The sequence below is a fragment of the Ipomoea nil genome, unplaced genomic scaffold (assembly GCF_001879475.1).
Source record: "Ipomoea nil cultivar Tokyo-kokei standard unplaced genomic scaffold, Asagao_1.1 scaffold1619, whole genome shotgun sequence".
In the NCBI taxonomy this organism is placed as follows: Eukaryota; Viridiplantae; Streptophyta; class Magnoliopsida; order Solanales; family Convolvulaceae; genus Ipomoea; species Ipomoea nil.
The window spans coordinates 522982-588232 of record NW_017618047.1 but is presented as its reverse complement, the minus strand read 5'-3'; the positions used below and the strand labels follow the sequence as shown (position 1 = coordinate 588232).

Sequence of the window (65251 nt, the reverse complement as noted above, 5' to 3'; positions counted from 1 at the left end):
TATATATATATATATATATATATATATATATATATATAGAGTGCTGTTCAGGTGTGAACTGTGGGTTATATGTGAACTTGTGAACCGCTACCATCCGTTCATCTTGTTATGATCAACGTACGCTAATGAGGGTGCACGGCCCATTATGTGCCGCCTCGTACTGGATCGAAGCCCGTGGAATGGGTGTTTTAATTCATCTTCGACTCTTCCGCTCAGACCACTTCTCAACTCGCTGCGTCTTTCGAGCTCGTTTGAAACTTCGCCTCAATTCTAGTGTTCAGGCGATTGGAACAGGTTGCAAGGCCCGGTCTAGTGGTTGTAGTCGCCGGTCGAAGCGTGGTAGGTCCGGGCGTCAGTTGCCACTGTTGGCTTCTCCGTCAGCATCGCGGTCATTCAAACAGCGTACCCGTCGCCGGCTTACCAGCTCCCGTTCGAACGGCGGTCATCACGGTGGGTTCGACTGGGCGGCGTCGGGGGTAGCGTCCAGAGTGGCGGCACGGAGGAGGGTGGCGCGGCGATTGGGGCAGAAAGGTGAGTCCTTTTTAATTTTTCAAAATTGGGAGGGTTATACGGTTTTTTGGGGGGTGTGTGGTCTGGTGTAATAATCTGGTTGGGGTGTGCATTTGCATTACATGGTGTTCGGTGTTTAAATCTTGAAGTACTCTCACAGGCTGTTGTTGGTATATAATCTTAGTAGTCTGGACCAAATTTGTTTAGTCTAAAATTCTGTTTGTGCATCAAATTTGTCTTACAATGATATAGTTAATGTTTCCTTCTTAATTAGCTGGGGTGTCTTTAGATTTGCTATCTGTTTCCTTCGTAATTAGCTAACATAATCTGTGTAAATTGTGTATACTCTATTTTATATTTTCTGGATTAAAAATTAAAAAGTTTACTATTAAGTAAATTGTGGTGTATGATAGTTAGTGTGCTGCATTCAAAATCTGAGTAGAGCATATTAGAACCACTAACATAATCTATATAATTGACAGGACATAGACTAAATGGATGTGATTCTATATCAATCCGTGTGCAGTGCATAGAATCGTATAAAGCTCTGCATTTTATTCGCTAGTCTATTTCCTTCGTAATTAGCTAGAAGTGCATGAGGATTTGCTATCTGTTTCCTTAATTGGTTCTACTGTGTCGTTTCCTTAATTTAAGGTTTGCTATTTGTTTTCAATTTCAATCATAGTGTATAGTGAAACAGTGGTGTAATAATTATTAGGTTTGCACTTCTCTAATATATTTTCATTTACTGGAGTGTAATTGTTTTTTTTTTTTTAACTGTATTCAAAGTACTGATTCATGAGCTTAGTTGAATACATTAAGATTAATTGCATTTCTGTTGTAAATTTACATTTAATAGGGATTAATTGCATATATTTTTCTTATGTATTATATGGGCGATGAAGCTCCAAAAAGTGTATCTAGAGTACATTAAATTTTGTCTTATACTCTATTTTATATTTTCTGGATTAAAAATTAAAAAGTTTACTATTAAGTAAATTGTGGTGTATGATAATTAGTGTGCTACATTCAAAATCTGAGTAGGGCAGATTAGAACCACTAACATAATTTATTTAATTGACAGTACCTAGACTAAATGGATGTGATTCTATACCAATCCGTGTGCAGTGCATAGAATCGTATAAAGCTCTACATTTTATTCGTTAGTCTGTTTCCAGTCATTGTTTGAATGTTTGGATATAGTCTCTTGTGGTGCTCACGGGTTCTCATTTTTGTGTACATGCTATAATGACAAGCACCCAGTCCACCTAAGTGATGGTGAAAGTGGGGAGGATGACGTTTTCCATACTCCGCCGCTGGTGTTGGATGAGGATGTGGAGATGGAGGCACCGCGTGTGCAGCGTTCCATTGCAAGTCAAATCAACCCACGGGGGACGCCGAAGGACCTTGCCAACTTTATGGGAACCCTAACCACGTTGCAAATGGAGGATGTTATAGCAATTGGCCTTGGTGCGTTGCTGGGGTTTAAGATTACTGAGGTACCGTTGCGGTTGGGGCATTGGTTGGTCACCCATTTTGACCCGGCTAAGATGCGGATTGACCTGGGGAATGGTCGGTACATTCCAGTCACCAAGGAGGATGTCGCTGCCGTCTTTGGCCTGCTGTGTGGGCCAATACCGATCTCTGAACGGGATAGCCAGGTGGTTAGCCCGGAGTTCCGGGAATGGAGGGACGTGGTGGAGCAACGGAGGGGGAGGATTACAGTTAGGGCGTTATGTGGGCTCTTACCATAGGTGCACTACCAAACTTTGATATGCATTACAGTCTTACCATTTGCAATATGCATTACATCCATACCATTAGCAACCAAAGGCAGTGCACAGCTTGTAAATTCAAATATTAGCTTAAATTCAAATGATAGTTCGTTTTATTAGTGTTTAGAGGACATTCAATCAAAGAACACAATTATGCACTAGTATAATTGCATTGAGTAAACATGTCATCTGTAATCTTTATTGTTTCAGATCCTCTCTTCATCTCCATTGAAATAAATCTCTGCGTCTACTACATATATTGATTAAATGAATGACACTTTGCCATCACATAATTCTTGTCATCTTACCAAGGGGGTAAAATGCATCGGGGTAGTCAGCTGTACTCTCTAATATTTAATACATGCAAAATCTTAACAACAGTGTAGGGAATTTAACCATAACTAAGAGGGGTTTAAAGTACCAATGCTATTTAAATGGAGTAAACGAATTACATAAAGAAAACGGAATAAAAAAAATAGTGTAAATAGACTCCATATTTGCCATCAAGCTACTTGGTCGGTCACAACGCATAATGGCTTCTTGCCCATTGCACTTAAAAATTTCTCCAACAACCAGCTGTATGAGTCAGCATCTTCCTTAGTCAGCAAACCGGCCCCGAATGTGATGCATCGTTTATGGTTGTCCACACCAGTGAACGGCACGAACACCATACTATACCTGCACAATAAGTAGGGATGCGCGACATGTCCAACAAACAGAACATAAAAATATCATGTATGCAGTACTAATAGCTGTGAAATTTCCACATAAGAAATAATTCCCACACCAAAACCTTCCAGTAACCTTCCCATATATAGAAAGGATGCATCCTACGGGGAAACAAGCAATTTATTGTTCAAGCTGCAATGAAGTCTGAATAATCAAATCCTCCAAAAAAAAACAAAACAAAACAAAACAAAAAAACAACTAAACGTGCATGCGCATGTAGAAGTTTCATCACTGCCTTATCATTGCATCATATCAAAGTTAGCTTCTAAACAACACAGTTGACCAAGATCATGTAATTTACCAATTAATCACTGCGTCATGGGCAATTAAGCTCCATTTAATGCATTTAGATTAGACTAGTTAACATGTACTCTATATTATTCGTGTGCAGTGGATAGAATAGTATAAAGCTAGGCATCATGTAGTATACTCTTTTTTATATAATCCGTGTGTAGTGCATAGAGTAGTAATGTATTGGTCTCACACCAATTTAAACAAGGGGGATTGGGAACCAAATTGTAGCACCATACCTGTTTGTGTCGTAGGTTGCATCGAACGAAATATGACCGCCATAGCAATAAAATTTCCGCCTACTGAGGGGGTCAGCCCAGAATAGTCGCGATACCCGGTTTTCTTCATCCAGATCGTATTCATAGAAGAAGTCACTACAGACTTCGTGTCTCGTCCCGGCGTTGGCCGGATGGAAGCGTCCACGATCGGGGTCCATTGTGGTTGGTCGGTGGCTGTTAAACCCATAGCAATGCCGGGTTCGGACACTGTGTCCGGTATCATCTCTACGCCATCTGCACAAATACGTACGGGAGGGCTGTTACGGGAAAAAAAAACCAGCGTTGGTAGCCATGCACCTGGGTAAATTTACATACGGACCTGTTAAGTCGCCGGCATCGGAGTCGCTTGTCGTCATCCTTCGTCATTCGCACACGGGTGATACGTCTGGGCCGCAACTCTCGCGATACATTAGCGGAAGATGCGATGTCAAACTGGAATTCGAATGCCAGTGTAATGGGAGGGAGAAGTTTTGTTACGTAAGAACACTGTGGTTCTTCTCCCGTGTTACGTGGTGCAGGGGATGTGGTGCGCTGGTGATTTTGTGCCCTACGATCTAATACATCAACGCACCATATTGGTTCACTAGTTTACATGTTAATAATGGTTTGCACCAGAAAGATAGCCTATATATATATATATATATATATATATATATATATATATATATATATATATATATATTAATAATCAAATGAGACCACGCATCTTCCGATCCCATAAGTCTCGTGAGATCCTTCATAAATACACAAAAATTACTACACGAATGTACAAACACTAGATTGTATGCAATTCGTCCAGTTTGAATGCACACAATTTACCCTGTGTGCATTCATATAGTAGCTTGTATGCATTTACGAAGGGTCTCATGAGACTTACAAGAATATGTAAATAAACTTGAATAGTAGCCTATATATATTAAACTTATATGTCCGTATTTCTATACTTATTGAATTGTATATTGTGCTACAAACATTAGATTATTATTATATTATTTTTATTCAACAATATTATTCTTACACCGTTAAACTTTCATTAGTATATTTAATTCAAAATAATGTTTCCTTAATTGTATTCAATCATTCACCATATCTAAAAATTTTACTTTAACAATTATTAATGATACCATAACGGCTTTAAAAAAAAAATGATACCATAATTATTACCGAAATTATCAACTACATTTTTTAATATAATATTAACTCTACAGCTTTGTATTTTATATTTTGATGACCTTTAAGAAAATTATATACTCTTTATTTATTTATTTATTTATTTTTAAAAGTCAAAAGTTTATCCAATATAAATTGGTCAGATAAACGTGTTTTTGGATAAAGTTTTGGATTTATTTTCTAGAAAATCTAATATGGTTGAAGTTGATAAATAAGATCAGAATGTACGAAACGTAACATCAATGGAGACTGGAGATTATTACTAATGAAATCTTGCCAGCAGATCATGTAATTATATTATATACATATATATATACACACACGACATCAAGGCAGAAGCCAGCTGCGGGAATATTTAGTACGTGTTAAAGTGTCTTTCTTGGTCTTCTGCGTACAATTAAGCTAATTATAACGAGAAAAATGGCGGCCGGACAAGACATAGAGAACGGAAAGAATGAAGGATCCACGGCGGGGATGGCGGCGCCGCTTATCGGAAAAGAAGATGACAGCAAGACCGATAGATGGATGGTTTACCTCAGCACATTTGTTGCTGTCTGCGGGTCGTGTGCATTTGGATCTTGTGTAAGTTTAGTTTCCATAGTTTTACATTTTCTTTCCCTGATAATAAAGACTGCATTTATAATCTCTGGGTGTTCTTGATTTTCAGGCCGGTTATTCATCCCCGACTCAGTCTGCAATCAGCCAAGATCTCAACTTCTCCATTGCAGAGGTCAGTGAAAACTTAACAACACTCAAACAATAGGCGTCAGTGGCCGTGCACTCTTGGGTCGGGAGTTCGAACCCTTTCTCGTATAAAAAATCAATCTGGTTAGCACTTTGCCCCTTAATTAGGCCAGGCCGGTGTGAACCGAGATTAATCTGGCTTAAAGGTGCCTAACCCTACAGTTAGGGTCTGCTCAGAACAACTCGTGCTCTGACAAAAGAAAACAATATCTGCTACCTTAAAAAGACTTAACGTCGAGTTAGTGAGATTGTTAATTTGATAATCACAGGGTTATAAGTTCGATTCTTGGTAGGGTGAGCTATTGAGCTTTTTGGTTTGAGCTAATTAGTTATGGACAACCTAGGCTGGTTTATGTTGTCATGGTCCTTTGCCAGTTAGGGTCCTGTACACTGGGGATTTTCCTTGTCACTGAAAAAAAGACAAATGTTAACTTGACCATGTGAATGTTGAACACAGATACATATATTACCATTTCAGCATTATCATAGTATTAAGGTTTATGATGAACATTATTGAATTGTCTGGTTCTTAAGTAGTAAGCAGAGATTTCATTCCTTAGAAGCAAAAAAAAATGCCAATTACATGTTTCTATGCAGTACTCGCTGTTCGGCTCCATACTAACATTTGGTGCAATGGCGGGAGCAATCACAAGTGGTCCTATAGCTGATTTCGTGGGTCGAAAAGGGGTAAATTCATTTCTCCAGTTAGTAAACGCCCTCATCATAATTTCTTTTATCGAATTCTGATCTGGGTAGTTTCGATCACACGAAAATCTGACAGGCAATGAGAATGTCTAGTGTTTTCTGTCTAGCAGGATGGCTTGCCATTTTTTTTGCTAAGGTTTGGCATTCAAATTCAAACTCACTAGATCGAATTTTCTGTTCACAGCAAGAAAACGCAGAAAACTGAACTATATTTACTCTTTTGAAGGGGGCTTTGGTGATGGATATTGGAAGACTGGCAACAGGATATGGAATGGGAGTCTTTTCTTATGTGGTATGGTCTCCATTACAACCAAAACCATTCAAAAACCAGCAACTCAATCCTAAGATTGATGTTTTGTTTTTTGTTTTCTTATGAAAAACATGAATCAGGTACCTGTCTTTATAGCTGAAATCGCGCCCAAAGAATTGCGAGGAGCTCTGACAACCTTAAACCAGGTGAGTGAAACAGACCTGGAAAGGACAAAAGACAACATTTTTAGCAGATTTTGACATTTCTTGTGACATTTTAAGGAAAAAGTTTCCATTTTTTTGGTGTTCTGTATCATGCCATGATGTTATGCTCATACTTACTCTACAGCTTATGATAGTCACTGGAGTGTCAGTGGCCTTCGTGATCGGAACAATGGTGACATGGAGGACTTTGGCACTAACAGGTAACAGAAAAGGAAACCGAAGGGAAATAGGTAAAAGAAGTAACGTTTCGAGGCTCACCTTTCTACTGTCTTTCAGGAATAGTTCCATGTGTTGTTCTTGTTTTGGGCCTCTGCATCATTCCCGAGTCTCCTAGATGGCTGGTGAGAAAGGCAGACACGATTTTTTTTCTCGAACGATGAAACTCGAGACCACATAGGACTTCACTCATATAATGTTAAAACATGCAGGCAAAGATTGGGCACGGGAAAGAGTTTGAAGTTGCACTGCAAAAGCTTCGTGGGAAAAATGCAGATATATCAGAAGAGGCAGCTGAAATCCAGGATTATGTAGAAATGCTTGAAAAGCTCCCAAAGGCGAAACTATTCGATTTGTTTCAGAAAAGATACTCGCGTTCTATCTTTGTAAAGAACTCTCTCTCTCTCTCTCTCTCTCGTCGTTGTTTTAATGTCATCATGGTTAATTGATTCTTCTTATAGTTTACTCGATTCGTTGCCAGATTGGGGTTGGACTGATGATATGCCAGCAACTTGGCGGAATTAATGGAATCTGTTTCTACACCAGCAGTATATTCGAGTCTGCAGGTCTGCAACTTCTTGTTCATGACCTCAACAAAACACTTTAGACCAAAATCTAACATACTGTTGTGTTTGTCTCATATATGGATTAAGAATATGAGTTTGTCTCATACAAGGAACCACGTAAATCTTGTCTTCTTTACTTTTCTGTCATTATTATTATTTACTGTTCTCGTTAATCTCAACACATACTTTGTTGATTTCCAGGATTTCCTTCGGATATCGGGACTATAATCTATGCAATTCTTCAGGTTTCAAATTTCACAATGGAAATGATATCTGAAACTTCAATGTCGATCTTTTCCCCCATCATATGGATTATTTTTGTGGTTTTCGTTTTCGACAGGTTATAGTGACAGCAGTAGGGGCAACCTTAATAGACAAAGCTGGAAGAAAACCTCTTTTAGTGGTACAGCTAAAGGACACCATTAACTATAATCTTCACAAAATTTAAGGCTAAACCTTCTTGGCGTTTTTTTTTATCTCTGCAGGTTTCTGCATCAGGACTTGCTCTCGGCTGTATATTAACAGGCGTCTCGTACTATCTTAAGGTTAATGTTAACCCAAGAACGCGCTTTTCTTACACTCATTTCTTAGCTTCTACAAAGACGATGATGAAAAAAAAATCGTTTTTTGGATCAGGGACTTAACATTGCAGGCAATGCAGCACCTGTACTTGCTGTAACAGGCATAATGGTGTATATAGGGTCATTTTCAGTAGGAATGGGAGCAGTTCCATGGGTTATTATGTCCGAGGTATATATGCATGTAAAACTGAGATTTACCTTACATTTACATGCCCGATGCGCCTCTAATCTGTCACGATTTTTCCCAGATTTTCCCTATAAATGTCAAAGGGGTTGCAGGAAGCTTTGCAACACTAGTGAACTGGTTTGGGGCATGGTTATGTTCCTACACTTTCAATTTCCTCATGGCCTGGAACTCATTCGGTAAGAAATGTCGATTTTCGTGTCCTCTATGAACCCTGTTGGGCGCCAAGGCCAGGTTGGCCGAGTTCAGTCCCTACTCGATTCGAGACGTAGCGTTGTGGTTTACAATGGAGGATGTGGTTAAATGATTAATGTCCACTACTTATCACCAATTGGTTTTAAGTAGGATATGGCAACCAGATAGCCAAAGAACTCTGTGGTTAAACGTGCTTGACTTACAGCCGTCCAATCTTTTAATGGTTGTAGGCACTTTCATTCTCTACGCAACGATCAACGTGCTTGCGATCTTGTTTGTGATCAAGGTAGTGCCTGAAACCAAAGGGAGAACTTTGGAACAAATACAGGCTACCATCAATGCATAATCTCGTACCAGAAGACACAAAAATTCGAGGCAAGATGGATGCTGTAGCAGGAGAAGTTTTTCGATATCGTTCTAGGCAGATCACAGGAAGTGTAAAATCATTTTATTTGTTGTATGTAACCATTTCTATTGTTGCTGATGAACGACAGCACGAGAAATAACAGAGAATCTGTTAAGTTTCATTTGAACAATCTGAGACAGACACAACATACATACTAGGTTTTAAACTCGAAAGAATTTAAGAATCTGCTGTTATTGTCAGGATAGCAGACATTTCCAAGAACTCCACCAATTTACAGTCTCTCAATATCTTTGGAGGTTTATATTGAGTGGCTGGCACCCCCTTCTCCACAGCCATTTCCAGCAAGCTATCGAAGCTCCCGGGCTGGACAATCGATACCAGTAAACTACTAACTTCGCCTCTCGCCTTCATCACCTTATAAATCCCTCCCAAGTCATCCTCGAGGCGACTGCAACACTTTCTGAGCTTCGTTCGAATCATTTCCACCTCCGATTGAGCACAACCATCTTTCAACTCCAAGAAGATCTTCAACCGGTTTGGCTCTGCTTCCAAATCAAAAAAACTCGTAAAATCTGTGACTTCTGCTGACAACATAACATCTCTCGCCACTACCCGAAAGCCTCCCATGGCAGACATGAGATCTCGTTCTGTGACTATATCCCCGGAAGTTTTGGGAGCTCTCATCACAAACTCGACCTGGGGAGACGAATTATAGTGGCCTACTACCTTCACAATATCGCCCAAACGGTATCTATAAAACCCCCTATAAGTTGTCACTATCAGTTCATAAAATTCCCCCACTCGAACACTCGAAAGGTCCAGTGTGCGACTCCCACTGCAACAACACCTGTCCATATCGAATGGCAGAAACTCGAAATAGGCTGCACTCGGGATCATGGTGTATCGGGTCAGCTCGGGAGGCTGCAACACATCGAAGTTCAAAGCAATACTACACTCCGATGAAAAGTAATCCCCTCCGAGAATTGGCACATCTCGAGCATAAAATCTTAGTTTTTCATAGTACTGAAACATGGTTCCTGTGGTTATACACCTGACATAGCCAACATTAGGCCACAGCTTCCTCACTATCCCCTCCCACGACTTCTCTCGAAGAATCGCCCGAAACTTGTTAGAAAGATCCGGTCTCGGTCCAGAGAGAATCTCTGAAACAGATTCCCTCATTACAGCATCAGTGATGATCTCTGCAGCAGGGAAGCCATTTTCAAGATCCTCACAGATTCTCTCCCATTTCGCCTCCAGAAGGCGAAAGGCTCTAGCTAAGCCAGAAGCGTAAGGCGCTCTAATGGAGTGAATCAGATCAGAGTTCCTGAGCCCACACAGAAGATGACAGTACATTTGCTGCTCAACATCTGTGCCTAAAATCACTTCTCGGGGACTAACGCAGGCCGATAGTAATCGTGACGAACTCGAGCCTTTGGGATCATTGTGCAGAGGAGATGAAGTTGCAGCCATGGCCTTGTATCCACCTTTAGTCTCTGCAACATTGCCAGCATAGAGAAACCACAGCGCTTTATTCGCGGATGGCCTCGGGGGAAACAACCTGCGGTGTTCGTTGCGTTTAAGGTTAAGCATAAAACTCATTGGTTGGAAGACATTTGTTGAGATTGTCTCATATATGGATTAAGAATATGAGTTTGTCTCATACTAAGATAGGAGTGAAACAGATGCCTATAAATATATTGGTTGTATCACCATTATCACCATCGCTATGTATTAATGAATTGTTTCACTCAGATGGACGTAGGCATATTACAGAACCACGTAAATATTGTCTTCTTTATCCTTCTGTCATTATTATTGTTTCTTGTTCTTGTTAAAGGAAGTGATAATACCTGCCTACATTTGCAAAGCTGCCTTGATGAGCCATGGCCGATATCTCTTTTGCAGGCTTTGAATCAAAATAGGGAATTAACTTTGGTTTCATTGAACTTGTCCCCGAGCTACAAAAATGGAAAATATTATTAAACCTCAAAACTACAGCTAAGCAATATGAGCTTAATTTATTACTCCGTATTACCTATAGAAAAAGCAGGTGAGAGGGTCAACGGAGAGGAGGGGGCGGCCGCCGTCATTTTCGTCGGCGAGGACGCCGTCGGCCATTTTATTGATGTAATCAGCGTAGTCTTCGTAGCGCGACAACGGCACAGCTGACCGGAAAGTATCGGCGTCGACCGGCTCATTGTAGCTGCCTAGATATCGCCGGAGATAACTTACGCCACCGTTGTGTTGGAGAATGTACCGGAGAGTCTCCGACTGGTGTCTGGCAGCGTCCCTGGTGGTGTCTTCCAGCTTCTTGATGATCTCGCCGCCGCCCGCCGTCATCTTCCGACGTCGGAATCACTCTGACTAAGAGAGAACGATCTGCTCCGATCAGATCCTCTTTCTATATTCTCGACTTTCCCGCTGTAGTGTTTTACAAGAAATAGTTGACCGTTGACCTTCTTGCAAGGTGCCGGATCTTAAATCTTAATGTCGGTAAAATCTATCTATAAAAATATATATGGATAAGTTGACATGACTAGGTGATTTTTTTATGATTTATCTATTAATTTAGTTTCGCAATTTAATACTAAATTATATTTTTATGTACACAAAAATTCAATAATATTTAATTTTAGTGAGAAGAATTGAACCGTTCACTTATTCCAGATACTAAATTTTAATTTAGACTTTTTATCTACTGCACTGAACCAATTTTATGATTCAGTCAATATGTATTAAAGTAATAAAGTGTGCTTATTTGTTTGAAAGATTGATTCGATTTGAAAAGGTAATAAATAAATAATTAGTTATAAATATACAATAACATAATTGTAAAATACATCGTACTACAATCTCACCATTTTAATAAAATTCAAAACTAAAAAGGCACAGTTATGGACTTGCGGGTTTAATTAGCTAGCTAAAGTAAATGGTCTTTGCTTTAAATCTTGGCCTTTCATCGGATAGCAGTAGAAAGCTAGACAACTCAGTTAGTTACAAGGTAAAGTTCGGGAATAACAATAACAAGGATAATAGAGGAAAACAATTGTTAAAGTACTTTAGCATATGTACGCATCATCTTTGTGTTTTTCGTATACCCATAGACAAATTTGAGTTTGTAATCTTCTTGACAATTCTCTTCTTTTGTTGTTTCTTTCTATCAATCCTTCGCCGATGATGACAACCACTGCCGCCTACAGCCTTAACCACATCGACTTTTACTATGTGGTGGTCCGAGGTTCCTTTTGACGACAAAACCGAGTATGATCCGGGCACAAATTTGTACACTGAATCTGGGGATGACACTATGTAATCAACCCGAGTTCCATACTTGCATGTTCCCTGCACACCTACATCAATAAATAAATGTTTCGTTTTTATTATCAGTTTAAATTTTTAGTTGAGACAGAATTTTGAAAGCGATTTTCTTACATTGTCCCTTGGCAATCATGACCACTGACTCGCATTCACCCCCAAAATCCTTGGCATCACAGTACTGCTTGCTCTTTAAGTACTTCATCACCTCAACCTTTGGTGTTGGCTTCCCCATCTCTTCATAGTACTGTCAAGAACTCAAAATAAAAAAACCCATTAATCAAATTGAAAAATGTGTTTTATAGACATCGTAATAATCTGTCACTACGAGATAAATCTGATTTTGTAACATTAATTGACAAAGGACCCAAGAGAATCCCGCTTAGTGACCCTTGACCCTAAGCGACAAGTGATCAGGTAAATAATCTTAAGTCACCCATAACTGATTGGCTCAAACAAAAAATGGTCATTAAGATCGAACTTGTAACTTCTGACCAACTTAGCAAGCAAAAAAAGGTCATTAAGATCGAACTTGTAACTTCTGACCAACTTAGCGGGATGTCTAGGACACAAGAAACTTGAACTACTAAAACTTTGAGGACTTGCCTTGACAATCTCTGCCCATCTCTGAGGGGAGTAATCTGCTTCGTCTAGGGAATTCAGTCCTCCTGCTAGGATATGGGGCGTGTCAGATGATTGAATAATGGCATTAATCTGCTTCATTCTCCAGTTTTCGTCAAGATGATCTAAGAGAGTGCAGAAGAAGTTGATTTCTCCTACTTCCGGGACATCAATGGTGGCCTTCATCACATTTCTGCAGTAATAATTTCCAATTACCCAGACCGTAATTATACACACAATAAAGATTGCATAATTCAATCAAGAATATAATTACCTGAAATCGGAATCGTCAAAGATTTTCTGGACTTTACAGCTCTTAATCGGCCATTTGGAGAGGATAGCGTTCCCGTACTCCGGCGCCCAGCTCTCTGCAAATGCGTATTTCATTCCCAGCCCGGCGGCCAAATCCGACAGCGGCTTCATCTCTCTCTCCTCCTCCGCCTTCACGTCTTGCAGCGCCAGAACATCCGCGTTCAGTTCCCGCAGAACCTCGACCACCGTCCTCGTACTTCTGTAACTCCGGCCGGCCGACGAGGAGGAGAAGTTCAGGCTGGATGATGATCTCAGAGGGGACTTTCCCCGGCCGTCCCCCTCGTCGTCAAGAAAGGTATTAGTGAACTGCAACTGCCCGCTTTTCTTCAGGGAAATCTCGTTGTCCGGCAGGTTTATCGACACCCGCAGTTTCGACTTGGGAAACCTCTGCTGCTCGGAGAGATTAGCGTTTGGGTGGAGGGGAGACTGTTTAAGGATGCTTTTGGGACGATGATCCATGGATTTAGCTCTGACGTGGATATGATTATCCTGTCTGAAATCCTCGTCGCCCAAGTCGAAGCTGGCGGATTTCGTCGCCTTGGGGACCGCCGGCGCCATGGAAAAAAGGCCGGCGTTGAACGTCGCCACGCGAATGGGCTTTCCCAGTTCCCCGCCGCCGCCACTCGGATGAATGGACGCTTCGTTTGTGCTAACGTAAGCCTTTGGAGGATTCGTTTTCCCGACAACCTCGGAGTCCTCGGGCTTGGAACGACGGCTGAGACGCCACCGGAAACCTCGGTACAGGCGGCTCAGCTTCCCGGTGAGGATTCTGAACATTTTGGGGCCGGGAAATGAGGAAATCAACTTTTAGCTTGCCAATTCAAGAAAGTTGCGGCCTTTTGTTCATCTTGAGAGAGATGACATGAGAATTTTAAGGTTTTTAGAGGTTTTTTAGGCGCAGTGTTGTGTTGTCACGCTCAGACACTGCAACTTACTTTCTGTACTTGTTTGTCAGCTTGAATGAAAAGGATTAGCCAATGATGAATCAAACCGGCAAAACAGGATTTATTTACTGAAGAAAAAGGATGTTTCCGGAAATAGAATCGGTAAGTAAACTATTAATACAATTATATATTTAAAGATAATGTGGATGTTTAGTAAATAGTTTAATCGATAGTTATTAATTGATTGGGTTACTGAGTTTGACTAGCTGATATCATTAACTGATTATAGAAAAGATGTTTGGTAAATTAGTGCGAAAATACACAATTTATGTGTTTCGATTTTATGGATGTCAATAAAATTTTAGGTCATTATTATTTTAGTGGTTGCATCTCTTATGAATCTTAATACTTTAGCATTATAAAAAATTCTCTTATTAATTATCTCAAATTATTGAGTTGAATTACTTTTAAATTCGGCTAATCTTTTAAAACCAAATTATCAAATTCCTATACTATACTCTCTTTTTTCATTATTAAAGTTTTATTACATAATCAAATATATAGAATGTGCTAAGCAAATTTATCTAATTCACATTCTTATATAGTGACTACAATTTCTTTAACCGTCTAAACTTAAAAAATAAAATAAAATAAATAAATCAGAAACTCAATCAACTCATCATGAAACTGTGCCATGCATCTCTGTAAAGACTTGTAACAGCTAAGCTAATGGCTGTGGATATTTAGTCCCTGTGCAATAAACTAATAATTAACACACACACACACACACACACATATATATATATATATATATATATATATATATATATATATAAGTATAGTGTTTCTCGTGCGGTCGTGCGATCACTCATCATTAGGTACACATAAATACAGCGTTAGGTGTGGTGCAATGCGGTGCACATTTTCGGTGTGGGATTATGATACATTTTCAAACATGTATTTTTATATATCTAATGATAAATTCGTTCCGAAAACCTGTATGTGTTTGAATTAGTATATATATATATATATATATATATATATATATATATATATATGGCACCACGTACACGTACACGTACAGCAGGCGGCATGCAGCAGGCGGAGCATGGAGGCCGGCTTATTGGATGGCGGCGATCGAGGCCGGCGGGTTTTGAGGTGTTATAGATAGCTTAAATATAATAATTAAAAAGAAATTAAATTAAAGGGGACATTCAACCACTCCATGATCTCAGTCTCCACAGTCCATGCAAACTAACCCAAGCAATCACAAACAGCGAAGACGAATCTTGTTGGGAACGCCACGTCACCTGAATCACGCCGAACATAACTCCCATGTTTATAAATTAAACAACCTTAAATTTCATTTCATTTCATTTCTTCAAACCCACACCTAAGCTACTCGAATAATTAACTCGATAACCATAAATTTTAAGTTCATCAATCATCAGCACCTCATAAAAGATGTGTATTGAATTTTTTTAATTTGAATCGATCAGCTATGGACAACCTAAATAAGTTAAAGTCCTTTAATTTATTAACTAAAATTACAAAATACTTTACTCCAAACATAGCGATTATGACCGATCTTTCACAATTTCACGTAAATCAAAAGAGGTTAAATTTCATGTGTTAAATATATATCTTTATAAATGTAATGCGGTGTTCTCTTGTTAGCGACTTAGCGTGCAAACTTTGTCACTTAATATACATATAAAATAATCTTGACATAGACTTATCTTGTTAATATACATAATATGGATACATTAATTAGCATGTATACTTCATTACTTTGTACCCACTAATTAAAAGAAAATACAATACGCGTTGTATTAATTGAGTTTCGTGTATGGGTATATGTTATGCTATATTTGTCTTATAATTATCAAGTGAGAAAATTAAAGCGGCGTTTTGTGTCTAAGTACGAAACGGAACAAAAAATACAACTCAACTTTGTGTTACTTCAATTTTTTAGACTAACGTCACGATCTAGGTGAACTATGTCCCGAACACGACTATTTTATTTCTTCCTCTGGTGAATTGGGCTTCTATTCACACAATCTGATTTATTGTCTTGAGTCGTTGGACCGGACCATTATATAATAACCGGTTACTTATATAAATTATGTATACTATTTATACGCATCTTAACCAATAGCATATTTAGTGATTATGGAAACTAAAATACAATAAGAATAATAAAACCAAAAATAATCAGAAGATTCATGTGTTCCAAGTTCCAAATAATACAAAAGTGTGAAGTCCAACAGCCTATAAACGCAGCTAGGGTATACACATGATACAGTTGAACAGTCAATTTTTGTAGCCAATTTTGTATTACGGTCCAATTTGACAGGAAGGGCTGGCGAAAATGGCGTTGAGTCAAATACCATTCCAAATATGAAATATTACAAGTGGGGTAATGTTTATTAGTTTATTTACTTATTTCTCTTTTGGGTGTGGAGATTTGTATAAGACTAATTATAAAAGGTTGAATTCAAATATAATTTTTTTTGTTCGTTGGAGGCCACTCTAATGCACCCATTAGCCTTATATTATAAACTTAGTTAATATTATATAAATTAGTAAAATATTTCTTGTTTCAGCATATATTATATATTATATTATATTATATTATTTCCTTTTGTTTGACTTTGTAAGTCACCATACATAAATAAAGTAAATTAAAGCCACATATATGATACATTTAGCATTATATTTAATGACCAAATTATATATATATATATATATATATATATATATATATATATATATATATATATATATATATGGGTATATCCAGGTTTTCACCGTCGAACAAGTGACTAATTAATTTCCTTGCTGAATTGTAGGCACCTCTTTTGGTCACTCGTTGAATTGTATGCACCTCTTTTGGTCCCTAGCTGAATTGTAGGCACCTCTTTTGTGTGAGACAGCTAGCCTGGAAATTTAAGGCAGTTCTATTCTAAAAGCCGTACCATTGACCTTTGGTTAAGGATGGATGAATCCCTTCCATTCAACCACAACCTCCAGAGAATATATATATATATATATTCTGTCTAATCAAACTGATATGCGATCCTATACATTAATGGCCATGAAACACAGAATTGAAACAGGATGAGCCCATATGAGCTTAGCCTGTTTCAGAATGAAGGTGTAAACTAAAACAGCCAGCCAAGAACACAGGACCACCTTAATTCAATTCCTAAAATATTAACATTATTCGCATCCATTGCCACAACACATTTACCTACTCCAATGTTTAATTGGTTGCTGCATGGATGCATGCATGCAGCATTTCAAGAATCTTGCTTGTTACTCAGAATAAACAGATATATTATTAGATAAAATAATAAATTTAATATATTTCTTCACTAATTTGTTGTTTTTCAAGATAAACAAATGGCTAATGTAACTACAAGGTTAAGAAATTGACTCTTTATTTATGCTATTCAATCTAGCAGCTTGGTATAATTAATAAACAAACTGTTAATATGATATTCAATTCAGCAATTCGGAACAGTTAATAAATTACAACTTATAGGTGTTGTTAATGTAACTATAAGGTTGGAGAATATGCTCTTGTATGCCTAACACGGGTTGGAGATAAACCAAATAATAATGATTGTTGTGGGGCATTATATTAAGACAGATTGGGTAAGCTCAAATCATAACAGGGATACTATTATCCCTATCCGTACATAAGTATATAATTGAAAATTGGAGATGGGGCAAAGCCTATATTAATAACAAATATTTTCCAGCTCATGATTTGAAGGATGTTTAGGAGAATCTACATTATAAGATAGATATATATATATGAGCTAGCAATAATGCATGCATGCATATATAATATTTATGATATATGATTGATTATCTGTTTCTTCTTATCAGTTTCCACTAAGATATTGTCATATATACTCTGCAGATAGACAGCAAAGAGCAATGATTAATCAAGCCTGTCTCTTGTATGAACCATGCATGCATGTGAAATCTTGATTTCCAGAAAAGTCCGCAACTTTATACGTGAAACTCATCTTGTGACTCGAATCAGTAAAAAAAATCACAAGAAAGTATATAAACATAAGCTGTTCATATCTGACTTGCTTAAATCAAGAATAGAGACGAAAGACGGGAGAACATGTATAAATAATTTCTATTTGTTTTTATTCTGGTAATAACTCCAAGAACACAAACAAAAAGTTTTTTCCTGTTAACTGTTGCCAGGGAATTTGAAGGACTGACTGGTAAATCATTTACAAAGGCTAGAAGGCAACTGCCCTTACACCACTGGGGCATAGCTTTCTAGTGTGTATCTGTCTGTTTGTTTCTCTCAATCTTTTCTCAAGTATTCTACTTTTAGCCGTAAAATAAAAGCCCAAAAAAACATAAATGGATGAATATGTCAAATGTTGTATTTCTGTTGAAAATGGAATGGGGATCATCCTCTAAACTCCAGAAGGATTGATCCTTGTCTAGGAAGGAGAATAGCGCACATTGATCCTTGTCTTGATTGGCGTTCGACAAGAAGGGCAGTCGTTCATTCCTTGCTTCTCGTGACGAATGTTGCACTGCGTGCAAAGAACTTGATGTGCACACGGTAGGAAAACCACCGAAATTTCGTCTGTCAAACACATAACGCACTCTCGTTCTCGCTTTTCACCTCCCTCCCTCATCATAGGCCCCAACTTACCATAGCCCGAGCCAATGCCCCTCCGGAGTGCCTCTATTTTTGAAGCTTCAGACGCTAATATTCGTACAGAGATTTCACTTGCAAGCTTGTCGATTTCATTTTTACACTTCTGCATCTCTTTTTCTGCATTTTCTCTAATATTATCCTCCTCTATTTTCGCCAAAGCTCCCAGTCGCTCTCGTTTACCCTGCAGGAATTTGGCCTGCCTAACATGTTCTTCTTTCTCCTTCTTTTCCTGTTCTGCAAGAGCCTGAAAACGCTCTTTTTCATCAGTAACGAAAACAGTAAAGGGTAAAGCAAATTAAAGCCTCGATCAATTAGAAATCAATCATTCCTGCAATGAAAGCATACCTCGATCTGTTTTAGCCGTTTCTTAGCCTTCTCTAATTGCTGCTCCAAGTTAGCTCTTTCGCATTTCAGAGCTGAGAATTTTTCCTGCAATAAGCTCTTCTCGGCCTCCCCACCTTGACACTTCTTCAGTGCCTCCTGCTCTCTCACCATGGCTTCCTGGGATTTTCGAGACGACTCGAGAGAATGCGATTTTGCAGCCTCCATCTTCTTTTGAAGCACGGCATGTTCCGCTTCGAGCCTATGAAGCGAGGAGTTAGCCATCTCCATCTGGGCACTAGCGTTGGATATTGCGTACTCCATTTCAGTGAGCCTCTTCAAAGTGTTCTCCTCCAGTGTTTGCTTGTCCTTGAGAAATTTTTCGACCTCTTCTTTTTCTTGTCTCAACGTTCTCAACTCGGCTTGATCCTTGCTCAGCCTTCGAGTAACCATCCTAACCTTCTCGGCTGCACAATCTGACAAATCGGTGATTTCTTTCTCTAGCTTGTGAACGCAGGAAATCAGCGTTAATATCTTTTCATCTTTCTCGTTTTGAGCAACGTATTTCCCCTGAGATTCGTCGTAAGGGATACCGGTATAATAACTTGACAAACTGGAAGAGGTTGAGGTGTTGCCCGGGGGCTTTGGAGATGGGATTATCTTAGAGGAAGTGAGTTTCGTTGCTGTACTAGAAGAACCGGGTTGAGGAGGATTTAGGGTTTTGTCGAGAACCATGCTGCCCCAGGAAGTAAATTTGGCCTTAAAGGAGGGCCCCCCCTTACCCACACGACCTTTGTAGGTCTTCTCGAAATGAAACGCCTTTTGCCGTAGGAGATCTTTCTTGGAAAGAAGTGACGATCCCTTTCGACCAGCCCCGCCGGATTTTTCTTCGGCACCTAAAGACTTCCCCTCCATCTCCAGAAGGGACACCGAGCCTTCTTTCCCAGTCATCGCAACTTCGCGAAATCGCGAGTTTTTCGGTAGTTGAGACGCGGCAACAGCTTTAGACTGCGGGTTTTGAGAGCTAGTAACGGAAGATTTCAAAAGATGTGATTTTTGATTGTTTGAACTGGCTTTAGAAACTTCGGTTTTCGACTGGGGAGCCTTTGTATCAGACGAGCTCTCCCCGTGATTTACTTGACCAAAGAACTCGCACGATGGATCTCCCTTCACTGCACATGCGTGTAACAGGTTCAGATCGCAAATCAAGAGGTACCACATCGCTTCAGCAACGGTTAAAAACGGCTTAACTTCCCTCAGCACACAGATCATCTCGAGGATCGCGTACTCCACTAGGCTATCGAACTCCTCGAATACCTGGTACCTAGTACCCAAATACCTTTCTTTTGTTAACAAAGCCAACGCACCATCAACAACATTCGAGACAACATCCTTAACGCCATGATAAAGTCCACTCCTCAAAACAACCAATTCCGCGAGTTCCTGGCTGTACCCACATTCAACTATCTTCTTGATTGCACTCCGGAAAGCTGCATGAAGATTACTTATTAGAAGTTTCTCGAGCTCACATGCAACCGGATCGTCCCAATCAGCTACTTGTGAACTTTCCATTTCACGTTTCTCGTTAGTCTGCCCAGACTGCAGGTCAAGTGATGCAAACTCATTTAGCGTGTTATGGAGCTTTTCCTCTAATAACTCGTATCTCGGGAATTCTGTCAGAGACGGAGCCGGTGAATCTACGGGAATGTCTAACGGGAATTCGGACAAAAACTTCCTCTTATTCCTACTTCCGTTCTCTTGGGTTGAAACAGAAGATACCATCTCATTGCTACCATCATCACTGCCATCCATTTCTTTTTTGCTAACCATTTTGTTCGAACTTCCCCGACTACTCGATTCTTTGGCTACATACAATTCTCAATGCAATAGCAGAAACTCATTAAAATGGTCTCGAAAACAATCAAACAATCCAAGAATCTGAAAGACTAATGGATTAGCTAACGATAAGTCGATAACCAACATGAGATTAGATTCTAATCAGCAATGAGCAAAATTGATTGAAAATCACAATGGGAAGGCAAAAAGAGTCATAACTACTTAGTACAAGTGAAGAACTCAAACAAATTATTCATCCACAATTTCATATACAAAATTAACAAAGAAATCAATAGAAAATTACTAATCCAACTAAATATAACTTAAACAGTATAACCAAAGCCACAGACTCTAAAACCTAATAGACTATAACAGTATAACAGCCCCTACTGAACATCACAAAAGAAACAATCAAAATAACAGCCAGAAAAGGGCAAAATCAGGTGCAAGAAATGGAAAAAACGAAGCAACAAAAATCTGGGTATTGGCCAAATAGAGAAATAAAGGATTAAATCAAACCAAGAAGCAAGAATTCAATCCTGAATGAGAAAGGGCACTCACGAAATGCACAAAATCGGCAAGGTGAAGTCTCCCCGGTTCTTGAGGTGCCTTATAGGCTATGGCGCCACTGTTCTTCGAGCTCTTTCGCCCTCGCCTCTGCTCGCCTGAGTGTTCGTTCCACTCTCGCAACAGTGCGGTTGGAGAAGGCTTTATATGGGGGCGCTGCCACACATACTAAACTCTATGCGGGTTAACTCTGCTCCTTCACTTTTTGGCAACTTCACCAAACCATGGTTAGGCTAAAGAAGGTAATTTTAAAATTATATAAATAAATAAATGTAAAATCATTGATAAAGATTTGTTTAACATGTAAAATTATTTAATATTTTTAAATTTTTTGAATACTTTTTTTATAATTTTAAAATTTATTTTGTGTGCTAAATAATATTTTAATGTAATTTTTAGATATATACATTTTATATACTAATACTAAATCTAATATTATGAAAAATTAAACTGTAAATAACTTTAATCAAACAGTGCTAATTGAATATAACACATAAAGTGAGAATGAATGAGTAGTAAATATAATTGGCAAAATGAAATAAAGATATTACCTTATTTGAAATACTAATAATATTGCATTTATATTAATACCCTAAAATAATGTTATTTTCCCTTCTAGTTTCACATAATAGCCTACTTGTTAAGGGTCCAAAAGCTTAGATTATATACACAAATATCGATGTGACAAAACATATATATATATATATATATATATATATATATATATATATGATAATAATAACATTTGGTTTGATGATTATTATATTTCACATCTTCTTCGTATTCAATAATAGATTTGTTGAATTATTGCAATTAATATCAACCTGACCAATCAACTAAATCACCTAGGTTAGTCAAACACTTATTTAGTTACCTAATATGTAATTATGAGGTATATATAGTATGCCCTTTTTGTAATTACGGTCACTCTAGTCATTCAATCCCAATGAGGCCAACTATTACACAACGTATATAACCCTAACATTAATGCATATGGTAAGGTGCAAGTAGGCAAGGTGAACATGGACGATAATAAGGTAAATAGACAAATGTTAGCACATGAAAAGAAACAATGATTATAATTGAGACAGTGATACTGATAATGAATAAGTAAGCGAGTGATGCAGTAGACAAATGGTGAAGAAGATTGGTGAGTGATGATGAGTATGCAGGTGAAGTCATGAAGATAGATTCATAGAAGTAAACATATATTTGAAGTGAGAGTTTATCATAGTTAACATTAACATAATTATATGCAAAACTAGACATGTTTTTATTTTTGAAATTATGAAAGAAAAAAAAAAACTTTCAATTATCCATTTTTTAAAAAGTTAGTAAAGTGTATGATTATTAAACAACAACCATGTCAATCCATGCTATAGGTCCCATTAGCCAATTCTTAGTGTCATATTTTTATTGGATACATAAATTTATTTTCAACTCAACATAGTGTCAACATAATCATTAGTAATTCATGACAATAAAAAATTATTTTTCTTCTCCCTAAAGGTTGAATCTTAATCTTAAAGGTCCCCTATATCCTCAAATCACGGTAACTTAATGACTCAGTACACATGGCAAAATGCAGGTGCACACAAAAAATCTGTCCACTTTAGACATAATCTCCATATTGTTACCGCGCTGAAATTCAAATCTTAATCTTTTTTTCCAAATACTATCTGCAAACCATTGAGTTAAGTCTATATGAGCAATAATTTGTTTTTAATAGGGGAGAGGTAAAGGTAATTAATCATAGGGATAGGAAATGTTTTGCTTGGACTTCCATGGGGCAAATAACAAATAGAAAGAATGCAGGGGGCAGAAACAAGAAAACAAAAACCGGAAAATGGCTGTAAAGAAGAAGGTCAAAGACAGATTTTTTAGCATGTATATATGTATGTATGCCCTTAGAAAGAAAGCTGAAGAAGAAGAAGAAGACGAAGAAGCGCAGTAGTTAAAGAATGGTGAACGATCCTCCTCAAACCCCCACAAAGGTACGATCTTTGGATTCGTTTCTATTCTTAAAATTTGGGGTTTTTTTTTGTTGTTCTTGTCCGATTGATTTGTGGTTTTTCGTGGGCGGGTTTTCAGACAGCAAAAAGGGGCCCGAACTCGGTGGATGTTTGGGCGGTGCAATGCGGGCAGTGCTACAAATGGCGAACAGTCGAAACCCCAGAAGAGTACGAGGAAATCCGGCGGAATTTCACGCAGGACCCGTTTGTGTGCGCCAAAAAACCCAACCAAACCTGCGAGGATCCGGCGGACATTACCTACGATGCGTCGAGGACTTGGGTGATCGACAAGCCGGATCTCCCTAAAACCCCCGACGGGTTCACGAAGGTGCTGACGATGAGGAAAGATTACAGCAAAATGGATATCCATTATACCACCCCGACCCGGAAGCGCCTCAGATCCTCCATCCAAGTCGCCAGTTTCCTCAAAGAAAACCCGGAGTTTTCCAACTTATCCGTCGCCGATTTTAGCTTCAAAACGCCTAAAGTCATGGAGGACACCATCCCTGCTTCCGCCGCAGCTGCGAGCAGCAAGAAAGGTCCGGGTTCAATCTCCGGCGCCAAATGACCCGGGCGCCAAATGACCCGGTTGTGTTTCTAGTCAGTCCTAGGAACCCTAATTTCAACATCCTAGTATTTTTTTTGGGTTTTATTTAATTTTAGAAGTGTTACGATTTCCCTGGATATGGTGTCTGGTCTTGGTAGGGACTAGGGTGTTTGTCTGTTGCTTCTGTAACTCTGCAAGAAATGAAGGATTTTGTGTATCCCAACTTCACAAAACAACATAATTTCTGTATTAGGTTTCCTGTGATATGATTTGATATGATGAATTGCTTCATTTTCTTTACCATTCACTTGCTTCTCCAAACTTATTTACTGTTTTTCTTTTTTAATTTTTGATAGGCAAAGTTTTACTTTTCATGGTAGATGTTTCGTCGAACGATCGACGGTCTATGGTCGATTTTTAGACTTTACAGTTGCATTTGAGCTGTCGTGCTTTAGACTTTACAGTTGCATTAGACCTTACAGTTGCATTTGCAGTCGTTCCTTAGACCTTACAGTTGCATTTGCAATTCAATTACTGTCTGTTGTCATTCTTTGTAATAGTCATTTTTTAGACTTTATAGTTGCATTTGCAGCTCAATTACGGTTTGTTATCGTTCTTTAGACCTTACAATGTTGTCGTTCATTAGACCTTACAGTTGCATTTGCAGCTCAATAACTGTCTAAAGTCGTTTCTTAGACTTTACAGTTGCATTTGCAGCTCAATTACGGTTTGTTATCGTTCTTTAGACCTTACAATGTTGTCGTTCATTAGACCTTACAGTTGCATTTGCAGCTCAATAACTGTCTAAAGTCGTTTCTTAGACTTTACAATTGCATTTGCAGTTGAATCAACGATACTTTGCAAAAAGATTTCAACTTTTTCCCATTGATGCAAAATGTCAAGTGTGATCAAGGTTACATCTTCATCACTGCAAAGGTAAAACAACAACTTTCCTTGTATAGAAGTATATATCATATTACAAACACAATTCAAATCGATTTTACATTCTATAACTGAATATTTACACGTATCGCTCGTATCTCTAGACGCATATACGATCCTTCCCGGCTTCAAACTAATGGGAAGTCGATTACTGAAATGTGAAAGCGAAAACGAAGAAGAAGAAGGGTATTGGTTGGAATCTCATCTCATCTAAGAATGGTGTCAGTCAGGTGTTAGTGTTAGTCACTAATCCTGCTACTTGAAAAACGCGATTGATTCCCTCCGGGTGTCTAGTCCGGGTTCGTATACTCCAGCAACATGTGCGGTGACCTGTAAATCTTCACGAGCGTCCAGTACAGGACCTCCTCGACCCCAAGCTCACCCTCGGCTCTCGCAGCATAAATATCCTCACAGATCGCAATCAATCTGCCAAAACCACCATATTAACGAGATCTCACCATAAAAATGTCTTTCGTGTTTCCATATTTCAAGATATTCGTTTACTCTCTATCACTGTTGCATAAATCGTGCCTAGGCGTTCTAGGCGGTCCCCAGGCGCCTAGCGATTTTTTCAACATTGCTCTCTATACAACAACGGGGTGAAGTAATATACCTGTCACATGACGGGAGATTCTCGACCGGGATTCTCATTCGCAAGTCGGAGCACTGAAGCCGGATAAACCGCCCAACTGCTAGTACGAACGTAATGTAGAGACCCCAGATACTAAACTTGCTAAGTGTCTCGCCAAGCAAGCCCTCTAGCATAGATTCGATAGATTATTAACGATTTTAACATCTATTTCGGTTTCTACTAACATAAATGTAAATTAATACTCACGTGGAGTTTCTTCTGATACGATGATGGCCATGGGCCCCGTCCACCCTCCACACCCGCTAACATCCAACGAATTGGTATCGTGGAAGGACCACCACTCCGAAACTCCACGATTCAAAACAATATCAGCACTCACGTCGATTTCCTTCAAAATATATAAGTGCTGAAAATTAAATAGTTCATCTTATAATCATCAAAATATAAATTCCTATAGCCTATAAGCTACTAGACAAAAGAACAATCATAAATTCCACGGAGACGTGGATAAAGCATACCTGCTTTTCGAAAGGCCTAACATCTCCCGAACCAGTCACCCGAAAAAATCTCGGATAGATGTGTTCAACTCTAAAGCTACTGGCAGAGCCATTTATAACTTTCTCGACTTTTGACGGTTGTGGAGGATCAACGGTTAAGTCGTATTTCACAACTTCCTTCCCTTTCGGCCTGTCTCTCGCGAGAACCCAAGAAAACTTAATCTCCATGTTGCTATTGAAAGACTGAGTGAACCTCCTCTGAACCGCTTCCGGGACAAGCCACAAACTACTGGAGTCGGCTTGACAGCAAATCAATTGGATATCATACACGTTATACGCATCAAGACAACCATCGGGATCAAGATTGTTAGTATCGTAAATCTGATCCCACGGGATTCTTTGGCATAGAGTCGTCTGGTATAGCGTCAACCTGCCGCCATCAGTCTTGATATCGAGCTGAACACTCGCATCATTGATGGGATTTGCAATGTTCGTTGGATTACCACTGCTGTACATCTGAAGGAATAGGAGTGTCTATTAATAGCCGGTGACAATATCAAAGCAAAACAACAAAGAATACGAGATAACAATTAGGTATTTTTTTTTGTCATGCCACGAGGTGTCCTGAGCAGGCCAGATTGGTTTTTCCATACTCAGACTAATCCCCGTTCGCACCGGTTTGGCCCAATTAAGGGGCAAAGTGTTGGCCAAATTGGTTTTTCCATACGAGAGGGGGTTCGAACTCCCGACCTCTCTTAAGGGACAAGAGTGCACGGTCACTCACGCCAACCAAGCTGGTTATAACAATTAGGTATTTTGTTGTTGAGTAAAACAAAAAGGCTTGCCGTGACTGAACAGCTAATGATACGATGATATTTCAAATATATGACACCCGAATATCTTTAATAAAATCACGGCCAACATTACATTCTCAAAAGCAGATAGTGTAAATTACAGAAGACACTTACCAGCATGGGAGCCCAAATTACACAGATTAAAATGAAGAACAAGCAAATCCCGTTGCAGAATTTAGTCATCTTGGTCTGCTTCTCGCCTGGTTTATGTGTTGCTCGATTCAGAACAGCATCACATTTGACAAGATACAAGCTTGCATTTATGTCTTCTAGCTATAAGAAGATACCGAAACATCACCATCATGAATTTTGTTAAGGGTCCTACATCTATAAAATAAGAGAGAACATATGGGTTTATAAGGTCATGGGTTAGACTAGCTAATTGGTTGGATTCAATCTTTTAGTATGGTTTGGCCTATGTGCATTATAGCCCAGTTGAGTGACCCTGACCCAATCTTTGTTTATAACATGGTATCAGAGCCTGTTCGGTCCACTTTGAGTTCACCCTCTTATGGGTATTGGTGGCATCCAAGCTTTCGTAAGCCCGCTTTGGTGACGTCTAGAGTTTGGCTTATAAGGCCATGGGTTAGACTAGCTAATTGGTTGGATTCAATCTTTTATTGTGGTTTGACCTATGTGCATTATAGCCCAGGTGAGTGACCCTGGCCCAATCTTTGTTTATAACAAATTTCAAGACTATTCATTAGGTAATGCAAACAAGAATCGATATATCAATATATTTACACAATCACATGCAAACGCGCCTCTTTTATCATTTTTATTTGTGGAGAGGACTCACCTTTAACCAGTCGTACATTGTCAATGATGTTTTCGTGCATGACCAATCAAGCACGCATCTCAGTTCATAGAGGAATGGCAGGGCACGGTAAAGTCGGTAACCAATATAATTGACCCGCGAGATTTTGCTGGTTAGAAACTGGCGATACAATGTACTTTTGTGGGGAATTCCATGACGGATTTGGATGGCTTGTAAAGCCAAAGAAATTGTTTTGGTGAGATATATTGCACGGAGGGCTAATCCCGCAGCACTCTGCTGTAAAGAATCCGTACTCCAAGCATATTCCGTGACAACATATGTGAAAAGAATGAGATTGAAAAGGTAGAAAATCACTTTCCCCGAGGTGAATGAAGAAAGGTATATGACTCGATCAACCATAATCAAGAAGAAAATAACCTGCATGGAGCCATGAATAAAATCAGAGAATTATATAAGCTTTCTGCAGAATAAAATAAGCTCATGTTAGTACGTGCTTAGTGCTTACCATCAGCATAAATACGAACTCTTTAGGGAACTGATCCTCTAGCTGAGAAACGTCGAGAAAATCACTCTTATTTTTTATAACAGATTGGTAGAAAATAGCGACCAAGAAAAACACAGTCAGATCAGCACCGAAGATGTAGGCATAAAGATCGATTTCTCTTCTGCCACCTCCAATGATGGATAGTATAGGGTACGGGAACCTAATTTTTTCGACGAAACCCATGGATTGTGCTTTAAGAATATCCTGTGCCACGTCAGCAGCCGGAGTGAGGGACTTGAACGGTTCTTCGGGTGTACATTCTGTAAGCGGGCACGAAGAAACCACCTCAAAAACCGCTAAAGCCATGTTTGGATTTTCAGCGCTCTTCTCGATGCTTTGAATCTGAACCCTACTCACGCAGGAGCAATAATTAGGGTTTTCGTTCTTGCATCTGTCGTTATGCACCAACAACAGCAACTGGTTTATTCCCGATTCGATTCTCTCGGGCTGGATCCCGTACTCGGGCCACACGTTCACATCCATGGACAATTGGACAAAGTACGGGGGCGATTCCGCTTCCTGTGTCAGCGATTTCCAGTATCTGCAACCGCTTCGGATCACGATTTTCAGCATACTTTTCAACGGCTGAAATAGCTTCTTCACCTTCTCATTCCAGCTCGACCCCATCGGAACTTCTTTCCAGTCCACTAGCCTTCCTTTAATATTACCATACGCTAGAGAAAACCATTCCCCGTCTTTTGCAGTTATAGAACTCTGCACGAGAGTGGACAAGTACACCATAAATAACGGTAGCGAACTAATCACAAAAGACGATGTTATCCTCTTGGTCGGAAACCCCAACTCGGGAAGAAAGTTCGACTGGATGCTGAAACCGCAATGTTGAATCACAACTTGATAAAGATACTGAATCAAAATGTAGAATTCGGTATAGATTAACATGACTATCCAAAAGATGTAGCTTGGCCCGGTGTTGACGCAAAGAGCGTATAGAAAGAGAGCAGCGAGGTAAAACATAGACAACAAGCTGAAATTCCAAAGAAACACGAGAACAAAGCAACAGTAGCAGACAACATCGTTGTTGGAACGCATCTGATACCATATGTGAGAGAATATTCTTCCGATTTGCAGACTTGCAGCTTCAGACGCTCGGCTCTTGTCGGATTGCAGAGAAGATGCTCGATCCAGGAGTGTACTCCTCGTGTATTGGCTGTGTCTCTCACCGTGTATACCCTCTCCAGCTGGCGAAGACTCGGAATCGGAATCTTCTTGCGTTATGTTCAAAAAGCTGACAATGTTGTTGACTGCTAGATTTCCGATCGATTGTACCTGAGAGACTCCATCCCCGATTAACTGTACAGCAGAAGCCAACGGGTGGTCTTTCGATTGGCTATTTGTATCTTTCCGTTCTGTTTCTGTATCACTAAGAGAATTATCGTCTGCATCTTCTTCAATTTCAGTTATCTCGTATAGAGGAGACTCTATAGAGTGCTTTACAAATTCCAACGTGAATTGGTTGGCAAACCTGGCAGTTCCAGGAGATTCGGGCAAATCAAACGCCAAATCCGGATGGGAATTCGTCTCCTGTTTCCCGGGGTCACTGGTGTCGAAGTCCATAAGCGAAGCGATTTTCCGCCGCCTCAATCCTTCACTAGCGGGAGAAGTTTCACCACACGTGCCAGTAGGATTCACGCTATGAAGTTGGACCTGTAGGTTGAGCATCTCGGATTTCATCTTCTCGACTTGCTGGTTTCGCTGGCGTTTCTGCTCATCCGATTCGCGAATGTGCTGTAATTGTTCTTTCTTCCAAGAAGCTTTCTTCTCTTGCTCACATACAATGGCGCCAATTTGTTCCGCCTCGAGATACCGGAACACGTAATCGAACTCCGACGAGGAAAACATATACGACTGCAACGATACTAGAACAAATATGATGATCTCAACCAAAGCCGATCTTGAAGTAATCCGAAACCCATAGTCATATTTATAAAACCCAATCACCTCATAAATGTAATCAACGGTTTCACATTTCCCCGCATTAAAATCACCAATAAACGGAGCTTGATAAGCAAGAGAGAGTACAATAACAGCAAAATTGTATATACGTAGATACTTGAATATCTTGTTTTTCTGCTTGAGGATTTTAAGTCTCATCCGGAAGAAGATGAGAGCAAAACCAAGGTATCCAAGATGAAGAATGTCATACTCAAGGGTACCCGTAATCAAAATCAAAGCCAGCACGAGATCCAAAAGATGACAATAGCAGTAAAGTCTCAGGTAGTCGAGAAAAGTCCACATGCTTTTGGTTTCAAAAGACAGATCTCGCCAAACGAAAGAATTCTTACGCTGAGAAATCACCTGGCGATATGTAAATGGCCATGAAAAGCTCGAAGCACGATCTGCTCGAAGCTTGAAACATGCAAGCATAAAGACAGCGAAGTAGCTGATCAGCATCCGAGGATCATCAACCGTAAGCCCTATCAACAATCAACAATAAACATAAATAAATAGATCGTTTTCACATACACTCAAAGAGATGAATGCGAGGTGTTGGAAAATAGGAAGTACTGGGAAATAGGAAGTGCTTGTCTAGAGCAATGCACCATTTATTGTAGCTGTCTTCTCTATCCTTGGAAAAAGGATTAGGTTTTGTGTGTGCAGCCTAGCATTTATTGTGTATCTTATCTGTTGTCTTTCCAATGCTTTTGTTGTGCCTATATATTTAGTGTGTAATCTGTAACTTGATAAGATACAGAAATGAAAGCTTTGTTCTACCCTTTTTCTATTATTTCTAAACATGGTATCAGAGCCACCTTCTTTGGGCCTGAAAACTTCTTCAGATGAACACAGTGAACTGTGTTCTTAACCACTGCTATTGGTCTCTTTCTCGTTTTTCATCCTGGAGGATTTCTTTTCGCAAACTGGTGTGTGAAACCATCTTGTGAAGCGCCGGCGACCCTGACCAACCTTTTCCGGTCACCAACAGCCTCCACACGCGCCACCACACAGTCGCAGCTCCGACGTCACGCGCCGGCGCGTGGACCCCTTTTCCGGCGAGCTTTTCCAGCCATTTTTTTTCCAGATCTACTTGTCTCCTGTCTGCGACCCTACTGTTTTTTTTTCCCACATTTTTCTACAAATATGGCAGAAGGAGAAATTTTAAACAGTGTCCAAAATCCTGTCCAACCTAAAGTCTATGTCCCAAATCTCTCAGGAAACTTGATTATTACCACTGAAAAACTCATTGGGTCCCAAAATTATCAAGATTGGGCATCAGCAGTTGAACTATGGTTTATGGGCCAAGGTGTTGTTGACCATCTCACTACAACAGCAGAAGAAATCCAGCATGAAAAAGACGTTTGGGAGAGGGTCGATGCCCAACTGTGCAGCCTGTTATGGCTATCCCTGGCCCCTGATTTGATTCCTATGTTTAGGCCATTCAAAACCTGTTCTTCAGTATGGAAACATGCTCAGTCTCTCTACACAAATGATATCTCTCGTTTTTACTCCATTGTTAGTGAGATACTAAATGTAAAGAAATCAGGGATGTTAATGGAGAAATTTCTAGGAAAAATTCAAGGGCTTATGGCTGAATTTAACAAGCTTATGCCTATTGGAGGATCACCGGAAGAGCAGCTTGCCCAACGTGACAAATTCTTTGTAGTCCTTACTCTTGCCAAGCTTGAACCTGAATTTGAGCAAGTCCGAAACAGTATACTTGGAGATGGAACTGTTCCAAACACCAAAGAGATGTTCAAAAGACTCCTTCAAGTCTCTTCTGTTTACAAAGAAAATACACCATCCTCTATCATAGTTGATCATTCGGCCCTTACTACTCAAGGTCATCATGGTTACAATAGAGGAAGAGGTCGAGGAAGTAATCGCGGTGGTTGAGGTGGAGGACGAAATCCATCATTTCGTTTTTGTGATTTTTGTAACAAGCAAGAACATACTCGTGAGGTTTGTTGGAAGCTCCATGGAAAACCAACTGTGGCTAATGTAGCTAAGTCTTCATCTGAAAATCCAAGTACTGAGGACTCAAATACTCATGTGATCTCTAATGTCGAGTACGAAGAGTTTTTACAGATGAAGGCTGCCAGAACCAACATTTCTCCTGAAGTATCCCACACTGTTCTTGCTTCACAATCAGACTCGGTTTGGGTCTTAGACTCTGGAGCCACTGATCACATATCTGGTAACCCTTCCTTTTTCTCTCATATTAATTTTATGGATACGCTTCCTGCTGTTACCTTTGGTGATGGATCAAAAGGAAAGGCTAAAGGAATTGGGAAAGTCAATACTCATTCCTTGTCTTTATCTAATGTCCTATATATTCCTGGTTGTCCTTTCAATCTTATTTCGATTCATCAACTTACACACTCTCTTGATTGTTGTGTTACCTTTTCTTCTGATTCTGTGGTGATTCAGGACCGACAGACGAGGAAGACGATTGGTAAGGGATATGAATCACGAGGACTCTACCATCTCCATTGCTCTACTCTTGACAACACAGCTTGCATTGCTTCTGTTTCACCTTTTTTGAATCATTGTCGTTTGGGACACCCTAATCTCAATAAATTAAGACAACTTGTTCCTGGTTTGACAAACTTGAAAACCATAGAATGTGAATCATGTCAACTTGGGAAACACTCAAGAGCCTCATACCCTTGTAGGATCAATAGGAGAGCCAATGCTCCTTTTTCCTTAGTCCACTCTGATGTTTGGGGACCATGTCGTGTCTCAACCACCTTAGCATTCTCATATTTTGTTGTCTTCATTGATGACTATTCTCGGTGCACTTGGGTCTTTTTAATAAAAAATCGTTTTGAATTATTTGATGTGTTTCAGAAATTTTACAATGAGATTGTGAATCAATTTGGGGCATCTCTCAAAATCCTACGCAGTGATAATGCAAGAGAATACTTTTCTGACCCTTTCACTTCTTTCTTCTCTTCACATGGAATTCTGCATGAAACTTCATGTGCTAGAACTCCACAGCAAAATGGAGTTGCTGAACGAAAGATTCGACATCTTGTTGACACAGCCCGTACTTTGCTGATTCACAACAAGGTTCCTAAAAGGTTTTGGGGGGATGCCATATTGCATTCTTGTTACCTCATAAATCGAATGCCTTCCTCTATTTTGCAGGGAAAAATTCCTATTCATATCTTACTCCCACAAGAACCCCTCCATAAGCTTCAGCTACGAATCTTTGGATGTACTTGCTTCGTTCATGATTCTTCCCCGGGGCGTGACAAACTGGATGCCAAGGCAATAAAATGTATTTTCATTGGATATTCTCGTCTCCAAAAGGGCTTTAGGTGTTATTGTCCTAAAACACACCGTTTTTATACCTCCTTTGATGTTACCTTCTTTGAAACTACTCCCTTTTTCTCTTCTACCTCTACTATTGAGTCTGATTTTCTAGAGGAACCCATTGAAGTCACAGAAGTTCTCCCTAATCCTACCTTTTCTGAACCAGTGTCTCCCACTATACCAATGCCAGCCACTCAAGAGGAAAGACATGTTTCACCTTTCCTGTACACCTACCAACGCCGCAACCGCCAAGATCTCCAAGAGGGTACACGTCCAATTGATTCATGTCCTGCATCATCGTTGCCCGCTGACACGGTCCAAGACACCACGACAAACTCTCCCATTGCCAGTCGAATAGGTAAAAGGACCACTCGCAATCCTTATCCTATCTATAATTTTCTTACACAAAAGAGATTGTCCCCATCATATTGTGCTTTTATCACAAGTTTGTCTACTGTCTCAATTCCCAAGAATGTTAAGGAGGCGTTAAGTCATCCAGGATGGAAACAAGCAATGGTGGATGAAATGGAAGCACTACATTCTTCTGGGACTTGGGAGTTGGTTCCTTTGCCTACTGGGAAAACTGTGGTTGGTTGTAGATGGGTGTACAATGTGAAGATTGGTCCAGATGGACAAGTTGATAGACTTAAAGCACGCCTTGTTGCTAAAGGATACACACAGGTGTTTGGTATTGACTACACAGATACTTTTTCCCCAGTAGCCAAGATCACCTCTATCCGCCTTTTGCTCTCAATAGCAGCCAACCGCCACTGGCCATTATATCAATTGGACATCAAGAATGCCTTTCTACATGGTGACTTAAAAGAAGAAGTATATATGGAGCAACCTCCTGGCTTCGTGGCTAAGACAGGAACTAATCTGGTTTGTCGCCTCAAACGCTCTCTCTATGGGTTAAAGCAATCTTCACGTACTTGGTTTGGGAGGTTTAGTAAGGTGGTTCAACATTTTGGCATGATTCAAAGCAAGGCCGACCATTCTGTCTTCTATAAGCATCTATTTGGAAAAAGTATATATCTTGTGGTTTATGTCGATGACATTGTGATAACAGGAGATGATATAGAAGGAATAAATCAGCTTAAGAAGCATTTGTTCCAACACTTTGAGACAAAGGATCTTGGGAAATTGAAGTACTTTCTTGGTATTGAAGTTGCTCAGTCCAAAAAGGGCATCTACGTGTCCCAACGAAAATATGCGTTGGATATTCTTGAAGAAACAAATATGATAGATTGCAAGCCAGTTGACACACCCATGGACCCAAATGTCAAACTTCTTCCTGGACAGGGGGAGCCTCTATCCAATCCAAGCAGATACCGGAGACTAGTCGGCAAACTCCTATACCTGACTATCACCCGTCCGGATATCTCTTTTGCTGTTAGTGTGGTCAGCCAATTCCTACAGGAGCCATGTCAAAGTCATTGGGATGCAGCCATCAGAATCTTGAGATACGTGAAAAGGTCACCAGGTACAGGATTGCTTTACAAAGATCATGAACATACAGAAATTATTGGTTATACAGATGCAGATTGGGCTGGATGTCCTTGGGATAGAAGATCAACTTCAGGATATTGTATCCTATTTGGAGGTAACCTTGTTTCTTGGAAAAGCAAGAAACAAGATGTGGTTGCACGATCAAGTGCAGAAGCTGAATATCAGGCAATGGCTCTTGGGATATGTGAGCTAATTTGGGTTAAGCAACTTCTCACAGAACTCAATGTCTATAAACTTGATCCTATGAAGTTAATTTGTGACAACCAGGCAGCTCTACATATTGCATCGAATCCTGTTTATCATGAAAGAACCAAGCATATCGAGGTTGATTGCCACTTTATTCGAGAAAAAGTTGCGTCCGGAGAAATCATTACTACATTTGTTGGGTCGAATGATCAACTTGCTGATGTTCTCACCAAATCCCTTCGAGGACCTAGGATTGAGTACATTTGTAGCAAGCTTGGAGCATTTGATTTATATGCTCCAGCTTGAGGGGGAGTGTTGGAAAATAGGAAGTACTGGGAAATAGGAAGTGCTTGTCTAGAGCAATGCACCATTTATTGTAGCTGTCTTCTCTATCCTTGGAAAAAGGATTAGGTTTTGTGTGTGCAGCCTAGCATTTATTGTGTATCTTATCTGTTGTCTTTCCAATGCTTTTGTTGTGCCTATATATTTAGTGTGTAATCTGTAACTTGATAAGATACAGAAATGAAAGCTTTGTTCTACCCTTTTTCTATTATTTCTAAACACGAGGAAAAAAAAGGTATAGTTTTCACTGCAAGGTTGAAAAAATCGCTAGGCGCCCTCTAGGCGCCTGGAGACCGCCTAGGGCACCTAGAGCGCCTAGAGCGATTAATCGGCGCGTAGAGCGCCTAGGCTCCGATCTAGGCCCGATTTTTGCAACATTGGCAAGGTTGAAAAAATCGCTAGGCGCCCTCTAGGTGCCTGGGGACCGCCTAGGGCACCTAGAGCGCCTAGGCCGGCGCCTAGTGCGATTAATCGGCGCGTAGAGCGCCTAGGGCACCTAGGTGGCCAACCGCCTAGCGCCTAAGCGCCGATTTAGGCCCGATTTTTGCAACATTAGTTTTCAGAACTGCAATGTTCAATATTGTTGAAACTTGAAAGAAACATACCTAGCCAACACTTATTGCAATAATCGAAATATGTGTTCGAGTTCTTCCAGCAACCATGGCAAAGCATGTTGGCATCTTCATAGTTCGACGACATCTGCTTCTTCCACATGGCGAAATATTCAAGAACAAGAATTGAAGCAAACAGCATAACAAAAACTGGCCAGATTTTACGTATAATGCGCCGATTTAAAAGAACACAGGCAGCAAGTAATGCAATGTAGATTATAGAAATAGCATTAAGCAGAGCAAAACTGGCAAGAAGCAATGCCATCATATTGATCTCAAGCCCGAAAAGATTGAACATATTCTCCACCCAAAACTTGAGATATACTTTTAAGGTAGTCTTCTGCATGTCGAGTCTTTCCCTTCTCAAGGCAATAATCCGTCTTTTATTCCACTTATGACTTTCCCTCATGCTTCCCCAGAGATATCCAAACGAATACTTACTACTGCTGCTATTATCAGCGAATCCTTTGTTCGAAGAAGGCTCATCATCGGGTGATTGGTAAAGAGTACGGCTGAAAGATCCCCATGACTTGCTACTCATGCCTATCCTTTGTTTCGATAGTTCACCGTTGTGTGGTGTTGATTGGATTTCCCCATTGGAAAGAACGGGCAATATATCTTCTGCTGACACAAACAACGGGCAAGGTTCCTCAAATCCACAAGCACCTAAAAGAGAACTAGGCATACTTTTTAGCCAGTAGAAAACATTGTATTGAAGATTGCAAAGGGCAATGATCAAAACTTTTGCCCTCAAACCTGCTTCGAGACCCCAAAAGTTTGGTTTGTATACTCGGAGGCCCAAGAAGAGGGACAAATCATAGTATTTCTGTCCAGGAAACATACCAGCATCTTTACCCCACATCTGAAACAGATACTCGGTGGTGACTAGAAGTGCTGTGTAAACTAGGAACAATTTGGATGGAATTCGGGAAGTTTTAGGTAGATTCGAACAGACGACAATACCAATAAGATAAAGAAATCCAAATGCACTTATTGGAGATAACGTTGCATAAAACACGGAAATAAGCAACATCTTTTGACTGTGCCAAATGATAAACCGCCTGACGAAAGCAACTATTCCAAATTGAGATGGACAGAGAACTTCCGACTTAAAATATTTGCTTTGCCGCCTTTCATAGCTATAGAGTTGCATTACAATTACGATTGCAAGAGACTGCCAAACATTTTCAAACAGCCCTTCATCAGGATTATACCCAAACCATACAAGCAGATCTAGTTTTCCGCACATCCATGACTCGAAACTGGGAAAGATGCCCAAACCATATATGAGAATGAACACTGCAATTGAATATAGCTTTAATGGAAACCAAACACGTCGTCTTGTCTTCTGAAATAGTTGCCTCCCATTGATCCAGAGAAGTAGAAGGAAGATGTACCCAAATGATAGGTAATTCGGCCTAACCAGGTACACTGTGAGAAGGATTGTCAGAAAAGCAATATATGTTCCAAATGATCTATATATCGACAAAACTTTCTTCCCAATAGCACTGAGGTACAGTGCTATCCTCCTCTCTGCAAAAACAATGTTACTACAATATCAGAAATCTAGTTACGATGTGGCAGAAAGTAAGTGTATTTGTGGCAGAAGAATGAGAGATTAGGCCCTGTTTGGTAAAAAAAATTGTCTATAGGCCAATTTTGGCTTATTTGACCACTTTTAATTGTTTGATTTAGTTAAAATATCAATATAAATGTTTGGTTAATTAGCTTTTTGCAACTCCAAAAGGCTAAAATTCAAAAGGCTACTCCAAGCAACTTTTTCAATTAGCTTTTTGAGAAAAGAAATTATACCAAACAGCTATCAGCTATCAGCTAATTTACCAAACACTTTTCTACAATCAGCTAATGTTATCAACTATTTATACCATTTGATTGTGTATACCCTTTAATTAACACAATCAGATAACAGCTATCAGCTAACAGCCATTTTACCAAACAGGGCCAAAACTATTGGACTTCCTCACTCACAAATAACAAAACAAATAAAACATGGGCAAAGTCATACCATGTGAAGAATCATAATTACACTCTCTGGGGGTGGTAGAAGCATAAACTGACAATAGAACCGATTTGTTCAAACCAGCTTTCAAAATGCTAAATCCTAGAGGAGGACAAGGAGTATGCTGCACAATTGCTGAGAATGAGAACAGCATTTCAAAGCCATGGTTATGGATGGCACAGAAGCATGCAAGAAGAGCTACTTCGAGGAAATCCCAAGAACTTTCACTCGCAAGAAGACCTACGGAGTAGTAAAGATGCATCAGAAAGAAACCGAAAAGGAAAATCAGATCCGCAAATAATAAATTAAAGAAACAATAGCGGATAATGTTAATTAAACTGATACAATTAGACAGAAAACGTACCTAGCTGAGACAGAATCACCATACTCAATGATCCCTTTTGCTCTAGAGCTTTTGAGACCAGATTAAGCCGAAGAATGTATAAAAATACAAAATGAGCCTCACATAGAAGGATTAAGGATTGGCGGATCCTCATGCTGATATCATGGCTCAGAAGGTACACAAAAAAGAATACAACTGAAACAAAGGAAAAAAAAAAAAATTACAGTTAGACAAGCCCATAGGATTTATGTCCATGAAAATACTAATACTCAAACACTTCTTGCAACAAACTATTATATAAATACAACTAAGTGCTAATTAACTAAAGGAAACTTTGAAACTTAAACAAGTAACAATACCGCCTGATTGGACATACTATAAACAGCATGGATGAAACCAGGTTTAGCTGCAATCAGGAATATTAAGATCAGCATGATAGGCCGAGAAATTTTGCGCAAACCCCAGGCAATTGTAGCCACAATCAATACTTTGGTCTCTTCCTTCTCTGCAATAAAAGAAAATTAAGAAAGATGGATAGAAGCCAAATCCTATGATATATATCTCAAGTAGGCATAGTTACTAAGTATAAACTTGTTTAAGTAAATAATCAAGATGCACAATTTGATTCAACTACCTATTTAAGGCAAAATATGTTCAATCAAAGAGTGCAAGTCAAGAAACGAAAGGCAACATGAAGAAGCTTTTACTTCCTCTTAATGGGAGAGTGCTTGCAAATCAATTAAGAGAGTGTGACCTTAAACAGAATAAACAGTACAACTACTCACTACACTCTAAAAGAACTTCTGCAGTTTTGAGTAAAGAGATAAGAAAAGCATACAAAACCAATGGTTCTTAATATATGAACTTCTGATGCCATAATCACTAAAGAATTGCTCTTAGTTATACTGACTTTAAAAAACCACTGTTATTGAGATCAAGGTGTCAAGTTAGAACCCATTCCCTGCCCCTCTCCCACCCCAGAGAGACAAAGGGACAGGGGAAAACTTCAGAAACGTAATAAAGCAAACACAAAGCTTCTAATGTTTACTTGTCCACGAAGTTAGTGCATACATCTGTACCTTCCTCAATAGTGCTGGTAGTCAATGGGTGTTGCTCCTCATCGGATAAGCACAGAAAGACAGAATTATTTACCAGGTTACCCACAGCAACAAGAATTCCAAGACAAAATTGGGCAAGTAAGAAGAAACCGGGAATAGGATAATGCCACAATCCAACCATCTCCCAAATCTCCATGTCCTGGACATACATAAGGAAATTAAGTCATTAATTTGATGTTCAGTGGCAGTAGAATGAAACTGGAGAACTTGTCACAAAGAAAGAGCTACCTTCCCAAGATTCAAGTTCAAGAAAGCAAAAGCCACATTGAAGATATACGTGCTCACAGCCCAGAAAAGTATGAAGACTAGTAGCAATCCATTTAATCGGTGCATGCGAAACAGTGAAGGAAAAGCATATAAAATGTAGCCAACATATGCAAGCAGTCCAAATGCACATATACTAGCAAAATGGAAGCTCCAAAATGAGAGCGCAAACAAGGAGACCTGTCAAAGAGCCATTAAAAGTTTAGAATATAGAACTAAAAGAAAAAAAAAAAATGGATAGAACAACACTATAAATAGTAATGTAAATATTAAATTTGAAACTTAATTGAAGATCACATTGACTGCAAGTTCAAAGGTATTGGAAATTTGGAATATATAATTGTTAAGAATCAATTACAGCATAGATCTGGTAATCTCTATTACATAAGAATCCTTGAATATATGGTAGTAGGAAACAATAGTCTTGTAGCATGATTATGAATACTATAAATATAAGCTCTGTAAGATGACTCACAGTTTCTCCATCCAGAGTTTCTAAACTCTACAAGAGGCACTTTTGTATTTGGTTTGTGGGTTGAAGCTCTAGGTTTAGCTTAGTGGTAAGCTAGATCCCTTTCCAAGTAATAGGCCTAGGTTTGAATCTCACCTTCCCCATCCCCCAATAATTATTAAAAATAATAATAATAATAAATAATAAATAAATAAAAAGGATTATGGGTAGCAAAAATTAGATTTTATCTGTAGTTGCAGGTGAAGGTAAAAAGATTTTACTAAATTCATATCATCATATGTATGGAGATGCAGTAATAAAGCTCAAGCTACAAAGATTTGTTGCTTCAGACATGTACCGGGAAGCCATATGTGAAAAAGTTGATTGTGAAAAACCGAAAAACTGTACTTCTCAACAAAACATTGGTATGTCTTACACCAGATCTGCACTCAACAATTCAATACGTACAATTTAGTGAAATCTCAAGCAAGAAGTCATGAAGTGTAACAATAAAGAAGCTTCAAACTGAGAAAAGTAATCACCAAAGAAGCTCATCTATATAACTGCACCACTTGCATTTCAGAGTTCAGACATGTGGAATTCATTCTCTAGCACTAAGGATAGAAGTGGAAAGGGGGAGTCTAATGAGATATTTTGGATTGCAATAAATCTATGGTTCCGTTAAGGCATCTACCATATAGTCATATACCCACCTCTAGTTATGGTGACAGTTATTTAGCATGATATTTAGGCAGAATAGCAAAGGAAAGAAGTAAAAAAAAACATCTCATCCTACCACTTGCCAATGCAACCTCCCATCCCCGGCCACTTTCTCGTCACAATCACAAACCCCAGCAAGGAATTGAAAAAGATTCAGTAACAAGCAATTAGAACCAAGGACTTTCGGTATATGAATAGATAAATGTAATAATAGTTTAGATCAAAGTAAGACACTCGAGAAAATTGACAATTAGACAGACCACAGATAATAAAAATATAGGATCTGCCACAATTACTTGTATTCACGGACGAAAAAGGAATGCCTCAAGGGAAGAAGCTGTTCAGTCAAGGACCCTTCTATGTTGGTCACAATGAGATACATTTCCTCCAAATCACACTTAATAAACGAAAGCTGCAGAGAATTACTCAAAAGCTTAGGATCTACACAAATAAGCTGAAAGAGCTTTATTCTGAAGGAAGGATCAGAAATGTTGTTAACAATGATGCTGAAGAAATACATGAAATAGAAATATTTACCTTTACTGTTCTTTCATCCCAAAATTCTCAAAACTATGTGCTAAGGTTACATTTAAGATGAATATAGAAAGATGGTTTCTATTAGATTTCATAAAGATTCATATAATATAAATTCAAACTTTTTACTAACTTAAGAGAGACCCTAAAACAAAACTACTCAGTTAAACTTGTAGTTTGAAGAAAGTTTTTTAAAAAATGATTCCTTGTTTACTTGTCTGATCTTTAATTCTATCCTTGACTCTTTTCATCTCAACCCATGGATCATTTCTTCACTACTAACTTGGGTAACTCATAAAGCAAAAGATGAGATGCAAAATACTGATGGCAACATGCGCAAGAAGAAAAGTAGCAGCTCTAAGCATCCAGTTCAGTTAGAAATGACGAGTAACCATAGAAGACAAGAAGTATGGTACTCTAGCATATCAAGGCTAAGCAGTATTAACATCAATGTCTTTAACACGCTTAAACATAACTGCCCTATGATGCCAAGAGTACAATTTTTTATGGAGAAAAGCATACCTTGTAGTAAAATATCAAAAGGGCGAGCCCAGAACAAATCTGTTGCCAGCTTGATTTTGCAGATATTTCAAAGAGACCAAGGAAATCAGCTACGGTATGGAACATTTGCGGGAACGGAACAGGGAGCTGATACACATAAAGTAAACAAATGCTAATGCCAGCATATAGCCAAAGAGCCCTCCACCACCTTCAAAGTAATGATAAACATACAGCAACTTGAGTTAATAATAGCTAGATGACAGAACATTTGAATAAGGGAGCTTATGAAAGGAAAAAAAAAAAATGAATTACCTAAAAAGGCCTAAAAAGTTGCTTGTTAAAGACCAATCAACCAGGGAAACACAGCTGCATATAAAGAATGGCAAAGAAAGCCAAGACGGATTGCTGATTCCCACAATTAACTGAATGCCAGGGAGAAATAAGCAAGAGGCCACCCTAAGACGAGAACCTACATGCTCAAAAGCTGATGAGAGATGCCCCCAGCATGAATACCTTGATTGAAACAATCCATATCTGTCACTGCGAATTTCTAAGAAAGTCACACCCGCCACTAATAGATGCAAAGTCAAGAAATAAATTCCTAAGGGTGATCTCCAAGACTGGACTCTGCAAAGACATAAATTAAAGGACTTAATTGTGTCCGTCCAAGAAGAAGTGCATAGGTATAAGTGGAATCAGTCGTAGGATATTAAACATAAGTAATGTACGAAATTAGCAAAAGAGTGGCAGAAAGGAGAAAACTAACTTTATTAGTCCAATTAGCTTTGCCCACCAGGCATCTGCTACCCACCACTCGATACCAACAATGGCCAGTACAGTAAGAAAAATTACTTCTGTAATAACTACAAGAAGAGAAAATACGAAAACGAACCACAAAAGAATCCTCCCTCGGAAACGAAATCCTATAGACATTCAAAAATAATGAGTTGAAATAGTCAGGGAAAGAAAGATATGTCCAAATTAGCATATATTACCACCAGAAAGAAATCCAAATACATGGAAGCAGCTTACCTCGTTTTGGAGCAGTGAATCGAATAAGAAGTGAAGCCACCAAATCAACAAGAGAGATCAAATTCCAATCCAGTAAAGCAGCTGCACACAGATGATGCATCAATGGCTCTTAGAATTAAATACACAAACACATATATAGCATCAAGAATTAAAAGCTTATAGCAAATAAAGAATCAAAGCATTTGGGGAAAAAGATCATTCTGTGGCACATAGATAAAAGGGATAACATTCTGACACCATAGTTAGATTCAACTGAGTATGGCTAAGCGTTACTCCTTATGTAGTCTGTGTTTAATAACACCACAGTTTGGAAAAATGATCACACTTTCCACATGTGTCAGATAGTTGAACACACCAAATTCTGCAATAGATATTACTTTCCAAATTGAACAAATGGGTCTGTCTTGACTAATTACTTTAACTCTAAAGTAGCTGCTGCCTGCTGGAAGGTTGTTTCCTAATATTCCACTAGCAATTTTTAGCTAAAGAAATTTGTCTTTGAAGAAGCAGAAGAAATAGACTCATATTCTAAATAAGGCAATAGCCTAGCCTTTGTCCTTCTATACTGCTCCAAAATAACTAAGGAAATTTCTCCATATCATAACATGCCATCAGAATTAACACAAGTGGGTATGACATCAGAGAGCCTAAATCAAAATAACAGCTTAAAGAAGTCCTACTAGTTCCCACACTCTTCATGCTTCCACCCAAGTGATACTAGCAAGAGAATTTCAGGAATTTATATCAAATTTCCAAAAAATTGCACTGGAATAGATTCTCTAACTTCCAACCTCACCAACGTTGTGGGTCTAAATTTGCAATAATCTATTGAAACACCTTCAGCTTAAGTAATCGTTTTCAGATATAAAAATACAATCTTTGAATAAGAAGATTGAATTTCAGTGTTACCTGTTAATAGCAGCGATGGCAACACAAACCCAACAACAAACGTTGCCATAGTTATCCTTTTCTTTACATACTGAGCCCCAAAATGCTTCAAAGCTCAAATCTTTGATTCAATACCTTAGCTCCTCGGGCACGGAGTATGAGTTTCCGTTCAATATTTCTGATTTCCTATCAAAGATTGACGAAAGTGCATATCTTACAACGGATTCCCAATGAATCTTATATGCTTGATTCAATGGGGGCCGTCCTTTTCGAATTACACCCCTGTTCATTAAACCAACAAAATTCTTTCGATGTAGAAATGATGACTGACAGGTAGCAGGAACAAAATAATAAATTAATAAAATAAATTAATCGAAAGAGTTGTTTTGGTTAAGTTAAGCAGTTGACCAATAGGATGCTTTTCTTCTTCTTCTTCTTCCAGCTTGGGCCATTAGGGAGGGATTGCTTAATGCTTTACTAATCAATCAACAAAAGGGATCTCATAAAAATTGAAACTTTATGGAATTATGGGGACCTAGTCGAAAATGGAAAATGCTTACTTTATTTGTTTTTTTTTTTTTTAAATTCATTTTAAGAATGTTATACGTTCGTTAAAAATGAATTTATAGTACATTTAAGAATAAGTAATCATTATTCTATAGATTATACATAACAAGTACCAAAATACATTATTATTTGTGTATATAAAGTTTAGTATTTGAGTATTGAAAATACATTATTTTAATATTATCAAATAATATGTATTTAATATACGAATAATACATTTTTAGTATATATTAAAATATACATTGTATTAAAGGAAAGTACATTATTTTGTATAATGTACATTCATTACACAAATAATGTACTTTTAATATATTAAAAATTTACTTTTTTATTATTCACATAACAATGTGTGGACCATGGTACATATAAAATTTTGTCAAAAATAAAGATGCAGTATAGTAAAATGAATGGCAAATTATTTTGCGGACTCGGGTCCACCTTGTAATGTCGACCCAGGTTCAAAATACACAATTTACATACTGAATGTTCACAATTTTATAAAATGTAAATTTTGAATATTTAATATGTAAATTGTATACGTAAATTGTGAACATTCAATATGTAAATTGTAAATATTCAGTATGTAAATTGTGTATTTTAAACCCGAATATAGCTTATAAGGTGAACTCGGATTTATGGTATAACTATTGATGAACATTTATTAATAATTTACATTTCAATGTGGACCATGGTCCGCGGACCGCGGTATAATTTGCGTTATTGACGTCATACGGCCCACTTTTATTAGTGAGTATGATTTATTAACAAAGATTTGGGCTTGGAGCCTTAATACTAACTAGAAGCCCAATACTAACTATGGGCTGATTGCATAAAACAAAAGCCCATTATGAATAGACCAGTTATCATTTTGGAGACCCGAAGGCCTTCTTTCTACTCATCCATGTCCTACTTTGTTCGAGAATCCTCGCTTGACGGGCGTCGGAGAGGGAGGCCGGAGAATTTTGTGAAAATGAGCCGGCGTTTAGTCGGAGTTTTGTCTTTGGCGGTTGTTTTCTTCTCCTCGACCGCCGGAGCTTCGGACTGTTCAATCAAAGGTAAGTCTTCACTTCACTCGCGAGTCACGACGCCCGTTCTGATTTAATTTTGTTTAGAGTGATGAAATAGGGCTTGAATTTTGTTCTCCGATGCAGGATTACCGCTAATTAGGAATATCAGTGAGCTTCCACAAGATAACTATGGAAGGCCTGGTTTATCTCATATCACGCTTGCAGGTTCAGTCATGCATGGCATGAAAGAGGTGAAATCCATAAATTTCCAATATAAGCTCAAATTTAGAAAACAATTGTTTTGCATGAGCTTCTAAAAAGTGAAAATCTTTCTCTGCTTTATTGCTGTATTATAAAACAGGAGTAATATTCAATAATGAACTGATCTTTTGTATATTTTCTTACCACTTATAACAGAGATGATTTGTGTTTTCATTTAGCAATTTACTGCTACAATGGTGATTGTATGTCTGAAAATAGAATTTGGACAGGTAGAGGTATGGCTCCAAACATTTGCCCCAGGTTCTAAAACACCAATTCATAGACACTCTTGTGAGGAAGTCTTTGTTGTGCTGAAGGGGAGTGGTACCCTCTACCTTGCATCTAACTCACATCCAAAATACCCTGGGAACCCGCAGGAATTGCCTATCTTCACAAATAGCACTTTTCATATACCTACTAATGATGCTCATCAGGTAGATATGTTGTTTATTCTTTCACTTTTTGTCAGTTAAATGAGATATGGTTAGTAAGTAATTGCGGTCATGGCCATTTCAAGACGTAAGGAAAGTGCTTGGGATATGGCAAAGTTATATTAATGTCATGTATCTTGATTCTCATTTTTAGTGTTTCGAGAGATGCTCATGCTGTGTTGTGAAGATTATTACTCTGTATTTGTCAAATCAGGAGTGCAACAATAAGAAAACAGTAGCTGTCTAGCTGACTATCTTTTGTTGATCAGTTGTACTTCTTGGAAGTACCAAGTTCCTTGATGATCCACTGATCCTCATCAGATACATTGTTTTGGTGGTAGAATTCTTACGGTATCACCAAGTAGATCCAAAAAGTAATAATGATGGAAAAAGTGAAAATGACTTCCACATTAATACCAACAAATAGATTGATTAAAGGAAAACACATGATTGTTGGAAGGCATGGGAGTCTTATGTTTTTGAAATCATAAAATTATTTGTTAAGAGCTCCATTCGTAAATTCCCTACTTGATGTTTTAGCTACTACCATCTTTCGAGTCAATCACAGTTTAGATTCTAGCTCTTCATCATTTCTGGTGTTTAAGGCACGTGCTTCTACTATTCCATTCCAGGTATGGAACACTGGTGAATCAGAGGATTTACAAGTCTTGGTTATTATATCTCGCCCACCAGTGAAAGTGTAAGCATTTTGTCTGCCACCACAAGATCTTAATAAGCTTCTTCTTCTGCATCCCCAATACTATATTCTAGCACATGTAGTATGCTTGACTTGGCAATACAAAACAGTATGTGAATGGTGCTTGGATTTCTCTCGTTTGTAATCTCTGATCACGCCATACTGAGATGTCATACTCCTGTTTGCTGCCAGCCTTTGATGGATGCGGAATCAAATTTTGCTTTGTGACATTTGCTTTCAGGTTCATATATGACGACTGGCTCATGCCACACACGGCTGCTAGACTGAAGTACCCTTATTATTGGGATGAGGAGTGCCATCAGACTACAGTAAACGATGAACTTTAACTTCTTCAACTAAAGATGCTGCCAGAAAGAAGCCAATGAAACAAGTGTAAGATTTGCATGAATTTTTGTATTTTGTTACCACTGAACATCCAAGTGTTTTCCTTGGAGGTGATAGAAATAGTTAATCACAATATGTACATCAGATAATTTGGGCATTTCATGCTATACTCTTGATGGTAAAAAGTTGGGTTTTTTTTTCAAGGTCATGTTTCTATGCTTGATCGGAAAATATTACTGAACCAAAAAAAGAGAAAATCACATTTTTGGCCCTTGGGGTTGTTCCATTGTTTGTCCATTTGAGCAAAATCAATTCTTTAATCGTCTACAATATTGCACATTTAGTCCATAACATGATAGAATGGAGGGACTAGTGCAACATTATGGACAATGGAGGCACTAAATTTGCTCAAATTTCGATTTACGGGAAAGTGTACAACCACTATCTGTATGTGTGTTAAACTCTTTAGTGGACAAAGGACTACAATGATGTAAATCAGCTTAGATTGTCTTAATTGATTCAAATCAAAAAGACTAATAAACTGTCTCTATAGGAAGTTAATGTTCAACTAATTTACCCAAGGTTGCCATTAAATTTGTTCAAATTGATAGATAGGGACTAAAATTTTAAAAAGAACCATTTAGGCTTAGGGGGGCAAAAGAGCAAATGAAAAAAAAAAAAAAAAAAAAAAAAAAAAAAAAAAAAACATTCATAATTGGATGGTAGATACAAGTGTGCATATAGATTGGAATGAAAAGGAAATGTTTTATAATGATGCAAAGGTGACATCCTCCGAGCTTTCTTCTCTCCCTCACAATGATACCAACCTCTCCCCCTTCCCATTTTATTGCCACTTCTTCTTCGTAAGCCTTCTCTTAACCAGCCTCCAATGGCTGACTATCCCCCATTGTAAATGCAAATTAAAGGGCAGGATGGCCTCCGGGAGCTTCTCTTCTTCTGTTCCACTCCTTATCGGCCTCCTGTCTCTCTTCCTTGCCTCCTCCCCCTCCTCCGCCACCGCCACCAATATCCGCCTCACCATCGGCAAGCCCGCCGCCGCCGTCCCCATCTTCAACGAAGCTCCTGCATTCCGCAATGGCGACACCTGCGCCTCCGCCGATTTCATCCACGTCGTCATGACCCTCGACGCCAATTACATCCGCGGCACCATGGCCGCCGTCCTCTCCATCCTCCAGCACTCCACCTGCCCGGAAAACGTCGTCTTCCATTTCCTCTGGCTCCGCCACGAGCCGGAGGTGTTCTCCAGCATCCAGACGACGTTCCCGTATCTCAACTTCAAGGTGTACCGGTTCGACGCCGGGCGGGTGCGCGGCCTGATCTCCAAGTCCATCCGGCAGGCGCTGGACCAGCCGTTGAACTACGCCAGAGCCTACCTGGTCGACATTCTCCCCGGCGACGTGAAACGCGTGATTTATCTCGACTCCGATCTGGTGGTGGTGGACGACATCTTGAAGCTGTGGAAGGTGGATTTAGGCGGCAAAGTCCTAGCGGTGCCGGAGTATTGCCACGCCAACTTCACCGCCTACTTCACCCCGGCGTTCTGGTCCGACCCGGAGCTCTCCAAGACGTTCGACGGGCGGCGGCCCTGCTACTTCAACACCGGCGTGATGATCATGGACGTGGAGAAATGGCGGCAAGGAGGGTACACCCAGAAAGTGGAAGACTGGATGCAAGTGCAGAAGCAGAAGAGGATCTACCATCTGGGCTCTCTGCCGCCGTTCTTGCTAGTCCTGGCCGGAAACATAATGCCGGTTGATCACCGGTGGAACCAGCACGGCCTCGGCGGCGACAACCTGGAAGGGAAATGCCGGAACCTTCATCCCGGTCCGATTAGCTTACTCCATTGGAGCGGAAAGGGCAAGCCATGGCTGAGATTGGATTCAAGAAGGCCTTGCAGCGTTGATCATTTGTGGGCTCCTTATGATCTTTATCGCACCCCAAGGAATTCTTTCGTGGAATGAATTTGTTTTTTCTTATATCCTTTGGTAACTTAGGGAAGAGGATAGGTATTATTTTAGGAAACAACAAGCAAATTACAAAAATTTAAAAACCCAAAAAAAAAATTAAAATAAATAAATAAATAAACAAACTTGTTTAAGAGCCCCAATGGTCATATTATCATTAGTCTAACAATCAAATCAAATATCGGTTTAATTTGTTATTATTGTATATACGTTTCTATCCAAACTATGTTATCTGTTCTTTGTTATACTCAAGATATATGATATTCTCTGCATTTTAATGTACAAACACTTTTGTCGAATCCATGATAATTTCCACAAAAAAAAATACTTGTAATAATTACTCAACCAAGATTTTTTCTTTTTTTTTTCCTTGCGTTGATATAGAAAGATTAATTAAAACTTAAAAATAAAATAAAACTCAACTACTACTCTCTCCTAAGGCACTATGAATGGCAGGAATTGAATAGCAACCATCATATCTGTAAAAGCCCAAAGAAGTTTGAGAAATGAAAGAACGATGATGATGATGATGATGATTTATGGGGCGCTTGTTTCGGAGGTGGTGTCTGCTTCGAGCGTTTGATCATCTGAGGAAGGCAGTGCGAGAAAGCGGCGTTTTTGGGCACGGGGAGGGAGATGCTTAACGTGCTTCCTGGATCGAACAGTCCACGGCAAGAACACGCCGGTGCCGCCACGAGGGACGATCTTTCTGGGGCTCAGAACCACCGGGTGAACCACCGGGTGAACCACCGGAGCCAACATCACCACGGGAGGAGGGCGGATGACGCTCCTGGGGATTATGTCCATTGGTCTGTAGTCTGGTGTTCCATTATATGGTGATGAGGGAATCCCAGGTTGCCATAGTGTCATGGCTCTGGTCAATGGGGGAACAACTTCTGCAGAATTGTTCTCCACACATGTCCTGATTTTGAAGAATGTTATGCTCACTCTTCTGTTGGGAGATGAGCACATTGCATGCCTTGCCATGTCAGCACTGTTTCCCCTCATCACTAAAAGCGACCTGCAAAATATACATACATTCATACACTGCGTTTCAACTAAAACTCGACTATATACGATCAAATTGATGATGCACAGGAAAGCTTTGAGGATAAGGAAATTGAAGCATGTGCTCCATCTCAACTAAAAGCCTAAGCTGATAGTTGGATTGCACATTAATGGCTATATGCTCAACTAAAAATCTAAGCTGATAGTTGGATTGCACATTAATGGCTATATGCTCAACAAAGGAAACTGACATACCCTTCCTTAAGAGAGAGTATGAGTGATCCTCTGTAGTTCCCATCACTGTCACATGCAAGAGTTCTGCCAAAAGCCATTGTTGATTCAGAGAGGAGAAGGGTAGAGACAGGCTGCTCCAAATGAGGTGGTTTCAGAAAAGGTTGTGAATATTCCCCCTACAAATGGCAGCAGATTTACTTCAGTTAGAACACTCATCAAATGCTGAAGTAGAAGAAGAGTACTGAGATTAATATATACCTCATCAAAGAAGTTGATGATACAGCCATTTGGTCTTCGGTTTTCTGAAATTAAATGCCACTGAATCAGGTGATCAATGACGACTTCGAGGATGGTTGGAATCGGCTCATTACTGCCTGAACATTGAAGTTAGTCCAGTTATGGTAAGGTGGAAACAGAAAAATACAATAGAGAATCAGAAAGAAGACAACATAGAATTTAGAAGTTTATTTTTTTGTTGCCCAAAGGTATCCCTCCAGCCGATAGTCAGAAGACTAATCCCCCGTCCCTATTGTCAGCACACTAAGTGGTAGGGAACTGGCCAAATGAGGTTGATGATCGAACCCCCAACCTCATGCTTAAGGGACGAGGTGCTGTACCATCGAATTTAGAAGTTGCTTACTCTTTTGACATGCAAGATCCTCTTTTACATTGCCGAAAATAGGGGTTCCAAGCTGAATCAACTCTCTCTTATTGCCCTTAATTTGCTGGTTGTACAAAATGAAAGTTTCACCTGAAAAGTAATGGCAGTGTCAGCTCGAATATCTACAGCGGAGCAGCAAAAGAGTTTTGAAGAGTAACCAAACTACATTGCAAAATGAAGTGAATAATAATAATAAGGTGGTGTTGATGACTGGATAAATCTCATAAAGTTGAGTTCAGGCCCTGAGAAAAATGTATGGCTGATATAAAGAATCGCGAAGAGAAATGAATGCCCAAACCTGCTGAATCAAAACTATAGATCCTGTCCTTTACTATCTCAATACTTGTGGCCCAAAAAGGAAACAACAACTAACTATAAAAACGTCACGAATCACAGGATCCACCTGAGAGTTCTCCATTTTGACCAGCGACTCTGAGTTCATTCACAAAGTCACTTAACTTAGAAAGTTCAATTGGAGTGAAAATGTCTTCATACAACTTTAGACCTCTAACAACATTCACCTACAATTCACAAAGAAGATTTTGTTAAGCATAGGCAAGCAATCTTAATGTATACAGATAAGTACATCTTATTGGTTAGAGTTTAAAGAATTCACTCACCATATGCCCTTTCACTGGCTCCCTACCCATGAACCCCTTCGTCATCTTGAACTGGGAACGGCGTTCCTCACAGTTTTCATGGCTAGAACAGAACTCAAAGTGCTCCGAGATAGGTTGCACATCTTGAGATCCTGATTTGCAATAGCAAAAGAGAGCAATGTATAGGTATATTTACTACTGAACAGCCAAAAAAAAAAAAAGTAATTAACTAATTATCGAAGATCCATGTATTAGTTTTAAAGATGACATTTTTTATTTGCCATTTTACTTTTAATTCCATCCAATCAATGTAGATCACATGGCGAGTGAGAGTAATACTTATCGAGGACTCATAACATTTTTCAATATTTAATAACACAGCATTAAGGATATTGGTCTGTTTGGCAGAGCTTATAACTTATTTTAAGTTACTTAAATTTGTTGTTTATTTATATATTCTTTTGACCTACTCTACATACAGTGCTGCCCAATATACATATTGGATAAACAGAAAAAGCAGCATAGGCCAGGCAAACTGCACTGTGGGGGTAAAGAGCACTACCGCACTAAGTGCAATATGTACCATTTGCACCCTCCCTTGTCCAAGTCCCAAAGATTTTGGTACAGTAGCATACTGTACACAACGATTTCAGGACAAAATGCATTGAACTATTGAATCAGCTCAAATGAATGGAAACATAGTTTAAAAATTCTACATTATCATGATTATTTATGTTGACTCTCTTTTATTTTTATAATTTTATTACATAAACAACATTCAGTATTCCTACTAACTGTGTTAAGACTAATACAAATTCGGTTCGAATCATGCTCATAGAGTGAGTGTAGTAAAAGTAAAACTAAGACTCGAATCATATTTGAAGAGGTTAATAGTAACATGTTTATAAATAAATCATTATATTGTGTAGTCAACATTCACCGGATCAATTAACATCCAGATGGACACTTTATACCTGCAACCCAGTTAACGAGGCTAATAAAGTGAGTTGACCCAGTGAGTTATTAAGACAACAATAACTAACTTGTAAGAAGACATTTAAAGCCTGGTCCAGAACTCCAGATGACACCCAGAAAGCGCAGGCGTGACGTAAAAGACAATAGGCCAAAACCAAAGGCCGTCGTTGTACACTATTCAGTAATCCGATTCAGTAGAACAGAAAGAGTCCAATACTTTAATGGCCGGACTGCTCGCCCACCTCAAGGGGTTCTCAGCAGACTAGCAGTACACATCACTACCATGGACCAATGTCCACATCGACGTATAAATTGTGTATTTTTAATATTAGAATTGTGAACTTATATAGAATATAAATTGTGTTTCTAAGTCAAATACGCATAACAAGTGTAGAAAAAAATTTGTGAATCCTATTTTGTGACGGTAGTATTTGAAAGAAACTTGTGAATACAGAACAATGTAATCAATTACATATATATTAATATATTGTGTGTTCATAACATACTAATGGTAAATTTTTAAAAAATAAATTATGAACATTTAATATATAAATTGTGAACATTTAGACCAGAATAAATAATTTGTCTACACGTCACCTAACAAACTACCCAGCTTCCTTCTGCCTCGATTTTCTCAACCCTTTTACTATCCTTTTTAGGTTCGGGAAAAATGAAAAAGTATCCATCACCATTAATCATCATTTAATCTCACCAGTTTTAGATCAAAGTAATCCCAAATCCCAATTCCTAAAATCCACTTAAAATGAAACACTGTTGATTATTATTACTATCAAAAAATTTATGATACTGATCAAATATATCAGATACCATTATCACTATACAAAACTCTTAATAATGAATCTTATTTTAAAATCTTACGAAGTTGTTTTCTGTCACTTTTTATATTGATAAAAAATTTTACTGTATAATTTTATTTAATTGTGTTACATGTTTGACATTTTATATTTATAAATAATAATTTGTAAAGTGATTGATAGGACTATATGAGTAATAATAAATAATTAGATGGAATATTGGTTTATTAGTATCATTTGAGATGTTTAAAAAACATAGTTAAATTACTGTAGAAAACATTACTAAATGAAAAGTTATTTTTTAAATAATAAATGAAAAGTGGAAGTGTAAATATATGAGTACTTACCTGAATCGGTGATCTCACTTTCAGGAGAACCATGTGAATCGTCCCTGATCGAATCTTCGTAAACAACCTCACCTCCACCATTTTCGCTGTTGTCAACAGGCTCCTCCCGGGAAGCATGGGAAATCTTAACGTTCATTACGGCGGCGGCGCTATGTTTCGCATCCGCCATGGCCGAGGCGGCGGCGGCAGCCTCGCGGTCCTCGGCTTTTTTGGCAGAAACTTTGCGGAGCTCGAGCGCGACATCGGCAATGGTGTAGTACTTCTGCATCTGGAGAATCGGGATCCAATTAAGCCTCCGGCGGTGGATGGCGGCGAACACGGATTCGTACTCCGATCCCCCTCCGCCTTCCAGCTGCGTCAAGTGGTTGCAGAGCGCGTCGATGACGGCGTTGGCCGCCGCGAACTCCCCCCTGAACCACGCAATCACGGCGTCCTTGGCGAAGGAATCGGACACCATCGCCGGAGGCGTCTGCACCACCGTCGGCATCACATTCGGCACCAACGGCACCCGGTTCGACTGCGCTACAGCGCCAGCTGCCGGCGGCATCTTCAACCAAAACAAAACTCTCTGTCACACAATTATGGATGAATTCTCAGCTCCCCTTTTCTGTTCCGTTTGAATGCTCTGAATCTGTGCGTCTTGTTACGCAACGGCCAATATTTCGGCAAATTTCAGTGTTTTTAGAGAGAGAATTTTGACAATGGCTGTATGCTACTGTATATAGAGAGGGGAGGTTCTAGGCAAAGCGAAGGTTTTGGTGGATTTATATGAATAAATACGCATAGAATGTGGCCAGATTATAAATACCCAAATTTTGTGGGGTAAATATTAGAATACGTGGCATATTTATTCTAGAAGTTTGGTACGGAGTATTACTTTTCTTTTTAGAAAAAAATATTTTTTAAAAGAAAATTTTTAAAGCGTCATGACCCTCATAGTAATACATTTTATATTCCATAAAATTATATTATCACTTTATATCATTAACACTTTACCAAATATGGATTACCATAAAGTCGTAAAGATTCTTATAATTTCTAATTAAAACTCATAAATTAATTTATGATATCAAAATTTAATGAAACTCTAAACTTTACAAACATAATAATAAATGTTCTATAAAATATTAAAATCTTCCCTAAATAGTGGCTCAAAAGTTGTAGCATTAATGCAGAATTGTGAGCCATCTTCTATGGTTTTATTTAAGAGTGCAAACAAGCCGAGCCGAGTTCGAGTTCGTGTTGGCTCGAGCTCGAACTCAAAAATTGAAGCTCGAGCTCGACTCAATCATGAACCAAGCCGGCTCAAGTTCGGCTCGAGGTTGAAATTGACCGAGCTCGAGCCAAGCTGCTCGACTCATTTACACCCCTAGTTTTACTTTATGCATATAATTCGAAAAGAGTTAAATTTAAAAGTAACTCTCTTGTTATCTTATAAAAATTCAATATCCGACGATATGGAACGACACACTAGATACCCTCATTTTACATGAGTATGTTCCCTATTAAACATATTTATAGAAATGTGAATACTGGGTTGTGCAAATTCGATGGCAATCTCGCTCCTATGTTATAGTCGGCAAATCACATACAAGAAATAAATCACGCTAGAAAGAACATATGTAAAAGTCCCGACTAAAAAGGTGTTGGTGAGAATAAAACCGTGACTTTCTTGTAAGATAATCATGTGCCATCAACTTACTCATCATTTTTAGAAGTTAAATCGCAGTTTTCATTCTCACAATTGAAATAATTCGTTTAAATTTATATTATATTTTATTTTTTATACAATTAGAAGTTGAATTTAATTTGTAATATCCTACGTGCCCACAATTATAAATTTATTCCGCTCGAGCATATGAAATGTTGCAATATGAAGTTATGGTAAGCAAGTAAGCATTAAAAATTTGTGAATTTGTTGTTTTTAAAATAGCTAAAATAAAAAATTCATGTTTGATCAGCGGAGACTTTGATGATAGTGTAGAGTTGTAGACAAAACCAAAGTGGAATTGTTTTATAAAACATTGTTATGCACAACTTCCAAGGTTGTTTTTGGTCGGTTTTCTTTTTTCTTTTTTCTTTTTGTATTGGTGTAAAGTTTTATAGATTAATAGTGGAGAACATTTATTTGATGAAGGTCAAATCATATTTTTGTTGGTAGGATCTGACCCTGTACTCTACTCTATGGCTACTAGTAAAGTAAAATTTCTTAATTTATTTTAGGTTAATTAACTAATTGAGATATGAGTATATGATATAGGAACGTAATCTCTACTTCTAATAGTGGAGCAAGAAATACAATGTCAAAAATTGCTTGATTACTCTGTAGTTTTTACTATATATATGATTTAATAAATTGTTGGATAAGCCATTACCAAATAATTTGACCATTCATTTTTTTTCCCTTAATTTAATTGTTTTACTATATTTATGTTTTCCAAAATAAATGTGAAGTGATAATGCACAAGAATAGTAATTTTTCACTACGTTTCTCATTGCTAAAGAGGTGAATAAATTTGTGAAATATTATTCTCATACATGAATTATATGAGTTTGATTATTGTCAACATCTTCTCAGTCAAGTATATTTTGCATAATCTTTTATTGGACTATATATTACATGTGAGTGAGAATTACATACTAGTGCACATCCATCAAAATTTACTCAAAACGTTTTATAATTTATAACTGCATTAACAACCTACTTACTAATTATGTCCAAACCCGGTGGCAACTATTAGGAGATTAATTGAGTGTATAAAAAAAATATTAGAATAATAGAATGTGCGGATTGGATTTACTCTGCACGTATGAAGACTATGTCTAACTAATAGGTTGATTGCGTGACTTGTGATTTACCTCTACAGTGCCTCTAAGAACAAAATTATCTGGGCTTTGAATTAGTCCAACGAAACTATGATCATTTATTAAAAAAAAAAAAAAAAAGTAATAAAATAGGAGATGAAGTCAGTGGAGCCTAGCGGAATGGTACTTCCGTCACTATAAACAAGTCATTGGCAAAGATGGACCCAGGGTGGAGCTATGTTGTTGGCTAAAATCGAAAGTAGAAAAAGTGATGCGGGCCCCATCACCCTGAGCCGAGCCGAGCCGAGCCGGGAAGTAGAACTCGTGACCACCGAAGAACCGCTTCGCGCACATGTAGACGATTCCCACTTATCAGAAGAAAACATGATTTGGCCCTCGTATTTTCCTGTTTAGTTCAATTTGACCCCTATATTATTACATTTTCATTGATTTTGTCCAATTCATAGCAACATTGGGCATTCTCTTTTATTTAATAATTTTACTATATTGAAACTAAATATTATTTTTCCATACTCCCAAAAATAAAACAATTACAAATATAATGTGATTGCTTGGTTCATACAAAATTAATGTATGCTATCCCGAAAAATGTGACTAATTGAGTCGAATATAATTTTTGTTTTAAAAAGTCGCGAGTTTGATTCTTATCAATACTTTCTAGGTCGAGTCCGTTATTGCTACTTGTTACCCATAAGCGAGATTTACCTTGTTTGAAATATCTACTTATAATTTTTACAAATTGAAGGTGATAGGAAAGAGATGCTCTTTTATAATCTATGGAATTATTCACAAAAGAAGAAGATCGAGTTCTTTCTCTTTTGTTCTTGTGCCTTTTGTTTTATGCATGAGAATTTTCTCATCATTTTTTATTCGATTTCAAAGAGAGTTGCACATGGTGACATGGGATACTTCATTTCAATGGATAACATATTCATCAACTTGTGAAATCAACCCCCATGCAAGAAAGTGTGAAACTCAAATTTCCAATGGCAATGTATATAATATTTAACATTAATTTGGATTAAAAAAAATTATAGCAGGTGATCAAATGTGACAATATTAACAGTCATAAGATTAAATGAGATCAAATTAAAAGTCGCTAACTAAATGTTACAATATTATATAATAATCGTTAAATTAAAAGTAGACCTTTTATTGAGAAAAACGAAATCAAGAACATAAAACGAAAACGAAGAAAAGGAGTTTACGTGGTTCAGCTGAGAATCTACGTCCACATGAGCGAATGAAATCTTTCAGTAATTGTGATGATCAAACATCCAATGTTCGTTAATGACAAGCATCATATTTATAGAAAATATCATCTATTAGTACATTTACAAAATTACCCTTCAATCATAATGTGGGCCTGCACCCGACCCACTTAGCGGACCCAATTCAGGTTCAAACCGCAGAGCAAGTTTTGTCACTTCGTTTCACTACATACACTTCAACACCTATTATCTTTCAATAACATATAAGACATACACAACACTTTACTTAAAATGAGTAATACTACTCAACTCTCTCCACATATTGTCACCATATCAAACTTTTCGCCCTTATTTTAAGGAGGTCTAATTATTATATTTAGTTAGAAAGTTAAAAATCAACAAAAAAAAATTAATAAATCAAAGTACCATGACATACTCACACCAGATGGAAAAATCTTAGACGACCTCTTTTCTTAAATTGTATTTTATTAAATGTGCTTTATCGGGATCTTTAACCCTAGATATTAGAGCAACATATATACAAAAGCAAAGAAGCCCATTACTATAAAACTAATATTGGGATAGAGCAATCCAACTTTATTGGTGATAAAGGTGACAAAAGCATCCTTTCTAGAGAGTATCTTCATTAATTACTATATACAAAAGAGTGAGTCATGCATGTATGTATGTGTGTGTGAAAGTCCTATAGGTTAGGGTTTTCATGGGAGTCTTGGGCGAGAAGGAGAATCAGAAAAAGTTGAGGGCCTAAAAGCAAAGGGCATCACGGATCGGGAGGAGCAGATGAGTTTGCTTTGCTTTTTGTTCATGCAAATTGAAAGTGGAATAGGCATCCCCTCTAGCTAAGATGTAAGATGCTCTGATCATCTCTCTTTACCCATTTTTGTGGTGCACATGAGAGGCCCTCCTTTAAAGGTGCTTCCATTTGCCTAAGTGGTCTCGCCATTTTTTGGCTACTTCAAAATTATAAATGGGAAGATATTGACAATTTTTTTCTATCAAACTGCTAAAATATATTATCTTATCCCAGTATGTTCATTACTCTAACACATAAGCTCGTGCATGTTGAGCATATAACCATTAATGTGCAATCTAACTATTAGCTAAGCCTTTTAGTTGATATGGAGCACATGCTTCAATTTGGTATCAGAGTACTCCTCACATGTGAAGGGGCGCTTTTAGTTGATATGGATCACATGCTTCAATTGCGCAGAGCATATATATTTTCAACACATTAATTTGTCAATTTTTTTCCAAAATCATTTTACCTCTCCAATTTCCAAGCCCATCACATAAAATTTTTATAGTATAATATGTTTACGTCTCTTGTGTGATTTAAAAATATTACGCAAGATCAAAATCTAGCTAATGCACTTTCTTGAGTTTATGATTACAAATTTTTTTGTCATTAAAAATCATAGAAGAATTTCAAGTGAGATTATTTTATATTCTTGATTGAAAAGTGTGCCCAACAAATGAAACTTTCTTTCTAATACATATTTGATGGTCCAATTAAAACATTCTAGATGTTCAAGAGAATTTCTTATTTTCACATTGTGATGTTGCCTTAATACTAGGTTTGGTTTTGACTGACTTGTCTAAATGAATGCGTTTTAAATAAACATTTTTAGTAGTAAAATGATAGTTTAACTAAAATTAATTTGATCTTAAATACTTTAAAATTATATATATGGTATTTAATTCTCATTCACTACTGGAAATTCTGAAATTTCCGACCACCTGAAAGTGATCTTAAATCAAGTTGAAAGTCTTGTTCCAACCACTTTTGGTATTCGGAAAAACCTTTGTTGCTATTTCCGACCCCTTTTTGAACTTTTTGGTATCAACTTAATTTAAGATCATTTTCAGGTGGTCGGAAATTTCAGAATTTCCAGTAGTGATTTTAGATGTTTTTAAACATTATAAAATTATATATATTGCCTTTTTGGTTTGAGTCAGTCATCTATAAACAACTTAGACTGATTTATTTTTTTGTCATTATTTGTCAACTAAGATTATAAAGATGTTATACCTATAAAATATCTTCAAATAGCAGTTTTAAACTTTATTGTAAATTAAAGGGTTTTGATTTATTTTTTTTAAACCTTCGTTTTCAGAAATATAACATATGAAGTTAATGTTGTCCCCCCAGGAGGCTGCTAGCTTCATGAGCGCGCCTTCATCCATGACCGTAAATTAGTGTCGTATTTCATTTTGATTTTGGCTTCTGGCTGACGATTATTGATGAAGACATTTAATTGTGACTAATCATTTAATAAATTGAAGTATTAAATTATATATATATATATATATATATGTCTCAAATTCGAAACACGTATCATTATCTCATTCATAACTATAAGTTAGTGTAGAGAAACAACACGAACGAAAAATTATAATATTTGAATATAATATTTACAATAAAAGAAAATTTGCGGTTTCATGAGTGATGAAGATATACTTTAAAAAAAAAAAAAAAAAAAAAAAAAAAAAAAAAAAAAAGAAGGTGAAAGGGTAAACTCACAGAGTCAGAGTTATTACCTAATGGTGCGCAGTAGATAAACACAAAAAAGATCTAAATTAATCTGGAAAGACCCTATAAAATGGGTTCGATCCAGAGTGGATTAGCAATAATTAAATTCATGACTTTTTGATACGAGAATCATGCTCCACCTACGCAGTCACTCATTTCAGGTTATGAGGATGAGCTCTTATATGTTCAAAAGAACAAAGTCCGATGTATGTTTTTTTTTTTTAATTAGATATTTGTGATATTAAATAACAAGTTTTATTTTCAAAATTCAAAAATCTAGGTTGACAAATTTTGCTTTGGCATGGTCGAGGTGGCATGATTCTTTTTATAAAGGTTGTAAAGTCAATGACATAGATGATATTGTGTCAAGACTCATGACATAACTTGACAATTGTTAATCTATATGTTAGATTAATAGTTAGCTTAATGGAAATTAAGAATGTCAAAGTGTACGTGCCTCCATTTGAGAGTGATAAATGACGATCATGTGTGGTGTGTGTGTGTGTGTGTATATATATATATATATATATATATATATATATATATATATATATATATAGAATCCGATCAGGTGAGGACCTAATCTTAGGTGAGGACGTGAGGACTAATCTTGTGCGTTTGTTTTTTTTATTTGGATGGTCCAGATTTGAGTTCTTGAGATGACATGGATTGATTTTTTTGTTAAAGTGGGATAATAGTGTCTTTTTCTATTTTTTTAAGTGTGAACGCATGTATAATCCTTGGCCAAATTGGTTTCCTATTTTCTTGGATCATCACTGTTGCAATTTGGAGCCGCGATTTCTTCATCATTGATTGAGTGTTCGCCCATGCAAACTAATCGGTATTTTTTATTTTTTTTTTGCTTGTTCTTTTGAGTATAATATTGTCTATATTTGGATTGTCGTGTATATGTATAAATGTCTGGGTAGTACGATTGTGCATTCGTGTGTGCTGATTGTGCAACCTAGTGTTGTAAGTTGTGCACTATAGGCTAGGGAGTTGTGCATTATAGCACATAGTTCAATGCATCGTAGAACATTGGATGTTTACTGTATGATTTTTTGGCGGGGTTTGAATGCAAAACAATGAAGTTATTGATGCACAACACTCAGTATAGGAATGCATAACATTTTGTATAGGAATGCACATCTTTTAATAAGACCGATTTACCCTAAATTTATATATTTTAATATTTTAAAGGGATTTATTTTCTTAATCCGTGTGATTTGTTTCTTTTAATCTCAGTCATACATCATTTTGATTTAATGGTCTAGATTAGTCCTCACGTCCTCACCTAAGATTAGGTCCTCACCTGATCCGGACCCTATATATATATATATATATATATATATATATATATATATATATATATATATATATATATATTTCATTTCTTTCTACTTTTGGTTGGTGATTAGGGTTATTGAAAATGACCAAAGATACTATAGTAAACTCCAAGCAACCCCACTTATGATCTTATTGTACGATCAATTTAACCAAAATGATATTAACAATAATTGAATTCGTGATCTTTGACTACAAGAATCAAGTTTTTTATACTCAATCATGCACCTCTTTTAGGGTTAATTTGTATTTTTTGGACGGCAAGAAAAATCTATAGTTACTATTTGAGTGTGTGCATTTGATAGATCTCATTCTTGTATAATAACTCATGCATAAATCATACAGAAAAAAATAAATCACACTAAAAAGATTTTATATAAATGGTTCGGAGGGTAATTTTGGAAAGTGGAGAAGTAAAGTTGAATGGCAATTGACACACAAAAGGGATAGAATGAGCAATTTCCCATACATTGATTTGACTTTTAATTAATTTGAGTTTTGTACACTATTTTTTTAAAAAATAAAATTATTTTTAAAATGTATTTGTCCTTTGGATTAGTGCACGAGAGGCTCATATTCTTTGCTTCTCCATCGCCATCAAACGTTGCAATTGACTGAAAAAACATAAAGTTCAATATTGAATTGGAAGCTTCATCCATCAAAACTATGACCATACATTTATACTCACAAATTAAACTTTTATGATACGCAGTATAATATTTTACTATACGATATTGTAAATTAAAAATAAAAAAGTTCATACAAAAAAAAGGACACCGACCTCTCTTTTATCTATTTATTTATAAATTAAAGTCTCATAGTATCTAACATTTAAACGTTATCATATTGATTCATCATGAGAGCATCACCATTATTAGTTGTTTTCATTTTAGGGTTTTGAACAAATTTCTTCCTAGGTGGAGGAGAGATTTTGGGGCAGTCGAGGAGGGGGGGGGGGGGGGGGGGGAAGTAGTGCACATTGTGCTCATCAATATTGTCCGAAAAATACTATGTATATTCTCATTTTCTACTATAACTTTTATTTCACAAATAAAATCTTAATGTAGATACTTTGTATTAGGACCCACATAAAAAAGTAGCTTATTAGTGTCCACCACATCACATTAGGAAGTAAAATTTAGGGACTAATATTGGGAATCCATGTAGTAGAACTCATATTGTCCTGCGGGTGCTAGGGATGGGCCGGATGGCGATGGGATGGAGGTGGCCATATGGGTTATGGATGACTACATCTAACACCCGACCCACATTATACTTTCTACACCACCTCCCACCCCGACCTGCATCGAGTGGACTTTTACAAAATAAAATAATAAAAAAATCGTCCTCGCCCCACTGGATGCGGGTCCGCACTACGAGTATTCACCACTTATTATCTTATTATTTTTTTTTTTAAATAGTATTGAAATTACTTACACATAATAAAATAATAAATTTTAATAGTTATATTAAAACATAAAATAATAGAAGTATTCAAATATAATAACTAAATTTTTTTTTTTTAAAAAAAAAAAACTTATTAGTTTTTTTTTTTTGAAATACCAATGATTCTTTACAAGTAGTATCTATTCTATACTTTATCAAACACAAATGAAGAATTGACCATCCATTTGGAATGGTAACCGGGATGTCATCACACTACATGATAGTTGGCAAAAACTTATTAGTTTAGAACTACAACTAGTAAAAAATTAGCAAAAGCTATAAAAACTTTTATAATTAAGTACATAATATTACCTATTTTATCACACACACATAGTAGGTTGAGTGGGGTTCTGATCTAGGTAAGTTTGTACATAAAACTCAAACTCAACCCCCACGACAAGTTCAATAAATAAATAAATAAATAAAGATCTGCACCAACGAATCCACCACCCACTATCACCCAAAAACTCAATCTATGTTGGGTGTATTTGGATGGACATTCATGAGGTGGATTAAAATTGCACGTCATCCCTAACGAACGCGTGCACTATACGTACTTGATGAAAACGTTGAGTGGTTGTCAGTTGACAACCACTATATTGTCTCTCTATTGTTTCTAACCTGAATAGAGAACAACTCTCTTAATGTAACATGTTTTTATTTACTTCAAATATTTCACAATCAGATTTAGTTCAAACATTTTTCTTTATTCATACTTTAAAGGTACAAATTAGGTATGACACAATTAAGGTAGGTCAATGCTAGCTATGATCATATATATAGATATTATTATATATGTGTGTGCGTGTTACCTGCCAGAGCCATAGACTACTTGCATATTATTATATATATCAATATCAATATCAATATTAATATAAACTTTTACATCCATCCCATCTTCTCCTTATTATTTATTTATTTCGTTTTTGGTACATAATAAAATAATTTATGAATTAGCTAAGGTCACATAAAAATTACACACCAAGACTTATTATATGAGTTTTAAAATAACTACTGCATTTAAAAAATTCAAATTCAAGACAAGAAGAGACACATAATATTGCATCTACTATACACCATCATAAATTCCAACGGCAAACTCTTTAATTCAATAATCAATAAAACAACGTCATGTTAAAGTAAGAATATTTGAAACATTTATTTGAGATAAATATAATATGTGCATGCAGAATAGAAATGGATCTTTTATGACATCAATTGGCACTAGTGTCAATAATATTTGGTACAACTCTTTAATTTATGGAAAAACGTCTACAACCGCAAACTGAAGATAGATGCATTCTAGCTAGGTGAAACCGCCTTGTAACTCTAGATAGCAAAGGACCGCAAAAGAGGTAAACCAATTTAGATTGATCATAATTAATCGAATTAAATCAATAAGGCTAATAGATAACTTCCACCGGAAATCAAACCTGGAACATTGTAGTTACCAAGCTAATAGTTGTGTATAACTCTTTATAGTATACTTGCTTATATTAGATCCAATATGCAATAATATACATAACTATTGTTAGGATCAAGCGCTTACCACTACACCAAATGTCATATATAGCTCGTAGGACACAATTTCTTTATACTGCCACACAGTTTTGAGAGTTAAAATATTGGACTTGACATTTTACCGACATCGGTCCAATAATTCACTAGCTACATAATGCTGGACTTGATTCTAACTAACCCCGCCCAACAATTATATTCATTATTATCAACATACACCGTTTGATCTAATAAAGAATATTCGGTGGCATGCCATGTAAGTACATTATATTGATTGAGAGAAGAGGCACCGACGTTAAACTAAACAACATAAATAATTTTACAAAATTCAACTCCAAAAACAATACTATAGAATTACGAAAGCAGCGCATGATTGCTTGCTCGGATCTTGCCATGAGTTGACGCTTCCATTTGCTGCAAATTAAGAATAAAAAACATGTCAGTATGTCACTTTCCTCTCCAAATTGACTTACGTTAATTGGAATATAAATAAATAAATAAATAAATAAATAAAGATG

The 65251-nt window shown here is 37.7% G+C and overlaps 10 protein-coding genes across 13 annotated transcripts; 5 read left to right on the top strand and 5 right to left on the bottom strand.

Annotated features, from left to right (window-relative positions):
* Positions 1–245: 245 nt before the first annotated feature.
* Positions 246–2339, top strand: LOC109191353. The gene is made up of 2 exons (XM_019341985.1): positions 246–531; positions 1774–2339. Exon 2 carries the CDS (start codon positions 1851–1853, stop codon positions 2262–2264), a length of 414 nt encoding a protein of 137 aa, XP_019197530.1. The 5' UTR covers positions 246–531; positions 1774–1850; the 3' UTR covers positions 2265–2339.
* Positions 2340–4996: 2657 nt separating this feature from the next.
* Positions 4997–8945, top strand: LOC109191352 (sugar transporter ERD6-like 7). Its single transcript, XM_019341984.1, has 16 exons — positions 4997–5335; positions 5421–5483; positions 6095–6184; positions 6279–6338; positions 6429–6494; positions 6593–6658; positions 6801–6876; positions 6953–7017; positions 7105–7278; positions 7374–7458; positions 7660–7703; positions 7799–7861; positions 7944–8003; positions 8095–8208; positions 8288–8402; positions 8649–8945. Exons 1-16 carry the CDS (start codon positions 5174–5176, stop codon positions 8762–8764), a joined length of 1419 nt encoding a protein of 472 aa, XP_019197529.1. The 5' UTR covers positions 4997–5173; the 3' UTR covers positions 8765–8945.
* On the bottom strand, positions 8870–11252 carry LOC109191350 (probable indole-3-acetic acid-amido synthetase GH3.6). The gene is made up of 3 exons (XM_019341982.1): positions 10824–11252; positions 10639–10746; positions 8870–10346 (listed from the first exon to the last, which is right to left on the bottom strand). The coding sequence occupies exons 1-3, from the start codon at positions 11126–11128 to the stop codon at positions 9002–9004; spliced, it is 1758 nt and encodes a 585-aa protein (XP_019197527.1). The 5' UTR covers positions 11129–11252; the 3' UTR covers positions 8870–9001.
* Positions 11253–11631: 379 nt separating this feature from the next.
* LOC109191351 lies at positions 11632–14034 on the bottom strand. Its single transcript, XM_019341983.1, has 4 exons — positions 12999–14034; positions 12710–12917; positions 12221–12350; positions 11632–12138 (listed from the first exon to the last, which is right to left on the bottom strand). Exons 1-4 carry the CDS (start codon positions 13811–13813, stop codon positions 11864–11866), a joined length of 1428 nt encoding a protein of 475 aa, XP_019197528.1. The 5' UTR covers positions 13814–14034; the 3' UTR covers positions 11632–11863.
* A 4031-nt stretch (positions 14035–18065) lies between these two features.
* LOC109191349 (putative E3 ubiquitin-protein ligase RF298) lies at positions 18066–21509 on the bottom strand. 2 transcript variants are annotated; one of them, XM_019341981.1, is made up of 3 exons: positions 21341–21509; positions 18968–20820; positions 18066–18866 (listed from the first exon to the last, which is right to left on the bottom strand). In XM_019341981.1, the coding sequence occupies exons 2-3, from the start codon at positions 20771–20773 to the stop codon at positions 18399–18401; spliced, it is 2274 nt and encodes a 757-aa protein (XP_019197526.1). In that variant the 5' UTR covers positions 20774–20820; positions 21341–21509; the 3' UTR covers positions 18066–18398. The 2 variants fall into 2 exon arrangements, with proteins under 2 accessions (XP_019197526.1, XP_019197525.1); XM_019341980.1 differs by having other exon boundaries at positions 18968–20808; positions 21341–21506.
* Positions 21510–23229: 1720 nt separating this feature from the next.
* Positions 23230–24208, top strand: LOC109191213 (methyl-CpG-binding domain-containing protein 4-like). Its single transcript, XM_019341793.1, has 2 exons — positions 23230–23340; positions 23438–24208. The coding sequence occupies exons 1-2, from the start codon at positions 23308–23310 to the stop codon at positions 23924–23926; spliced, it is 522 nt and encodes a 173-aa protein (XP_019197338.1). The 5' UTR covers positions 23230–23307; the 3' UTR covers positions 23927–24208.
* Positions 24209–24834: 626 nt separating this feature from the next.
* Positions 24835–44256, bottom strand: LOC109191312 (piezo-type mechanosensitive ion channel homolog). The gene is made up of 20 exons (XM_019341913.1): positions 43927–44256; positions 43018–43098; positions 42752–42908; positions 42298–42612; positions 42007–42193; positions 41247–41362; positions 40589–40673; positions 39744–39959; positions 39477–39654; positions 38774–38902; positions 38419–38592; positions 38061–38294; positions 36029–37567; positions 28074–30547; positions 27590–27985; positions 26905–27063; positions 25958–26452; positions 25686–25827; positions 25461–25605; positions 24835–25273 (listed from the first exon to the last, which is right to left on the bottom strand). The coding sequence occupies exons 1-20, from the start codon at positions 43973–43975 to the stop codon at positions 25138–25140; spliced, it is 7407 nt and encodes a 2468-aa protein (XP_019197458.1). The 5' UTR covers positions 43976–44256; the 3' UTR covers positions 24835–25137.
* Positions 44257–45343: 1087 nt separating this feature from the next.
* Positions 45344–47416, top strand: LOC109191315 (auxin-binding protein T85). The gene is made up of 5 exons (XM_019341918.1): positions 45344–45527; positions 45624–45730; positions 45971–46174; positions 46804–46871; positions 47110–47416. Exons 1-5 carry the CDS (start codon positions 45374–45376, stop codon positions 47213–47215), a joined length of 639 nt encoding a protein of 212 aa, XP_019197463.1. The 5' UTR covers positions 45344–45373; the 3' UTR covers positions 47216–47416.
* Positions 47417–48145: 729 nt separating this feature from the next.
* LOC109191314 (probable galacturonosyltransferase-like 4) lies at positions 48146–49523 on the top strand. The gene has a single exon (XM_019341917.1). The coding sequence runs from the start codon at positions 48146–48148 to the stop codon at positions 49193–49195; it is 1050 nt and encodes a 349-aa protein (XP_019197462.1). The 3' UTR covers positions 49196–49523.
* Positions 49437–54648, bottom strand: LOC109191313. Of its 3 annotated transcripts, none has more exons than XM_019341916.1 (8): positions 54058–54648; positions 53838–54027; positions 51722–51852; positions 51505–51622; positions 51081–51191; positions 50699–50814; positions 50462–50616; positions 49437–50219 (listed from the first exon to the last, which is right to left on the bottom strand). In XM_019341916.1, the coding sequence occupies exons 1-8, from the start codon at positions 54382–54384 to the stop codon at positions 49736–49738; spliced, it is 1632 nt and encodes a 543-aa protein (XP_019197461.1). In that variant the 5' UTR covers positions 54385–54648; the 3' UTR covers positions 49437–49735. The 3 variants fall into 3 exon arrangements, with proteins under 3 accessions (XP_019197461.1, XP_019197460.1, XP_019197459.1); XM_019341915.1 differs by having other exon boundaries at positions 53838–54295; positions 54326–54648; XM_019341914.1 differs by having other exon boundaries at positions 53838–54647.
* Between the last annotated feature and the right edge of the window lie 10603 nt (positions 54649–65251).

Bases quoted from the DNA above. Each gene is read 5' to 3' on its own strand.
- LOC109191353 (XM_019341985.1), top strand. From the start codon at position 1,851: ATGGAGGCACCGCGTGTGCAGCGTTCCATTGCAAGTCAAATCAACCCA.
- LOC109191352 (XM_019341984.1), top strand. From the start codon at position 5,174: ATGGCGGCCGGACAAGACATAGAGAACGGAAAGAATGAAGGATCCACG. The intron at 6,877-6,952 runs GTAACAGAAAAG...ACTGTCTTTCAG, and splicing joins GAGGACTTTGGCACTAACAG to GAATAGTTCCATGTGTTGTT. The intron at 7,704-7,798 runs GTTTCAAATTTC...CGTTTTCGACAG, and splicing joins TAATCTATGCAATTCTTCAG to GTTATAGTGACAGCAGTAGG.
- LOC109191350 (XM_019341982.1), bottom strand. From the start codon at position 11,128: ATGACGGCGGGCGGCGGCGAGATCATCAAGAAGCTGGAAGACACCACC. The intron at 10,747-10,823 runs GTAATACGGAGT...CCATTTTTGTAG, and splicing joins CTCACCTGCTTTTTCTATAG to CTCGGGGACAAGTTCAATGA. The intron at 10,347-10,638 runs GTATTATCACTT...CGAACACCGCAG, and splicing joins AGCTTTGCAAATGTAGGCAG to GTTGTTTCCCCCGAGGCCAT.
- LOC109191351 (XM_019341983.1), bottom strand. From the start codon at position 13,813: ATGTTCAGAATCCTCACCGGGAAGCTGAGCCGCCTGTACCGAGGTTTC. The intron at 12,918-12,998 runs GTAATTATATTC...TTATTACTGCAG, and splicing joins TTTGACGATTCCGATTTCAG to AAATGTGATGAAGGCCACCA. The intron at 12,139-12,220 runs GTAAGAAAATCG...TTATTGATGTAG, and splicing joins CATGATTGCCAAGGGACAAT to GTGTGCAGGGAACATGCAAG.
- LOC109191349 (XM_019341981.1), bottom strand. From the start codon at position 20,773: ATGGTTAGCAAAAAAGAAATGGATGGCAGTGATGATGGTAGCAATGAG. The intron at 18,867-18,967 runs GTATGCTTTCAT...GAGCGTTTTCAG, and splicing joins AACGGCTAAAACAGATCGAG to GCTCTTGCAGAACAGGAAAA.
- LOC109191213 (XM_019341793.1), top strand. From the start codon at position 23,308: ATGGTGAACGATCCTCCTCAAACCCCCACAAAG. The intron at 23,341-23,437 runs GTACGATCTTTG...GCGGGTTTTCAG, and splicing joins CTCCTCAAACCCCCACAAAG to ACAGCAAAAAGGGGCCCGAA.
- LOC109191312 (XM_019341913.1), bottom strand. From the start codon at position 43,975: ATGGCAACGTTTGTTGTTGGGTTTGTGTTGCCATCGCTGCTATTAACA. The intron at 42,909-43,017 runs GTAAGCTGCTTC...GAATGTCTATAG, and splicing joins ATTCACTGCTCCAAAACGAG to GATTTCGTTTCCGAGGGAGG. The intron at 25,606-25,685 runs GTGAGTATTAAT...AATCTATGCTAG, and splicing joins CGTATCAGAAGAAACTCCAC to AGGGCTTGCTTGGCGAGACA.
- LOC109191315 (XM_019341918.1), top strand. From the start codon at position 45,374: ATGTCCTACTTTGTTCGAGAATCCTCGCTTGACGGGCGTCGGAGAGGG. The intron at 45,528-45,623 runs GTAAGTCTTCAC...TCTCCGATGCAG, and splicing joins TTCGGACTGTTCAATCAAAG to GATTACCGCTAATTAGGAAT. The intron at 46,175-46,803 runs GTAGATATGTTG...ATTCCATTCCAG, and splicing joins CTACTAATGATGCTCATCAG to GTATGGAACACTGGTGAATC.
- LOC109191314 (XM_019341917.1), top strand. From the start codon at position 48,146: ATGGCCTCCGGGAGCTTCTCTTCTTCTGTTCCACTCCTTATCGGCCTC.
- LOC109191313 (XM_019341914.1), bottom strand. From the start codon at position 54,384: ATGCCGCCGGCAGCTGGCGCTGTAGCGCAGTCGAACCGGGTGCCGTTG. The intron at 51,192-51,504 runs GTGGATCCTGTG...ATTACTTTTCAG, and splicing joins TCAAAATGGAGAACTCTCAG to GTGAAACTTTCATTTTGTAC. The intron at 50,220-50,461 runs GTATGTCAGTTT...TATATTTTGCAG, and splicing joins ATACTCTCTCTTAAGGAAGG to GTCGCTTTTAGTGATGAGGG.